Source organism: Oryza sativa, chromosome 5 (assembly GCF_034140825.1).
Source record: "Oryza sativa Japonica Group chromosome 5, ASM3414082v1".
In the NCBI taxonomy this organism is placed as follows: Eukaryota; Viridiplantae; Streptophyta; class Magnoliopsida; order Poales; family Poaceae; genus Oryza; species Oryza sativa.
In genome coordinates this window covers 5782491-5838398 of record NC_089039.1, presented here as the reverse complement: position 1 = coordinate 5838398, position 55908 = coordinate 5782491, and the positions used below count along the sequence as shown (strand labels likewise).

At 43.6% G+C, this 55908-nt stretch overlaps 3 protein-coding genes and 2 long non-coding RNA genes across 6 annotated transcripts; 2 read left to right on the top strand and 3 right to left on the bottom strand.

Moving 5' to 3' along the window:
• Positions 1-2277: 2277 nt before the first annotated feature.
• LOC4338034 (ATP-dependent 6-phosphofructokinase 6) lies at positions 2278-4425 on the bottom strand. The gene is made up of 3 exons (XM_015782143.3): positions 4013-4425; positions 2794-3916; positions 2278-2709 (listed from the first exon to the last, which is right to left on the bottom strand). The coding sequence occupies exons 1-3, from the start codon at positions 4285-4287 to the stop codon at positions 2479-2481; spliced, it is 1629 nt and encodes a 542-aa protein (XP_015637629.1). The 5' UTR covers positions 4288-4425; the 3' UTR covers positions 2278-2478.
• A 10954-nt stretch (positions 4426-15379) lies between these two features.
• Positions 15380-20492, bottom strand: LOC107281070 (uncharacterized). Its single transcript, XR_001545967.3, has 5 exons — positions 20340-20492; positions 20112-20196; positions 17116-19460; positions 16994-17033; positions 15380-15730 (listed from the first exon to the last, which is right to left on the bottom strand). It is a non-coding gene; the product is annotated as an uncharacterized lncRNA (long non-coding RNA).
• Positions 20493-20666: 174 nt separating this feature from the next.
• Positions 20667-25898, top strand: LOC4338033 (uncharacterized). The gene is made up of 4 exons (XM_015781950.3): positions 20667-21310; positions 24397-24552; positions 24691-25093; positions 25564-25898. The coding sequence occupies exons 1-3, from the start codon at positions 20726-20728 to the stop codon at positions 25090-25092; spliced, it is 1143 nt and encodes a 380-aa protein (XP_015637436.2). The 5' UTR covers positions 20667-20725; the 3' UTR covers position 25093; positions 25564-25898.
• A 2385-nt stretch (positions 25899-28283) lies between these two features.
• LOC4338032 (NAC domain-containing protein 73) lies at positions 28284-33700 on the top strand. 2 transcript variants are annotated; one of them, XM_015782463.3, is made up of 6 exons: positions 28284-28414; positions 29768-29910; positions 30061-30241; positions 31707-32209; positions 32532-32702; positions 33322-33700. In XM_015782463.3, exons 2-6 carry the CDS (start codon positions 29785-29787, stop codon positions 33403-33405), a joined length of 1065 nt encoding a protein of 354 aa, XP_015637949.1. In that variant the 5' UTR covers positions 28284-28414; positions 29768-29784; the 3' UTR covers positions 33406-33700. The 2 variants fall into 2 exon arrangements, with proteins under 2 accessions (XP_015637949.1, XP_015637950.1); XM_015782464.3 differs by having other exon boundaries at positions 32532-32706.
• A 16635-nt stretch (positions 33701-50335) lies between these two features.
• On the bottom strand, positions 50336-53337 carry LOC9268471 (uncharacterized). The gene is made up of 3 exons (XR_001545775.3): positions 53244-53337; positions 51757-51809; positions 50336-50673 (listed from the first exon to the last, which is right to left on the bottom strand). It is a non-coding gene; the product is annotated as an uncharacterized lncRNA (long non-coding RNA).
• Between the last annotated feature and the right edge of the window lie 2571 nt (positions 53338-55908).

The following is a 55908-nucleotide window of genomic DNA, read 5'->3' as shown; positions in this document are numbered from 1 at the left end:
AAAATTTTGGTAATGCCAAAATTTAGTAAGGTTTTTTTAGCATTAAAGTGAACAGGCCCTATATCTCAACCATAATACCAAATATCTTGAACCCTACAATTTATAAAACCAGTGTAATTCGACTCTCTCGAAAATATTGACGATGGGGCTCATTGACCTGATCCAACCAGTTGAGTCAGCATGCGGAACCCACATGTCAGCCATATCTCTCTTCCTCCTTCCCTCTCCTTTCCTCACACCACTGCACCAGCACTAGTGGGGACGATAGTCGGCGACGGTGCAATCCCCACCGGCATCAACATGTGTGTATAACTTGGCATGAAACTCATGTTGAAAAGTGGTACTGGTAGTCTCTGCTGCCTAGCTGGCTAACTCGCAGAATATGGTGAACGTTTTTAGCTATCTTGAGAAACACAAAGATGCACATACGAATAGACACATGGTATTTCAATTATTGGGCCGGATCTTTTTGTTTGGGCCATATTATCCTATTCTTTCTATAAAGGATAAGTTCACCTTTGTCCCTCAACTTTACACCAAGTCTATTTGACATCCCTTATTCTCAACACTAGAAATCCACCCCTAAACTATACAAACCGTACAATTTATATCCCATAGCAATATAGATGCCTGCTTTCACTGACGTAGCATCCTAATTAGCCAAAAAAAGTATGTGGGGCCCACATGTAAGTGAGAGAAAATAATGTGGGCCCCACATCTCTTTTTTATTTTCTTTCTTCTCTTCTCTCCTTGCTTCTCTTCTCACTTCTCAGGAGGTCGCCGGCGGCAGATGGGGGATAGGCGGCCGGCGAGCCTAGTTGAGCTCGGCCACCACACCCGACGACAATGCACACGTGCTAGTGCGGTGCCCATGTGTTGACGTAAAACACGAGGCCTGGGAGATCTGCTTAACTCCAATGCAGGTCCAAAGCTCGCCCCCGCTGCCGCACCCGATGATGACGACGTGTGCATGTGAGTGTGCTCCACCTCCCGACCAAGCACCCCGCCTCTGCTCATCGTCAGCTATCGGTATCATCTCGCCACCAGCGATGTTGTTTTTTTGTTGTTGGCCATCATCCATGCACCGCTGTCAGAGCCAGCCCCATCGGCGCCACCGGACGCCACACCTCCTCCCGAAGACTGCGTTGCCAAAGCTGCTACCGACCATCGCAGCTGGCTCTGTGGCAGCATCGACTTCACTTCATCATCATTGTCGCTCGCTGGATCTACTCTCCCCCTCTCCGCCGCCGCAGCCGACTCCCGCTGAATCGATTAGTCGCTCGCGTGGATGGGTGGATACTGAATATTGCTAGTGTTTGATGGGAGGTGTGGGAGATAGGTGGGTGAAGTGCGGCAAGATCGCCGGCACGACGCCTTCCTTGGCGAGCGACGGGATCCATGCGGCGGTGGCGGCGAGGAGGAGGGGAGGCCGAGAGGGGACCATTCCACGCTGGCGTAATGCCTTCCTAGGCTAGCGGAGGGATCCATGTGGTAGTGCCTTCCCTAGGCCGTAACGAGATCCATCTGCCGCCGACGATGAGGAGGAGAGGCCGAGTGCCTGAGAAGAGAAGAAAGAAGGGATGTGGAGACCACATTATTTTCTCTCACTTACATGCAGGCCTCGCATATATATTTTTCCTGACTACGATGCCATGTCAGTGAAACCAGACATCTATACTCCTATAGGACCTAAATTGCATGGTTTTGTATAGTTTAGAGATAAAGATTTCTGGTATTAAGGATAAGGGATATTAAACAAACTCGTTGTAAAGTTGAGGGAAAGCAGGTGAACTTATTCCTTTCTATAATTTTATTCGGATGATCCATTCAACCCAGCCCAGAAAGGCCCAACAAACTCTAGGCCGGTCTTAGTCTAGTGGGCCAGTCCCTAGAAGCTTCTCATGTACTGGTCTGCTTGCATTTATTCACCATGAATTTGTTACGAGGTTGTGACGACCTTGCGATGCACATATATGTTGTCTGATATGTTGATGATAATAGGTTATATTATGTTCTTGTTATTATCTGTGAGATCGCCTTCTTAACATAAGTTTAAAGAGGCAGAAATTAGTGATACATCTTATCGATCTGTATCTTAAATGACATCACTGAATTTGTATGGTCATCATGATTTAAACATTAGGTGTGAAATCATGCAGCACGACTTCATCACCACACTTATGTTGATTTGATAATTAAAGGTTATGTAAAATCTTGGACTTGACTTGTTATGGATGCAAATTTCGGGAATACATACCTCTAAATAAACAAACAAAATTTTTGCAAACAATTGCCACATAAACTTTCAATTATTCTCATTTTGTCAATACTTCCTCTATACCGGCAAGCCGAAAAATGAATGAGCAAAAAGAATCTAAAGAAAAAAAAATCCTACAATTACATAAACATTTCTGTGAATTTCGCACTACCAAACATGGCCGTGTGATCGTCTTCTTCGTGTAGCTACTTCTTCAAGCTTCAGGCGGCGCCGTTGCAGAGGGCGGCGCGATCGCCGGCGTTGGCCAGCAGCGGCGGCGCCTTGACGAGCGAGTTCTCGCCCTCGACGAGCGGCACGATCGGCTCCTCGTCGTCCTGCCCTGCCTTCTCGACGTCCTCCGTGCTGAGGAAGCACGGCTGGTTCGTCGAGCAGAGCACCCTCGCCCACATCCTGTCCGTGATGACCACCTTGTTCTGCTTCTCCGTGATCCTCTGCAGCAAAAATTTCCCCAATCTCAATCAGCTCGAATTCATGGCGAAAGAAGAATTAATGGAGGAAGAGGAGACGAAGCTTACGTAGAAGGGGATGTAGGCGTGGCGGCCATTGACGGGTGCGACGGTGAAGCCGGTGTACCCGGCCATGGCGCCATGGATGGCGCTGTGGGCGAGCAGCGAGCAGTAGACGTTGTCGGAGGCGTTGGACGGCACGGCGCGGATCATGTACGTGGGGTCGATGTACTTGAGCGTGATGGGGAAATTCGCCTTCTTCTTGAAGTGATCCTTGATCTTGGCGCACAGCCAGAGGCCGACGTCGAGGAGCACCTTGTTGCCCGACGCGTCGTGCGCGTCGGCGAGGCGCATGCTCCTGGCGATCACGTCCTGGCCGGCGCCCTCGGCGACGACGATCACCATGTGGCCGTTCTCGCGCAGCCGCTTCTCGGCGAACTCGAGGAGGCCGCCCTTGCCTTCGAGGTAGAAGGGGGACTCCGGGATGAGGCACAGGTCGACGTCGCGGCTGGCGAGCGTGGCGTACATGGCGATGAAGCCGCTGTTCCGCCCCATGAGCTTGACGACGCCGACGCCGTTCTCGGCGCTCTCGGCCTCGACGTGGGCGGCGTTGATGGCGCGCTGGGCCTCCTCCACGGCGGTGTCGAACCCGAACGAGCGGTCGATCACGGCGATGTCGTTGTCGATCGTCTTGGGGACGCCGACCACCGCGCACTTGAGCCCGCGCCTCTGCACCTCGGCGTGGATCGTCGCCGCGCCCTTCTGCGTGCCGTCGCCGCCGATGATGTACACCTGGTTGATGCCACGGTCCTGGATGCTGTCGACGATCTTGCCCGTGTCCTGGCCGCCGCGCGACGTGCCGAGCACCGTGCCGCCGCGCTTGTGGATGCCGTTGACGGAGCGCGGGGTGAGCTCCACCGTGTTGCGCGCGTAGAACCCGCGGTACCCGCCCTCGATGCCCACCACGCTCGTCACGCCGTACATGTCGTGGAGGCCGCAGACGAGCTCGCGGATGACGGTGTTCAAGCCCGGGCACAGCCCGCCGCAGGTGACGATAGCCGCCGACACCTCGTCGGGCTGGAAGAACACCCGCTGCCGCGGCCCGGCTCGCCGGAAGTGCGTCCCCCGCGCGCTCCCCTTGTGCACCACGATCTTCTTCGCCACCGTGTCGTCGGCGTTCACGAAGTACTGCCTGCAAAACGATCGAACAGTTACAAACCTGGAATAATCCGAAAAGGGAAAAAAGATCGCCGGAGTCGGAGAAGAAGAAGAGGGGAGGCTCGCTTACTTGACGACGGAGTAGGCGGGGTGGTTCTGGAGGGGGTTGGGGAAGGAGGGGAGGTTGGGGAGGTAGTCGGTGAGGTGGGGCACGTCCTCGAGGACGTACCCGCCGGCGCCGCCGGCGAGCTTCTTCTTGGGAGCAGCAGCGACCACCTTGGCGGCGGCCTTCTTCGCCGGCGCCGGGAACGGCGGCAACTCCAGGTCAAGGAGCTTCTTCTCCAGCGCCTTGGCGGCAGCATCCGCCGCCGGAATCGGAGCAGCGACAACCGTGGCGGCCTCCATTGATCTTCGCAGCAGACGAGCAGACAACAAATCAAATCAAATCAATCGAGAGCGAACTGTTTCGATGGATCGATTTATTGGGAGGATTTAGAGGAGAGTGTGAGATGATTCCGATACTGAGATTGTGCTGTTTGGTGTGGGATGCGGTTAATCGGGCGCGGAATTTATATCGCGCGCGCGACGCCGAGGCGAAGGCGGAGTCGGGGTGGGACAGAAACGGGGGGCTTCGCTCGAGGGTGCGGCCGTGCGCGTGGGTTTCTTCAGCCATTGTATTCTCAGATTCTCTTTAAAGTTTTGTAATGATCCTTTTTTTTTTTTGTTTGAAGGGAAGATTCGTTTTTGCTCACTGTTCCACGCGCATCGTTTTTTTTCACCTACTGAACACTCTGAACCTGTTCTTTTTTAAGCGACGGGTGGTTATTTTGTATTCGGTTTAGTGTGAATTTCACTTGAAAATTTTGGACCATGGTCCCTCTTTGGTTTTTTTCCTAGTACACGATCTAGTTGACGATAGTTGCTACCCTGTGTCACTAACAGTAGATTGGCTGGCATCAACTATTTTCAATTGGAGGTGGTTCTTGAGGTTTTCTGCTCGCTAAATATTCATACTACTTAGTGTTTTAGTTCTATGAGAATAACAATATATCTGACTGACACATAATTATTAATTGGCAAATTTTACAACAGGACATCGTGACTTCGCGGTTTTAGCCGTAGAACACTACGCGGAGTGACTTTTAAGGAAGACACATTTAAAAGTTGGATATTTGCTGGTGGACACCGCACCCATTAAAATAATAATTTCCAGACGAGGAGGAGAGAGAATTCATGTGAAATGTCAAAAATATAATTGGGCCCACATGTCAGCACTCTTATCTCTCTTCTCTCTATCCGGCGGCAACAGTGCCGCAGCCCTCGCGCCCGTGCCGCCGTGTGGTGCCGCAGCCGCAGCCACGCGGCCCTCGCCGTCCTCCCGCGCAGCCCCCGGCCCCACGCCGCCTTGCGGTGCCACAGCCGCAGCCACGCGGCCCTCGCCGTCCTCCCGCGCAGCCCCCGGCCCCGCGCCGCCATGCGGTGCCGCAGCCGCAGCCACGTGGCCCTCGCCGTCCTCTCGCGCCCTATAAACGGCCTCCGCTTACACACACATGCATTGCAGCGTAGGAGCGCATCCAAATGCCTCCGCTGCTCATCGCCTCCTCCTTGCCGGCGCGTCAGGGTCACGGCCTCCATCGACGATGTCGGTGCGAACGACAACGCTAGGAGTAGAGGAGGTTTCCCGGGGTTCCTCCCCACAGCGGTGGAGCAGATCCACGACGAACCTGCCATTCGCCTCACCAAGCGAATCGAGCGAGTACCCGTCCAGGCGAGCTGTTGAATCCCCGCCAAGTGAAGCGCCGGTACCGTTTGCTATTGTCGTTGCCGGATAGAGAGAGGAGAGATAGGAGTGCTGTGGGCCCAAGAACATCTTAGACATTTCACACGATTTTTCTCTCATCCTCACCCGGCATTTATTATTTTAATGCGTGCAGTGTCCACCAGCAAATATTCAACTTTTGATAGTGTCTTCCCTAAATGTCACTTCGCGCGGTGTCCTATAGGCTAAAACCGCGAAGTCACGATGCATTGTAGCAAAATGTTCCTTATTAATTTCTCCGTTTCACAATATAAATATATTTTCATTAGCCTATCCGTTTCATATTATATGTTGCTTTGACTTTTTTCACAGGCAAATTTATTTAGGTTTGATTAAATTTATAAGAAAAAAATTAGCAACATTTATAACAATAAATTAGTTTTATTAAATATAGCAGTGAATATATTTTCATAATACTGTTTGTTTTGAGTTGAAAATGGTGTTATATTTTTCAATAAATTTGTTTGACTTGTATAAATCAAAACAACTTATAATATGAAACGGGAGGAATACTGTAGATATATTTTGATACGGATAGAGTAGTATGTATTTTACACCACATTGATATTTGTGGAAAGTACAAGAATTAACTGATTCTAAGGTACAAATTGAGTATAATTAATTAACCCCTTGGGTGAAAGTCATATTACTCCACTATGGTAAAAAAAGATTCGAGGTTTGAGTGGCAGTAAAGAGCCGTTCAATGTTGACTCAGCTGCGTACGTGGTAGGAACGAGGCCTTGGTGGGCCCTACTCGGCTTGGGACTACATGCTTCAGGTGGGACCCACATGGACCCATCGGTCAACGACGCATGCAGCCATCGAAATGGAAGTTAAGCTCACCGTCACCGGATTGAACGAAGCGGAACGGCCAAGAGCGACGAAGAGAGTCGTGGCCGCCAAAGGACTTAAAATATTTTTCTTGGTCCAACCCTCCCAAGAGTGTTGTCGTAATTAACCTACTGGTCAATTTTGGGGGAAAAAAGAGAAAGAAACGAAAACAAGTGACATTTTCTGCACGAGAAAAATGTGAAATAAGGTGTGGCTATAGCTAATTATGGTATGACTACCCTGCAACTAAACTATTACTTACTCTGTATCAACATAAGTTACGAGTTATATCTAGACTTGATGTAAAAATATAAATTCTTTTCGGATGGATGTACTACAATGTACTACTCCCGTGTCAAAATAGTCATCATTATAGGTTGTTTATAATATACGAAGGTTTGAAAAAGAAATATTAAAGTGTCTGTTATTAAGTTATTAAATGATGCATGGTTAAGAGGGAGAGGATGGGTTAGGGCAATAAATAAATAAATATGAGGTAATTAATGGGACAAGTATAGTAATACAGAGTGACAACTATTTTTTAAAACAAATTTTAAATCTAAAAAGATAATTTTTTAAGTACGGAGGAAGTAAATGTTAGTGTGTTCCCATATTGTGGCTCGAAGTACTACTCGTAAAGAGCTAATGAACTCTTCTATAATTTTTGCAAGGTGACAGAAAATCTAGACAACGGTATTCCGTTGGAATGGAATATCCTTCTATGAGACCGTACCTGATATACCTGTGATACCTGTTACTCGGTACCTGTGATACCTAGAACCTGATATCTGTGATACTCGTGCAAGAGAATAATTAATATGTCTATCCCGTTGCAACATGATCCCATTTTATAGCAGCCCTCAGGTGATAAATACCACTATTTTTTTATCACATGGAAGATATATATGTATGTAAACCACTACAAATGTACACCATACTCACACACCCGAAAACACTCACTATTAACACATGTTAAAAAGACACTCACTATTAACACATGTTAAAAAGACAGACAAACGGCGCATCCTTATTCTCACTAAGATCCTATTAAAAGTGCACCCTATGCATGAGTAATATTAGTGGAGACTAAAATTCGAACTCTAATGAATAAAGTCAATGACATAACTTTACCACCATGCACACCGGTGCTTCTCTAATACCGCTCATTTATTCCCATCCAATTCCTATTAAGCCGCAACTTGGAATCATTGGCAAGTTTGAAGACATGTTAAGCCAAAATATAAAAATCTATCTGGAACAATCATATCAAGCATATGCTTTAATTGGATCCTCGCGTAGAATCTACTCTCGAGTTTGGACACAAGACGTACAACCTTCCCTAATTGAACCCTACACTTATTTGGAGCTATATATATTCAATTCCCATGGCTTGTGTTTGCATCTTTAGTATTCCCTTGGGCATGCCCATTGGATACCAAATTCCAAAGAACCCTAGAATGGGAGAACCGGTTTATTTGACTTGCAAGAATCTCCGTTCCTTGATACCATTGTGTCGTATATATTAGTTTCATTGACAAAACCAAGAAGGGGAAAAAACAATGGACGCCAAATTTGTTGGAGCTATGCTGTTCATAGTTTCACTAGGAAGGAGAATATGCACATCTTCTGTGTATTTTCCGAAGTATATACTCCAATTCATAGAAATTTAGACTTCCTTTAAAATTTTTGTCTCCAACCAAAAAGACAGTTTATGAAATTAACATAGTTTTTTTTCTGCAAAGAGAATAAAAATATATACCCCTGACACGTTGACAAGATCGAATCCATGTTTGGTTTGTATCAAGAAAAAGAAATAGCAACTTGTAGTTTTTAGTTAATCAATTAAGTTCATGATATGTCTCTGGCTGTGTTTATAAGCTATCAATCACTCGAATAGAACTTATCAAGTCGGCAAGTTGATCCAGTCGACTGCCCTAGCCAGATTACATGTCAACCTATGACAGTTTGGATAAGTGAGCTTTTTCTAGATTCCCACTAAGACTTCTTTTTCAATAAAATTATTTTGTAGAAAAGCAGAGGAATTAGTTCCAAAGAAAAAAAATTACGTGAGGCCTTAATTTGGATCGGAGGGTTTATAATGAAGGAATTTTAATCAACAGATCATAAACTTTTTGCATGTTTGAAAGAATTTTAGTCTAAGGTTTAACAATAAGTTAATTTGTTTGAATGTCCAAAATGCATCTTCTCTCTTTCTCTCTTAATTTATTTGAAAGAATTCTAGCACAAAAGGTTTATGATTTCAATGTTCAAAATGCATTTATCTGTACATCAAATTCTTTTGTCTTTTTCATGTACATCGAAACACCTGTTTCAAGCAATACTATGTCTTTTTTTTTGTGGCAAAACATCTATACCCATCTTTCAACGCTTATAACTAAGTTTAGTTTTCACTCAATTACAAAAGTGAGCGAAACCTGTCATTGGTGTGGTTGGCCTACTTGTAATAGAGAAGAACAATTAATATGACGTAAGGGCCATATCTAATATTGTTTTATAGATGGTATAGAGAAGTAACCTTCGTACTCAAATTGATGTGTATGACGTGCAAGAATACGTTCAATCAAATATCGAAAACTTAAATAATTACTTGATCATTAGAATTTAATATGAGAAAATGTTATTGGTAGGTTTATCATGAAAAAACACTTCTATACGATTACATTTTTATAAATATATAGTTAGAAAAATTAATCATGAGGCTTTGCATGGGAGAGGTGTCGAAGACTAAAACGTGAGAACATAATTAAGTAAATATTGATATAGTTATAAGGCACTAAGAATACTCTTAAATTAAATACTACTAGCTAGCCAGTGCATACTACAACTTTACACACATTAATTTATAAAGCATGTCTTAATTAATTTTGATTTTTTACTCACCTTATAGTTTTCATAAATACTTTGTTTTCTGCGAAAAAAACTAATAATGCGCGAAACCGTCCGGGCACACAGATAGCTACTCTCAGCCTCCTCAAACAGTGCATGCATCCACCTTTTTCGGTGCCTGCATTTCGACGCGACCAAACAATTTGCGTAATGTGTACATCTGAATTTCTGATGCTTCGTCTCCTGTTCTCCTGTTTCAAAATACAGTAGTAGCATTAGATCAACTTGGCCTGGACTCCTGGTTTGCAAAACACCATTTTTAAATAGATGGCATTCGTCTTATTAAAAAACTATAAAAAGACACTATGTGTTTTTTATTTATTTTGTTATGAACTGTTTTAGTAATAAGTTGCTTTAAGCATGACTAATATTTTTTTATATTTACACTAAAATTTTAATAAGAGGAATGATCAGACGTCATATTAAAAATCAATAACATCATATATTAAAAAATAGAGATTATTATATATTTTTCTTAATGGACGGCGGAAACCCTCACAAAGATAATAGAGTTTAACAAGCTATCATTATTATTAGCATGATATGGTCATTATGTTGTACCAATTTTCTCATGGCCATTGGTCAACCGTACCGAATCCAACTTCCCTGTGATAGTTACTCATTTGATGTACGCCTCTGCTTCCTTGCTAGAAAGAAATGCTCCGTTTAGAACTCACCAAAACAAGTTCTACTTGTTGTTCATGGAAAAAGGGTTTACTTTTGTATTGTACTACAAAGAAATTAAGAGGACACCAAATAGTTCAACCTTTAGTAAAAAATGCACCGATAATACCATAATCAGTGAGAGGTTGTATACATTTTTGTAAATCATTTTATAAACTGGTCAGCTTAAACAGAGTAAATAGAAAATGATTGAAGTTTTTGAATCCAGTCCAAGGCAAGCTACATAATGATATCTCAGATTTATCTGGATAAAATATTTAACCGGTTATATATCTATGTACGTTTGGGTCCCTGAAATAAAAACATTTGCAACAAAGATAGTAAATATGAAAGGGCCACTGGATACCACTAGGAACAAAACTATGCTGTTTTGAGGATTTTATTTTACTTGGTTCAAGTTTTAGTGAACTGTTACGTATGATGGGACCGATTATTCTAAGTTGTATTGACGATTAGGATGAAAATTAATTTTTTTAGACTGAAAATTTAATTGCGAGTTGCAGAAGTATCGAGTATGACTTTCTCTTTTGAGAATTGAATTTCTACTGCCATCAATTAGAATGACGCTCCTAACGTATATTTTTCTAAGATCTAGTATGTTTTTTCTAGAATATTTATCTAGGAGGAGTGATGCAACCGTTTTGGTTTAATTTGCTATTTTAATTTCTCATGCTGTCCTGCTGCGGCTAAACGAAGCCGTTTCCGTGAGAATGCAAAGTTGGAGTACAATTATTCCATTTCGTAGACCAAGTAAAATACTACTGTAGATGTCAACTTTAAATTCTTGTTCGTTACATGTCTTCCTATGAATTGTTCCTGCTTGCAACAAACGCCATTACTTGGAGTATATGTGAGGGTTAGAAATTAATTAATCGGATCAAGTTGCGTTTTAAAAAAGAGTTACAGAGTTTCTTGTGTTAGTCGAGGTCTAGAAAGAAGCAAACCTTGCCTTGTTGAAGGTGTGCTCTTATTTGCTTGCTGTTTGGAAGAAACATAAAAACGTCAGCGATGTTTCCCATCTCAAAAGTCAGATAAGTGACCTAATATTTACTATTTGTGGTGAAAGTGAAATGTTAGTTAAGTACTCGAGGAGAAAAAAAAAATCAGAATTGTACTTGTGTCATGGTAGCCTTTTTATAGTGTAGAGAATTAATAAACATTTATAAGGCCTGTTCGACAGGCGGGCAGCTGTGGCTACGGCTATGGCTACGTTGCCGCTGTGTGCGCGCAACACTATTGGTACTAGCTGCGGTGCAACCACGGACGCATCAGCTGAATATGCAATATATTTAATAGATAAGTTAGTGAAAAATAAATCATTATAGTTTATTATTGCTCAAATTTCATATGTTTAAGAAAACAAAAATACACCATAAATCTAGAAATAAATCCGTGGCACATAATCTATAAGAACAGCTAATTCTTGCGACAATTAGCTATAATCTAGAATATGCATGACCATAATCTATTTCCAAGAGACCACAGTGCCATTTTCACATTTATTAATTGTCCATGGTCCTTTCTTGGGGTACAGCTTAAACCATAATCCACATAGTTTTGTGATAATTTCCTTTAAAAATAGTTTTTTTTACAAAAGCATACTCGGAAATATGAATATAATTTTTTTTTCTTTTTCTTTTTTAAATTTAGGACTACTTTGTGTTACACAAGGAAATAATCATGTCAAGTTTCATTTTTAAAAAGTACTCCTCTGATTTATAATTCCTGACGTTTTGAATTAGTTTGAAATCAAATTTTATAACTTTAACTATCGATAACTTTAAAAATATTTATTCTAAAGCCACTAGAATGATATATATATATATATATATATATATATATATATATATATATATATATATATATATATATATATATATATATATATATATATATATATATATATATATATATATATATATATATATATATATATCTTACAAAGTAATATAATGAAAGTTAATATATATATATATATATATATTATAATAAAAAAATATAGTGGAAAATATATTTTAAAAACTATATCATTGCTTAAAACATCAATAATTATGAAACTAGGTAGAGACTTTGTTTCATTCGTCAAGGCCTTGAAAGAAGCAAACCTTGCCTTGTTCAAGGTTTATTTGATTCCTGATTGGAAGATGCATTAAAAAATCAGCGATGTTTCAGGCAACTGAAATCTAGATACGCCATAGTGAAAGCGAGATGTTAATTAAGTATACTTAAAAAAAAGCAGAATCGTACTCGTGGTGCGAAAAATAGTGTATTTTTCATTCTTTGTTGATATTTCATAAACAGTGTGTAAAAAATAAAATCATATTTATTGTTGTGCCCAAATTTCATCTATTTAAGAGAACAAAATCTATTTTTATATGTGACACGAGGAAAAACAAACACGTAAACATACATTTCAGCACACATGCCTGAATATACATAATAGCTCTCCAAAAGAAAAACATAGTGACTTATTCTTTCAGCCATTATTAATTAACTGCCTATATATATAATCTAGATCTGCATGACCGATGGACCATATGTACTCTATTCCAAGAAGACCATTGTTCCACTTTCACATTATTAATTAACCGTCCATATTTCGTCAACTATCTTAACTCAAAATTCTTAATGTCCTCGAGTAGGAACCGTATTCTCTGACATTACACAATAATGTCACAATAATGTCACGGTGTGACATTCTTTCAATCCACACCATCCATTCTAAATCAACAGTCATAGATTATTTGGCATGTAATTAATCAAACTAATTAGTGGATTGTGTAGTTATAAATTGTCCCTAGATCAAATATTGCATTTTCAAGAGGCAAACATCGTTGTTGACTGGTGGAAGAATCCGCAAGTTACTAGCACATGATGATAATTAGGTTTCACTTGTTAGATGGAGCGATTAGCACATTATCCTGGAGGAAGTGAATCATGTGCATCAATTTTGTGCTGCCATCCTCCGTTAGAACGGCGCAATTCTGAATATACAAGCCGATGGGTTAATGTTTAATGAAGATGAGGAGACTGCTTTAGTGCTAACAAAAAAAAATTCCTTCCCACCTATTAAGTACACACCTACACAATCTGTTAATTAGTTTGATTAGTTAGATAGCAATTAATCTGTGGCCGTTGATTTAGAATGGATGGAGCGGATTAAGGAATATCACGCTGTGACATTACTCTATAATGTCAGAGGATACGGTTCCCTCAAGTAGGCACGGTCCTCTTTCAGGTACAACTTAAACCGCAGTCTACATCACAATTACCTCCAAAAATAATTTTCACAAAAAAATATACTCGAGACCATTAATACTATAAAATGATATTTTTATTGCCACAAAATCATTTCTCTCTTTTGTTTGAATTTAGAAGTACTGGAGAATTGGTCATCAGAGCAAAACAACCAACTTTTGATTCCCCCACATGTCTGGCGATAAGCGTGCTCATGTATCAAATTTCCTTGTGATACTTTGACCCGGAAGGAAGCAAACAAAATCTTTTTTCTGAACGAAAGAAAGAAAAGCAAACAAAATCATGAACACCACATTTTAATAGAAGTAACACAAGAGATCTAAAACCATGGGTCTCTTTCTCTAAACAAAGCAGCTGCAGAAAAACGCCGGCGCCTCTCACTACCAACCAACCGTCCAACCATTCAGTTTTATTATTGCAGATGCAAAGACCAGCTTTTGCAATTGCAGTTGTCATCTTGACACAAAATGGGCAGCAGCCTCATGTTGCTTCCCATGTTGCTTCCTTTTCCTCCCCTTTTATTTTATGTATAAAAAAAATCCTCTTCCTCCTTGATGTTTCTTCTGTCACAATCACAGATTCATAGGGTCAAAGCTCTGGACACATGACATGTAGGAGGAAGGAGAATTTGCATGGCTTGTTGTCTCTGCTTTTTTTTTTTTCTGAAGGAAGATGGCATGTTTCTGCTGTCACAGTCTAGATGTTCCATGGTCCATAACAATGGGCCGGCTTCACCAGGTTAGGGAATCCAGAAGAGTTTGGTATGCGTGTGAAGAACTCTTTGGAATTTGGATATTCTAGATGTGTTGCGGTGATATATTTTAAATTCTCCATAACTTTTTCAATATACTTTTAAAAATGATTTCTGCCGTAACTTGTTATTTTGATCTGAACCTTTTAACTACGAAAGACTATGTTGCTACACCGGCTTAAAACCGTTCTTAGGCAAATCATTGTTCTCATGAATATTGGCACTCAGAATACTTGGGTTTATTCAAGAAATTAGTTTCTTTTTTAAAATTTAAGTATATGATTATTTTAAAAAAATCGTATGTTTTGCGGTAAAGAAATTCATATTAAGTATAAAGTTTGAATACTGCTTGATCAGCTACAAGACAGCAGCAAGTAATTCTTTTTACACGATGCAATGGTCAGCCTCTGCTTGATCCCACCTGGACATACATTCCCAATTGGAAGAGTAGCTAAGATACAAAAACCACAGAAGAGGAGCTAATTTGTCACTTTGCCATGCTAATCATATTCAGTGTCTTCTCTTCTACTTCTACATTCCAGGGGTGAAAAACCAGATACTGTCAATGATCAAGGTTCAGGTCAATAATGATGGGAAAGCGGATCAAGGACCGTGGTCAAACCGTGCAAATTTCTAGTCTTGTGCAACAGAACGGAACATTCGTTTTAGTTTCAGAAACAGAACATTTGTTCATTTCTTTTCAGCTTTCTACCCTATCTACTTCAGAGGATCAACGGGAAGAGGTGGTGTTTTCTAGAGAATCACAACAGGTTTTCGACTGACAAAAGTGATCATTTGAAAAAAATACCATAGCAAATGTTCAAGATTACCATATAGCCGAAAACAAGCCGAAAAGAACCTTGATACTTACAGTACTTTCTAGTGTTGCAATAGTTTTATTTGTTGACATAATCATAAAAAAAAGTGATGCTTTCTATCACTAATGTAAGCATTGAACATAACAGATTAACATATAAAGTCATGCAAGAACTGGACCTTCAGAAGAAATGCTAAAATATGAATGCATGCTCTTGATGATCAGCTATTATTTTTTTTTCTGAGATACTATAAAGGTTATTCCTGCTCTGTTGAAAAAAAAAATCTATTACACCATCAGTCCATCATAGTCGGAAACTACGTAGCAGAATTTTCCAAATATGAAATTTTCTGCAGAATAAATGAATATATAAAATAACTGTAAGCACCGGAGAAGCTCGAAAACTCAAGAGGCACAATCCAGATGCATGGATGGAACACAATCAGGAGAAATCAAACCTCAAACTTACACGACAGGTTTGCTGACATGAAGCTCTGCCCTGAAGGTAAGCATCAGGCACAATATTTATCCAAAGAGGATTTTTTTGGCAACATTCAGAAGTCAAGTGATTTTACTTTTCCTAGTTTCTACATTACCATTACCAGGGCAATACTAATACTAATAAACTTCTTGAGACACATAATACGAATATATGATCAAGACGATACATTTGACTGTCCACAATTTAGACAGCATCAAAAGTCACCCAATCATCAGCATGCATTGCTTCTTATAGAGGATCTCAGTAGCAGCATTCAGAACTCAAGCCTCGACATTGTCACTGCAAAGAATAAATTAAAACAAAACAGCCCTTCAGTAGCATGATTATAGTACAGGAATCAAAGTTTTTTCGATTGGGTCAATTATGGAGATATTATGTTCAAATCAAGGAACTGAAGCTATCTACATTTACAAACATGACAAAATAAAAAGGAAAATGAAGCATCAACGCAAGGTCCCAATGCCCCATATCTTTAGAGGATACACAACAGAGCTGAGTATCTTTGCACCAAGAGAGAATAGATTTTCAACAACAAATGAAACACAGAAGGAAGCAAAGAGGAAGGAAAAAAGGAAAAAGAAAAGGGATGGACAAAAACATAGGGAACTACTCAAGACATGATTTGTGTGACCAAAATTCGAACCAGACTTGCGCTTCAGCTCTTTCCATGCTATTGACTCATCGATCATCGCGATACTGCCAATTTAGCCATGGACATGATACTGCTTGAGATAGCATTAAGACTATCCAGACACCAGATAGATGCACAAGTTGGGGAACAATATTTTGTTTTGAGGAACATTTAATAGCTTGTGTTTTAATATCCTAATGGTGAGTTTGGTTTGATCTTTCGGGCTGCCTTAAACCAAATGGTTTAGGAGGCAAATCAGGTGAGGATAGGTATTAGGTAACAAACATGCCAAGTCATGTGACAAGGGGTACATCAGCAAATCGACAGAACTGGTAACAGTCAACTTCGCATTTGGTTAAAAACTGGAGGATTGAGGAACTAGACATCATTGATCAATGAATCATAAGTTCTACAAGATGGGAGTAGACCATATAACAAAGCAATGCTCTAACTTCCAAGGAACCAAAGCCGCCTCTTTATGTGTACTTAGATAATCCCAAAGGTTCACAAGTGCACATGATGAATACTCATAGTGCTGACCGATCTAAGCTTTGGAAAGGACTGAAGAAACAAGATTTCAGCTGACTGGACCCTAGCTTTAGGGAGGAAGGCAGTTGAGGACTACCTCATTGCAGTTAAATGAAAACTTATTTTAATAAAAAGAACAATTGCAGTTAAGGAATGATTACAGTTGTATGATATTGCAATTCAAGCAGCTGTGCAGTTAATTTTTATAAGAAATCTCCTCCCAGACCAAGTCACTTGATAATCGTTGCCACTGCATCACAGTTCAGCTTACCGAGAAGATGGTAATTTGACATGCATTTAGTGAGAACGGTTCATTACTGTGGATTGCATGCGAAACTCTTAATGGAAAAAACAGTGTATATACGCACGTCATCATGACCCACCTTCACCATCTTGAAGAAAAGCCAAATGCCCAAAAGCAACCTACATGGCAATAAACCATATAGATTTAGCACTATTGGATAATAAGAACACACAACAGTTTGATTCACATCGTAAAGCATACCACTAAGATGGCTTAATTTCTTTTGCTCCTCGTTCTTTCAAAATGCTGTAAAATATTTTCATTTTTAATCCCTGCCAAAATCTCTGTCTCAACACAACATAACATCGTGTCACTCAACCAGTCACCACTTCTGTTATCACAAAAGTCTTCCTCAAAGATGTTCCTTGCTGAGAAGGCTCTTTTAGTTGTTGGTGTTGCTACTGGCAAAACCAATAACAATTCAATGAGTCGATAAACCAGTGGGAATGCTACATGCATTTCAGTTTGGACCATCTTCAGGGCCAGAGTTGCAAGATCATTGCAGCTTGAAAAATCAGCAGTATTTCTGACATGGATAATGAACATGTGAAGTTGTTCTCTGAGAATTTCACGATCAGTCATTGAGAAATCAGCAGAGTAAATATCAGCAAGACTGAGAAGCATGTCCACATCAAATTGGGAGAAAGAGTCATCTGGATCAAAGCAAGCAAAACATCTCAATAGATCCATAAAAGTCTTACTGAACCTATTGTTCATATCAGAAGTTACCAAGTCAATCAAAGCAATGAAAGTCTCAACGTAATACTGCTGATGACAAGTAACAACTAGCCCCCTATGCCTCGAGCGTCCCCTAACTGGTATGCTATCATCCATACTTGGCACCGGAATAGACTTCAGAATACAAAATCTCTTTACTTCTTCTAAAAGGTCAACCCACTGATTCTCCTTTAAGTCTTGCAAAATATTTTTCACAGAAGTGATCAACTCCAATGGGTTCACAATGTATTTACCTTTACGTTCCAGCAGACATGACAAATCATCAGTCCAGATCAATACACGTATCATTAGATGCAAGACAAACACAAATTCAAAGCTCTCCATTTGTTCTATCATATCTGATGGTATACTTCCTGGTTCAGGATAAATACCCTTGTCGCACATAGTCACTAGTGTATCCAACACTACATCCCACATTGTAAGTAGATTGAGTAAAGTTGTACTGTACGAGCCCCAACGTGTATGAGCAGGACCTGAAAGGTCATTCTCTGGGTGCATTCCAATTTTAGGTAGAGCATCACCTCTGACTATTTTTTCCCTAATCTTTCCATATAGCTCTTGAAGCATTGCATCCTTGGTTCTGCAAGAATCACCCACTGCCCTAACAATCTTATCGACATAATAGAGGAAATCACCAACAACTTTATTGCTCCGTGCAATGGATACAACCGCCAACTGGAACCGGTTGGCAAAACAGTGGATATAATAAGCGTGTGGATTTTCCTTCAGAATTATTGACTTCAGCTCATCAAATTCTTCTCGCATATTTGAGGCTACATTGTATCCTTGCCCTCTTAGTTTAGAAATAGATAGACCAAGACGAGCAAACAAACCATCCAAAGCTAACTTCATCAAAGGTCCTGTATCACCAGTAGTATACTCCACTCCAATTAATCTTTCAATAACCTGCCCTTGGCGGTTAACAAACCTCACAATAACAGACATTCTATCCACCATCAGTGTATCGTGAGGCGTATCAATAAGTACCGAGAAATAACCATCTCCAATCTCATCAACAATGACCTGTGTGGTCATTTCTACACATGATTTTACGAAAATAGCTTGCATCTCTGGAGAAGTCATTTCATTGAAAACAACAGCATGTTCCTTAAATGCATGGTCAACAGACTCAGAAAAACTTCTTAACCAGTCAAGCATCTCCAGAAAATTTCCTTTATTTCCAAGAATGGCTTCAGGTCCACAAAAGGCAATACCCAACTTCAGATGAAGTCTTGCAACATCCAAAATAGCATTCATGCAAGGTCTCTCAGGAGTTGCGATTCGTCTTGATGTTTTGAAATCCTCACAACGCCGCCTTGCATTATTGTGAATACTGTTAACTCCACCAACATGCCCGGCAAAGGATTCTGATGCTTTCTTCCAGTTTTGGAAACCAGATTTCGAGAAGACATCACTCCCAGATTTACCAACCCCAGGCTTCTTAAAGAGATAACAGTAAAAACAATAGGCTGCATCTTTCTCCACACTGTATTCCAATCAATCAAACCTCTTGAACCACGCTTCGATAAAACTCCTTGAACCATCTCCCTGCTGCTTCCTAGGAAATTTGTGACCGGCTGGTTGACATGGACCCATAAGCAGATATTTTGTTCTCACCTGATCTCTGATTCCCACATCATATTCCTCAATAGGCCTACGGAGGCCTGGATCAGCAACAACATCATCCAGATTAAGAACAATACCTACACGAGGTTTCTTTGCTACCTCTGCTTTAGGATTCTCATCTTCTGCTACATCCCCTTTGGTCCCAGAAGTTTTTTTTATAGGTTTAAAGTACCTTTCCATTCCTATCAAAATAATTTTGATACTTTTAGGGAAACAAAGGAATGCAAGAAGCAAATTACTTAACGAGTTGATGGGGTGGCAACTTAATTAAAATTCAGGGACCACTGACGTTAACAACCAATTCATCTAAAAACCGTACTTGTATAATTTAGCAAAATGAAGAAAAAAAATCATATATAAACAAAAAGGTCTAATAGTTGTACTAGAAAGTAATTCACTTCAGAACATATGAATATCTTTTTTTAATCTATGGAACAGATGAAACTATAAAAGTATTAACATAAAGTATCAGAGTTTCCATAAACACAGCACTATAAACAGCATTCTACAATACAATAAACATCAGATCCCCTAGCTTCAGGACCATTATGACGTTGATCTGCTAATGACATATCCAATCGATTACGGGAAACATTAGACTCACATTTTCTAGAAAATAAATATATAACTATTCGTATTAATCTGCTTCCAAATGAGGTATGTTTTCACACAAGATGTTTATTCTTCAATGAAGGACTATTTATTATAATACCCCAATGATACAATAAAAATGTCACCAAGCGGTATAGGTCTGAATGTATTGATGTGCCTGCGAGAGAGTAATTAATTCGGTATGATTTGCGCACTCATTCTGCAGATGGGGAAGAACTAACCTGCTTAATCTGATCCTTCGAAATCAAGAAATGGCTTGGATCATCTGAAATCCACCCAGCGGATTTGGAAGCAACTCCAGGGGATCTGCACAACCACAATCACAAACGACCAAATCCATCATCTTCCATGGCAAGTTAACAGCGACATCCGATTGGGACCATTGATTAAAAAGAAAGAAAGAAAGAAAGAGAGAAAGAAAAGAAAGCCATTTTTACAACTGAACTGACCTCCTCCTCTTGTGCCTCTGCTAGTGATCGCCGGCGATGAATGCGTCGGTGGACGGCAGCGCAGCAGTGAGCAGTTAGGGTTCTTGGCGTTGGGGCTTTCAATAGCGCGGGAGCCGCGCCCTTTCCCCTCCCCAATGCGCGCTAGAATTTCCCGCCTCGAGAAGAGAGAGAGGTGGAGAAGAAGCCGAGGAGACGGCTCACCAATGGGCTATTGGGCCGATAATATTCTGGGCTTCTTTTTGGGTCGAGAATATTTTGGGCTTAAGGGCCCAATTCGTTCTTCGTTTCGGCCCGCTTTTAGTCCGCAGCTTACACTTGTTTCGTCTCATCTCTCGTGTCCCCTCACTTCGCTGCAAAACCCTACCGTCGCCGCCGCCCCCGCAGCTATGACGTCATCGCCGGCGGCGAGGCGCCGGCCGCCGGGTCCGCTGGCGCTGGGGCTGGAGTCGTCGGCGAACAAGATCGGCATCGGCGTCGTCTCCCTCTCGGGGGAGATCCTCTCCAACCCGCGTCACACCTACGTCACCCCGCCGGGGCACGGCTTCCTGCCGCGGGAGACGGCGCACCACCACCTCGCCCACCTCCTCCCGCTCCTCCGCGCGGCGCTGGGCGAGGCCGGGGTGACCCCCGCCGACCTCGCCTGCGTGTGCTACACCAAGGGGCCCGGGATGGGCGCGCCGCTCCAGGTCGCCGCCGCCGCGGCGCGCGCGCTCTCGCTGCTCTGGGGGAAGCCGCTCGTCGGCGTGAACCACTGCGTCGCGCACGTCGAGATGGGCCGCGCGGTCACCGGCGCCGTCGACCCCGTCGTGCTCTACGTCTCCGGCGGGAACACGCAGGTCATCGCGTACAGCGAAGGGAGGTACAGGATCTTCGGCGAGACCATCGACATCGCGGTGGGGAACTGCCTCGATCGCTTTGCCAGGGTGCTTGAGCTGTCCAATGATCCTAGCCCTGGGTATAACATCGAGCAGGTAATGTGTTCGATCAAATGCCGACTTGATATTTCCTACCTCCCGTCTGATGTTGCTATGGCTGTAGCTGCCTGTCAGTATGTGCAACTTTACTTTGATTTAATTTCTGCCATTTTGATTAAATCAATGCACCACTTTCATGGATATGCCATTGAAGTGCTGTTGAATTGGTGATTGAAATGGCCTAAATTGTGGTGACTAGTGTGGATAAAGTAGGAACAGGATGATTAGATAGTAGGAATTGTTATGGAGGATTTCTGCTCTCTGTGAGGTGTTCATCGATCCTAGGTCCAGGCTACCATTGAGAAGTTGACCTATTCATTGGAATGGTTAAACTTTTCAACTCTAAGTTGCTAATAGGTTGCACCCATATGAGCCCAGTGTATAGGATGGAATGATGGGGTATGTTTGGTTGAATGGATTGTACAGCCTTTTTTTTTGGCACATCCAACCTTGTAACATGTGTCCAGAGTGATCATGTTGCAGCATTTCCCGTTGTTTTATTCAGTCTATGCAATCACTTGTGCTTCTTCTCCTTTACACAAAGTAGCTCATGCGGGCCATCAGACATTGTCTTAGTACTTTCAAGGTAACTAAAAAACCAACCGAAATGTAATCCTTTTTGACTAAAAGCAAAAATAGGCATGTTTTCAATTTACAGTTAGGATTACTATATTCATGATTGTTTAGCACTTGAAGCTCTAAAACTGGTATGGGATCATATATGGCTTCATCCTGAGATGGTGCAAGCTAAGCTGCCTTTTTAGATGCACTTTGTCTGGTCAACTATATGAAGTTGTCACAAATGTGCATAGATGTTGTTTGGTTGCCTGTATGAGCTAATTTATGTGAGTGAGAAGGAGCACAAGTTATTAAATACGTGTCAATAACTTGTGCACAATAGGAGAATGTAGCCATACGTGATGATACTACATAAAAGAAATGGACTGTATGAAGCCTGCATAGTTCACATGTTCTTATGGCCTGTACAATATTTTCAACCAGAAACATTGTACACTTAGCCTGCGTTCTATACTACATTTTCCCAACTTCTGCTCCCCCGTTTTCCACGCGCACGCTTCCCAAACTGCTAAATGGTGTGCTTTTTACAAAATCCATGTTGATCCATTTTCAAGTTTTTAGCTAATACTTAATTAATCATGCGCTAATCTGTCACTTTGTTTTGCGTGCCGGGGGAAGGGTTCCCAAGTCCCCCCAATCGAACACAGCTAGGCTGTGTTTAGGAGTAGTTGGGAACTTCTCTTCCCCGCACGAAAACGATTAACATGGTTTTTTTTAAAACAACTTTACAATAGATTTTTTTTCGCAAAAAACGCACAGTTTAGCAGTTCGGGAATCGTGCACACGGAAAACGAAGGAGTAGAAGATGAGAAAGTGTAGTATTGAACACAGCCCAATCTATCTTGCCCCTACTACAAGCACCACAAATCAATAATTCTCTGGTACCTGTTCTAGCTGAGCTCAATGTGTTCTGCTAACTGGTGTATAGCTTCCTTTAATAGTGTTCAGAAGGATAATTGATATTAGTGTGGATAATATTTGGTGTTTGGATTGATTCAATATTATCCATCTTTCTAATGACTACCCCCTCCGGTTCCATAATTCTTGACGTTTTGGACATTGACACGGCCTCCAAAATATATCTTCGACTATGTTTTTCTATTATATTATATACAATAAATATATTTTTATTTTTATTATAGTACTTTGTAAGACAAGATATGTTGTTCTAGTGTCTTTAAACTAAAGATTTTAAAAGTATTGATAGTCAAAGTTAAAAAAGTTTGACCTCGACCTTGTCCAAAACGTCAAGAAGTATAGAACTAGAGGGAATAAGTGGTTTCTTGATATAACATTGATTGGAGAGATCTTACATTTAAGCTTTGTTCTTTTCTCATTATATTGGTTGTCCTGGTATTCTATCAACACTCACGTCTACATCCATTTGCCTGTCCTAGATTTACATGATGTCCCCTAAATTTATGCAGACCATTAGAATAAAAGTTATGTTCCATGGAACATCATTTTTTTAAAAGAAAAAATTAGTATGTCTAAAATTTAATCATTACTAGATATTAGGCTGACATAATCATGGTATGTTTGGTAATAATGAAGCCTGCTTTAGCTTATTTGGAGTGTTCACTATTAAGATGGTATGAAAAGCCCATGTAGCTCCTTATTTGTTTGGCCCAAGCTTCAACTTCAACTTGGGGCTATAGGTTACTTCAACCTGAAGCTTGCCCAAACAGTTGGGAGCTTTATGGACTATTCCTTCTTGTTCACTGCTGCTGCTACTCCCTTTCCTGGCATGTATACTGCTGCTGCTACTCCCTTTCCTGGCCTGTATAATCTGACAATTCAGGCCAACCTTCTCTAAAGGCATGTTGCAGCTGTCTGTGTGCAGACATCTCAGATACTCTTGACCATTATTGAGACTTAGAGGCAGAATTATGTATTTATTATTTTTCTCCACATGAGTCGTAAAGGATAATCGTGATGAAATTGTCTGTGTTCTGCCTGTGCCTTCAATAGTTGAATTGTGTATGAAAATCAGTTCTATTTTTGTAAAGAATTCTTGTCACAAATTTGCATTTTACAAATATCCACTCATGCCATTTTATTTAGCAAAGTAAGCACAAATAACATGCATGCAGTAGCTCCATTCTATTTCTAAATAACTTTAAAGTGTTAGAATGCTTGGTAACGTTAAGCCTTATTCAGTATACTCGGTAACGTTATGGCCATCAGCCTCAAAGAAAAATCTTGATCAAGTTGTGTCGGTCTATATTTCATTCATTGCCTCTTCTATTGCTTGTGTGATGTGCAGAAGTACATTGATAAACTGTACTGTACTCTGTATTAACTTATAAGTCACCTTTCTTGTTTTAGCAGTTTAACATATTTAGAAAATGAAGCTTCCCATTTGTGTCAAACCTGTTCTACTAGCTCCTTTTACATTTTTTTAAGAAAAAAATTATCTTTACCATTGCGATTTTCTACCACGTACCCAATCCTTTTCCCTGATTCATGCTTATCCAATGTATTATATGTCTTTCCTTGTTCAGCTTGCGAAGAAGGGAGAGAAGTTCATTGATCTCCCTTATGTTGTAAAGGGTATGGACGTGTCATTTAGTGGCATACTGAGCTTCATTGAAGCTACAGCAATTGAGAAGCTTAAAAATAATGAGTGCACGCCTGCAGATCTATGCTACTCATTGCAGGTACATGTGTGTCGCAACTAACATAAATAGTAACGTTGTTGTAATTCTAGTTAATATTCTTGTCCTGGAATATGTTCTAGTTAAGTATACAGATGAATATGCTATTCTAATTAAGATTCATAATGGCCAATTGTCCAGGAAACTCTCTTTGCTATGCTTGTTGAAATCACTGAGCGTGCCATGGCACATTGTGATTCGAAGGATGTTCTTATTGTTGGTGGTGTTGGGTGCAATGAACGTTTGCAAGAGATGATGAGGATAATGTGTTCAGAAAGAGGGGGTAGGCTGTTCGCAACCGATGATCGATACTGTATTGACAACGGGGCAATGATTGCATACACTGGTTTACTGGCATACGCACATGGCATGACCACTCCCCTAGAGGAGTCCACTTTTACTCAAAGATTCCGAACGGACGAAGTTCATGCAATCTGGAGGGAGAAGGAGATGCCAGTGTTAACTAACATCCGTGCCCATGCAATGGCTGAAGTATCCAAAGATGAAGCTTCCGTTCCGACTCCAATTGCTGTAGATTCATGAGGTACAATTGATGTTTCCTAATATGTTTTGCTGTTTTCATTTTCTTATGATAGTTAATGTAGTTAGTATTAACTGTTTAGGACTAATAATTTTGGGACAAACGAAATGACATTTAATTTTCTTGTGGTGAATTCAATTGCTGTTTTACATGGGTTTATTTGACATGAACATGATGCCACTGGTTTTTGGCAAACATTGTGATGGCACTTGTGATATTTTTACTGGGAAATAAATTGAAAGGCTTACCCTGGAATAGGTTTGGAATAGGTTTGCTAGTACAGGAAGGAATGCCTGCAATAGTTTTTGTGAGTCCAGAAGGCTGTTTGACACGAAACCCATTTACCTATTTTCCCCCCTCATTTGGGCCTTGTTGCAAAAACAGAAGGAAAGAAAAAGCGTGGCAATTTCTAATTACTAACATATGCTATTTATTCAGTTAATACTTACTATGCATTTTCTCCCATGTACCAGGTAATTCTTGTTCTTTTCCTTCCTATCCAAGGAAATAGAATACTTGGAAAGGAAGCCAGAGTCCAGAGACATGTACTTCGGTTGATGATACGAAAGCCTTTGTGGCGGCACATGGGAAGTTTCTTGTACTGCTGTGTGGGGTTAACCTGGTGAAAGATTTGGATCATCGGCAACCTCGTAACACTTATGTATTTCATGTTGTATCTCTCAATAGATGAACCATGATTAAACAAACCACACCGTCTATTTGGTCAGTTAAGCCCTACTCCCTTTTATGTGATCCATTCATTTGATGTAAAAGCGATTCCTGCTGCTAATTTCACTCCCATGCTGTACCTCCTAGGGTGTGTTTAGTTCACGCTAAAATTGAAAGTTTGGTTGAAATTGGAACGATGTGACGGAAAAGTTGAAAGTTTCGTGTCTGTAGGAAAGTTTTATGTGATGGAAAAGTTTGAAGTTTGAAGGAAAAGTTTGACACTAAACTCGACCTTATAACATCATGAACAGTATCTACTATCTGTATATATGATTCCCAATCATTGAGGTTGGGGATTTTTTTTTTTTTCAAAAAACCGAGTCCAACAGAATCGCTAGCGATTCTTCGTTCTTCACTAACGCGGAGAAAAAGGTGATTTCTAGTTTGTAGGGGGCTCATTTTTTACTTTTTTAATTTCAATTTTTGGCCATCACCAAGAGATGGAGATACTAATTATTTTTTACACCTAAAATTCTATTTAGGTTTCCTAAAAACTAAAATTTAGCTTGCTATTGGTGATGCTCTTTAACTTAGCTTCGTTTTGGATGGATGGATGGATATATCAAAGGAAAAAGTACACCCAAGGTCCCTTAACTTGTCATCGAGATACAAAATCATCCCCCAATCGCAAAACCAGATACCGGGCATCCCTTAACTATCAAAACCATTCGCTTTAGGTCCTTTGGTGGTTTTGAACCTAGTTTTGTCCGACGTGGTGGCTGAGTCAGCATGGGACCCACGTGGGCCCCACATGCTAGAGTGCCACATCATCTATCCCTTCCTCTTCTCTCGGTTTTCTCCTAGGCAGGCTGACCGGCGTGTTGGGGAGGAAGTCGACGGGGCGAGACGGGAGAGGAGGAGGATCGGCGGCGGTGGCCGGCGACCGGCGATGCGGCGGCGGCCACGCAGGAGCAGGTGGGTCGGTGGAGCGGACAGGTGACGACCATCATCTCCGAGCAGTTCCCGCCGGACGTCGACGCAAGCATCGCCACGTTCCGGGTCGACTCCGACGTCGTCTCGCTCAACGGGAGGGAGGCGCTGCAGGCGGACGCCGAGGCGGGGCGCGACGGTCGAGTCCACGCCGTCATCCGCTGCTCCGCGTCAACCTCCACCACGGGCGGCGGCGCGGCGCGCTCCGGCGTGTCCCGAGCGTACGGCGCGTCCAACGCCATGACGCCGCGCGCCTCCAACCTCACCGGCGTGGAGATCTACTCGCCGGTGGAGATGAAGTGGAAGGAGAGGAGCGGCACGGCGAAGACGGCGAAGATGGCGAAGCGGCGCGGCGGTTGGGAAAACGACGCGACGAGGATGGCGGCGGGCGAGCAGGAGCGGCAGGCCTCGCAGGTGCTTGGTGAGGGTGCTCGTCGGCATCCCGGTCTTGATCCAGATCTCCGTCTGCGAGGCAGCGAGGACGTTGTCCAGGAGGACTGTCGTCGGCGGCGGCGGCACCGCCGCGACGCTAGGTCTAGCGGGCTGCCTCGCCTCGCCGCCACCGCCAAGCCGACGAGCTCGCCGCCTCCCCGCGCCTCCGCCGGCTGCGCGTGTGGCTCCAGCTCCGCCGCCGCGGTCGCCCGCCGCTCCTCCTCATCGGCGAGCACGGAGAGGAGGCTGACGCCGCCGCCTTGCTCCTCGTTGGCGAGCACGGAGAGGAGGCTGACGCCGCCACCTTGCTCCCCCCGCCGCCCGCCGCCGCCGCCTTGCTCCTCCTCGTCGGCGAGCACGAAGAGGAGGCTGACGCCGCCGCCGCCTTCCTCCCCACCCGTCAGCCGGCGCCGCCGTCCTGCCCGTTGCCCCAGAGAGAAGAAGAGAGAGAGAGAGAAGAGGAAAGGAGAGAAGAGGGGAAAGAAAGAGGAGGCTGACCTGGACAGGCTGACATGTGGGGCCCACGTGGGTCCAACGCTGACTCAGCAGCTACGTAGGATAAAACCGGGATCAAAACCGCAGAGGACCTGTTGTGACCGGTTTTGTTTAGTTAAGTGACCTCGCATATCTGTTTTGCTGATTGAGGATGTTTTTTTATCCCGATGACAAGTTGAGGGACCTTCGGTGTACTTTTTCCTATATCAAACTATCAATTCTGGCCCATCCTAGGATCGTATGAGGCCCATCCCAATAAGGCCTTAATTTTTTCTTTTCCCAATGTACATACAAGCAGCCATGCAAATCGCATTGAATGAAAACCACTTTGGGCATGTAGGGATGTACGGTATGTATGTACACGGTGCGAACGCGTTAACAGGGGAGCGCGTTAACAGGAGAGCGTCTAGTATTTTAATACTTTATTTTGATTTTCGTGGGAGGTGACGTGGGCGCTTACCGTGCAGCAGCTTGTAGGGGAAGCCAATCAAAGCCAGCTAGGAAGTAGGACCTCTGCCAGATGGGGCCCACCAGCTGTCCGGGGATAGCTTGGTTTGCAAGGAAGCTCCCGTGCCCATATAGCGGAAGAAAGCACTATTCTCTTCTTGTGCCACACCCTTCAAAAAGTGCTCTCTCTCAAATTTAACTCCCTCCCCAATTTCTTCTCCATCTCTTTAGATCTCTCCCCTCTTCGATCAAATTAAGCCTCTCAGTCTCATCAGATCGAGCTCAACCAAGGTTGGTTTATTGGTTTGGTTATTAGTTGGCCATCGATGATTAGTTTCAGTTCCCCTTCTCTCCTGCTGCTTGCTGTGATTAATTAATTTGCTTCATCCACGTCTTGATCGATGTGTAATGTCCGTGCTGCCATAGTGCCATGCCATGTCTCTTGTATGTGTGTGTGTGTGTGTGTTTGAATCGCATTTTGAATTTCATTTGCGCGCCTTTTAATCCCTCCCAGATCTTGCTGATAAGAAGCGGTTTTTCCTTTCGTTCTTTTTTTATTTTTTTTCCTGATCGTTGCATGCTCTCTCCGTATAAAAAAAAGAATTGAGGATACGACACAACCTAGTGTGTCCAAATTCGTTATGTTAAGTTGTATCTCTTCCTTAATTTAGGTATTTCTTAGATAGAGGGAGTAGATTGTACTCTCTGTTAAAAAAGCCAAGTTAGGAGGGGATGCGATCCCTTCTAATATAATGAATTTGGATAGTTTTATGACTCTTTTGGGTTTTTTTTTGACGGAGGCAGTAGTAGTTTATAAAGTTTAAGGTCCTTATTTTTTTCTTATACTTGCTTATAATTTAAATTTTTGACTTTAAATTTGGGATTAATTTTAGGGTGTTTTCATCGAAGTTTATTTTCCAGTCTTTACTTTTAGATCGCTAAAAACACGTATAGAAAATTTTCATTTATAAATTATTTTTCGTTTGTAAATATGCCATTTCTGGGTCCGTAATTCTTCGATAAATAAATGTTGCTTTCTTGCGAAGCAATAAATCTTTTGTACTGTAACGCACGCTAGCGGCCAGTTCGGAATTTAGGCAGTGAACAGGTCCATTAGTCACGAATTTTTAGCATATGTTTAAGTTTGTTAACTGAATTCGAACCATTTTTACACTCCATAACATTATAAATTTTAATTTCGATTTAGTACCATAGAGGTGATTGTCAGAGAGAGAGAGAGATACATGAGATGGAGCGCATCTGCGCATGCACCTGAGCCATAGGGATGCAGGTGGGCCAGGGTTCAAAATTAAACTTTGATTTGGCCCTCTCTTTTGGGGCACGAAGATAATTTGAAATTTGAACAAACTTTGGTCAATTTTTTTTTCTAAAAAAAATGCTAAACATTTACAAAAGATGAAAGATTCTGAAATTTTCATTCCAAAATTTTCAACCCTTAAGTGGGCCAGTCCACTATACCTGATGACCTGCTGACGGTTTCCCTTAACTCGTGAGTTGCACGAATTAATTGAATTCCGCCCTCTCTGGTGTATATAAATGGATCCAAGCAATAATCAACCTGATTTATCATTTCACATTTTTACTACTAACTAATACACGATCCACGTATATGAATGGGCGCAGGGTCGATCCAAGCAAGAATGAGCAGCGACGGCGCCTCTGGAAGCATTGGAATGAAGCACGACGACGGCGATCACCGGCCGAGCACCGGAGCGTCGTCGCGGCGGTGCCCCAGCTGCGGCCACGACCCTGACTGCAACAAGCCGGTAGGTGCACGCATGCATTGCTACAATCAATTAACCAACATGAGGCTTGTGATTGTTTGTTCTTGATTACTGCAATAATGGATTCGATCGACCTCTCTTCGATCTGATGTTAGTTAATTAGTTAATTACTGTATCAAATGCATTTTGCAGTTCGACATGGTTGGGATGCCTGCCGGCGTCAGGTTCGATCCGACGGACCAGGAGCTGATTGAGCACCTGGAGGCCAAGGTGAAGGATGGCGGCTCAACATCGCACCCTCTCATCGATGAGTTCATACACACCATTCAAGGAGAAGATGGCATCTGCTACACACATCCTGAGAACCTGCCCGGTTTGTGAAATCTCGATCACATATATCATTTTGGTGTGCTGCGTGTTTAATTTTGTTTCCTTAAGATGGCAAAGTCAACTTGAATTTGACTTTATAATGGAAGCTGCATGGTAGCCTGGTTGGATAGCTGTAAAAATGTTATGTCGGCATGGAGTAATCCAAATGTAAATTTACTTGCTAGATATATGTGTTTAGATCACAGCTATATGGAGTATGTCGGTATGGTAGGAGAAGTCAAAAGAAAGTTGATTAGTTCGATTCAGTGTACTTCATAACTTAGCTAGTGAGAGAAACTTTTGGATATTATGTTAACTATTAATGAGCTGTATTGTGAATGTCGGTTTGTGATTTAGTCGGTTAGCATTAGGCTCTAAATATGAATGTAAAGGTAACCTTATCGACCAGATTAATTAAAAGATAGTACTATATTTTCCAGCTCCAGTGTTATTTGCATGTGTGAATTCTCTCCTAGGATATAGCCAACCAGCATAGTGATACAACATTTATATATTGTCGAATTGAAACCCTTTTCCTAACTATTTAGATTGCATGCATTTACTAAACAAGGCACGCCAACTTATGTTGATAAATTTCCCTTTCAAGATTGTTGTGCATAGAGATACCAACTGCCTATATAGGCCTTGGCTGTGCATAGAGATACCAACTGCCTATATATGCAAGATTGTTGTCCCTGAATATTTTTAGTTTTTGTTTTTAATCACCTATCTCTCATCATGGTGGGAATTTGGTCCTTCTAAAAATTTCCAAATTGTTAGTAAGGCTTCACTCTTTAATTTCCTGATCAGATGAACTGCCACTCATCATTCTAATACATGAATCTCGACGTACTCCAAACAGAGCAAATATAGTAGCTGGCGTTGACACCACCAAATTTACAAAATCATGACTATAGTTAATGCGGCCATGTAAACATGTCGTTTCAGACTTGTTTCAAGCCCAACTTCAAAAACTTTGCACAGCATTGGATTGGATATATGAAGAGAACACATATGTATATAATATATATTAACATTGAAAAGTATATCGTCATGAAAAGTGTTCTTTTCTCATGAAGATGTAGATGAAGATAAAGATTAAGTTTTTTTTACGTAAAACGAGGTGGTATTAACGTATGATTGATTAAGTTTTAATTATTATAAACTTGAAAAATAGATTAATATGATATTTTAGAGAAACTTTCATTTAGAAAGTTTTCGTACAAAACACACCGTTTAGCAGTTTGAAAAGCGTGCTACGAAAATCTTAATCTTCATCCAACTCTTATTGGAGAAAAGAACGGGTGGTCTAGCTATAATTCGCAGGGTTTTCCGAATGTTCTAGCTACCATTGAAACTAGTGATCAAAACTACATATCGAAGGCTTTGTCGATGTCTAAAACAATAGTATATTATGTTTTTGTGACTGGAGTACTGGAGTAACTTGTATCTGTGATCACCAAAAACAGGTGTGACAAGGGATGGCCTGAGCAAGCACTTCTTCCACCGGTCAGCCAAGGCCTACCCCACTGGCACAAGGAAGCGGAGGAAGGTCCTGGCTGATCAGCAGCCTGACGACCATCCACAGGCCAGCAAGGGCAGAAATGTCGCGGCGGCGGAGACACGGTGGCACAAGACCGGCAAGACGCGGGAGATCACGGTGCGCGGCCAGCCCAAGGGCTGCAAGAAGATCCTGGTGCTCTACACCAGCTTCGGCAAGAAGCGCAAGGCGGAGAAGACCAGCTGGGTGATGCACCAGTACCACCTCGGCGAGCTGGACGACGAGAAGGAAGGGGAGCTCATCCTCTCCAAGGTCTTCTACCAGACGCAGACGCGGAGCGCCGCCGCAGCAGAGGCACCGGTAAGCTCGGGTGCTGCCATGGAGGTGCAGGGACAGCAGCAGCAAGTGCTGAAGCTGCAGGCTGATGATGGTCACTTCAGCTCAGCTCCTACCAAGAAGAGACTGCATCAGGTAACTTAGCTACTGTTTTATCTGTCAAGAGTTGAATTTGGCTGTGTTTAGTTCACACTGAAGTTTGGAAGTTTGGTTGAAATTGGAACGATGTGACTGAAAAGTTGTGTGTATGAAAGATTTGATGTGATGGAAAGTTGGAAGTTTGGAAAAAAACTTTAGAACTAAACAGGGCCTCTGTTGTATTCATTAGTTTAGTTGAAGCTGGTACCTCTCCAATACTACAGTCTTAGTCCACAAATTAATGCTGAAAATCTTTGTACATCCCCAAGAACTGTAAAATTATTCTCATGAATTAACTTCATCACACATGATACTGCAGGATGTTGTAGCACAAGTAAAAGTTGATCGGGGTCACCACTGCATGCCAGCACAACGCCAAGTCAACTTCAATTTGAAAGTAACTCCTGTGCCCACCACCAGTTCATTCCCTGTCGTTGTCGACAAACAGTTGTATTCTCCTGTGGCGCTATTCCGAAGTGAACATCTTCATGTAGGTAATTCAGTTCATATGTTTCCTCGTTTACTGAAATTGAACATCTTTGTATTTGAAACTAACTCCTCAATTCCTGGCCTAATGGCCTTTGGTCCCTAAAAAAAACCTACTCCTGAAAAGATTTCTTTTCTGATACTAAAGTAAATAATGTGTTAAATTGCTGTTACATTGCCATTCCTTGCATATATATTACTATAAATGAAATGCTTTGAGATCAGATTTCCTTCCGATAGTTCAATTGCTGTTGACTTCTGTTTCCAAGTTCTTCACCTATATATCTTGGAAAGTTACCTGAACTTTTTAGGCAGCTTCTAGTTAGAAACTTGAGTACATCAATGCTCTGTTTACTTTGTTTTTGTCGTGCTCTGTTTCCATTGAAATGATGTTGTTTTACCTTTTAGGCCTTGTTTAGTTCCAAACTTTTTTCTTCAAACTTCCAACTTTTCCGTTACATCAAACTTTTCTACACATACAAACTTTTAACTTTTCCGTCACATCATTCTAATTTCTTCAAACTTCTAATTTTGGCGTGGAACTAAATACAGCCTTAATCAGTTCAACATTACGACACTTCCATTTTACAAATTAAACCTTTTGACTTGTTTACATTCTACAGGGAAGAACTTCAATTCATCAGCCCCAAAAAGCAGATTGGCCTCACCAGCGCTGGCCTCCTGACAACCAAGATCAACATGGATAACTTCCTGGATTCACAGTAGATGAACTTAACTGGTAAATGGTTCTAGTGTTGATTTTGAAACGTACAACAGAAACTGGCTGTAATATCTTCGGCTACTGCTAGAGTGCTAGTGCTAGTAACCTATCTACTTCTGTTCTTAGCCCGTAGGGCAGTATTGTTTCTTATTGAGAATGACTGTCTATATACATGTACAAAATCTCTTATATTATGAAATAGAGGTAATATGTAGTTTTTCTGTTTATGTTTGTAGGATACTAACATCAATAAAATCAGACATGATAGATTTCTTCATCCACTTCCTGCATCTGCTCCCTGTTTCTCAATCTCTGAACTCTCCTTTTCTGACTTTTTTTTTTTTGTAAAAATATCACTTTGTTGACGAAAAATCCACGCTCGGCCGATGGTGCCGGATCTATGTTGGCGCGAACTAAGTCGACGAACACAATGGCCTGGGATATCTGTTTAGCTCCAGTGCAGGTCCAAAGGTTGATGAGATACGGACATGCCAGTCAGTTTGATCTTGAAACTGACAAGATATAAAAATAGCAGATCAATGAGCCAATCGGCTGACAATTTGATGAAGTAATTTCAACCGATGCCGATACTAGCCGATGCTGATAGGGTTTTGAGCAATCGGTTGTATGTCCAATGCAGAATCTGACGCTTGAGTAAATAATCATATAAAGGCAATCAACTGTTGTTAATCAACATAATTCAACAATATAATCTAGTGGAAACCAATCGGCTAATAATGATATGATAGAATAAACACTAATCCGAAGGTTAAAGCATACATCGGCTGGAGGATCTATGTCATTAAATCCAAATGATTAGTCAAACAGTAAAACCTTTATTGTCGTCGGCTAAATCCAACTTGTATGCAATCCTTATAAGTCAATGCAATGTCTAGATACCTCATCGGCTGAAACTCTGATGAAACCCTTATTGGTAATCTAGAAGCAGGCTAGAGATTATGGTTCTAAGCACGAGTTAGTAGATCAAACTTAACTGATGCAGCACTAAGTATGAAAAGAAACATAATATTTAGACAATCAAGCATTTGACTGATTTTCAGGGTGGTAGATATCTTAGCCAATATAATCTGGTAAAGCAATTTAGCCGATACCGGCACAAACCCTAAAACGAATCTTAGCCGATACAAGTAAATTGAACTACCAAACTAGATTAACTAAGATATATGATAAATAGGTAGGTGAATATATCAACCGAATCAGAGCAATCCAAGAGGTCGAATGTACTGATGCAACCTTGAATGATGCCGATGAAGCCAATACAATTGCTAGGGCCGGCAGAACGTAGGACTTACCCCTTCACTGGAGATCGAAAGCCGACGCAGCCCCGCGTCAGGTGCTAAGTTCCACCGGATGATAAGTAAAAACCTCGGTAAAAAGGGTGGCAATGCGCTGAGAATAGTCGTATTGATCGTTGAGATAGTTTACATAACCCCGGGGTGTACATATTTATACCCATGGGCAGATACTAGTCCTTGTTGGACAAGAAAGAAACATTCCTAAAGATAAAAGGAAAACATAAAGTCCTTATCGTACACTAAACACACTTTCCTAAATATAAAAGGAAACTAATAAACTCTTCCTAATTAATAGATAAAATGCCATGCCGCATCCTCCTTAAACTCGGTCTCTTCTGGATAAACTTCCTTTAATTAATTGATTTCCTTAACCAAATATAGCAATAATCCAACTATTGGTGGCTTGATAATTCTTATCGGCCAATTCCAGGACTCTGAAGCCAATACTAACTTTAGGACGATGATGACTTCGGGGCTTACCAAATTTCACTGTTAACACACACACCATTGAGAATTCTGAGCTTGATCAACCTGGTCATCTTTAACTTGATTTTCGAAATTATTCTGACGAATCGGCCCCAATCTTTCATGGACTAATCTCCTGGGTTCTAGCCGATTCCCATATGATTGAAAACTTTACCCTATCCAGATTGATTATAACAACTTGACCCACTGCATCCAGGGTAATTACTGATTGATGGCAACCTCATCCCTTCATTCCAACAAAACCTAAAGAAGTCGAAATTCCAATGAGGATCAACCTTGTCACCTAGATAATATTCTTCTTCTTGATAATAATCATCAACTTGATAGTGTCTATCATCTTGGTAATGTCTAAAATTCTGATAATTCCTCTGGACTTGCTTGTCATGCCTCTTCTGGTACTTGTTGATCAATCTGCTGCTATCAACCTTTGCATGCACCATGTTTACAGGAAAAGAATGTCCATCAATCTTTATCGGCATCTTGCCGTCATCAAACTTAATCATTCCTTGCTCAATGGCCGATTGAATCTGCTGTCTGAACATCTTGCACTCATTAGTATGATGAGATCCTGTATTGTGCCACTTACAAACTTCCTCTTCTTCAGCTCTTCAGCCAATGGCAGAACATGACCTATTGGAAATTGAATTTGCTTTTCTTACAACAATAAGTCAAATATCTTATCGGCTTTATTAATGTCAAAGTCGTATTTCTCCTCCTTGTTTGTATCCTTGACCCATTGACACATAGTTGTCTTCTTGACCTTAGACCACTCAGCCAAGCTGATTTCAGGGTCTTGATCATCATCTGAGTCTGAAACACAACTATAGACATAATTGACTTTCTTGAACCTTTTTAACCTCCTGGAATATTTGTTCATGAGCCGATACCTTCTGAGCAAGGTGTGCTAAACTCTCAAAATCTTAAGATGAAAATTTCTCCCTTATTGGCCCAATCAATCCCTGGAAAGCTAAATCAACTAGTTGTAATTTAATCAATTTAAACTGAAACATCTATTCCTTGTATCTCTAAATCTATGAATATAATTTGGAACCGATTCATCAGCCCTCTGCCTGATTGCAGTCAAGTCTGATAACTTCATTTCTTGAACACTGCTGAAGAAGTATTTATGGAATTGTTTCTCTAGATTAGCCCAACATCTGATAGAATTTTATGGTAAAGAAGAAAACCAAGTGAAAGCCAATCCAAACAATGATAGAGGGAAAAACCTAACTCTCAGAGTCTCGATAGCCGATGCTTCACCAAATTGTGCCAAAAATCGGCTAATATGCTCATATGTAGTCACATTATCTTGCTCTGAAAACTTTAAGAAGTCTGGAATCTTGTATCGGTTTGGCAATGGTACTCTGTCAAAATATTCTGGATATGGATGCTGATACATGATCCCACTGTCTTTAGGTTTAATTCCAAACTGTTCCCTTACCGCATCTGCAATCATATCGGCCAAGGGTTGTTGTTGAACTCCTCCTTGATGTTGTTGCTCATACTGATTGTATATCGGTTGTGGTGGAGCTTGAACAAAAGGAAGTGTATCCTGTCGATACTGCAATGGTGATAAAGGTTGGAACTGATTGTTGAAATTGAACCCTGTAATTTGTTGATATTGGAAAGCATTAGGGTCCATGTTGCAGTACTATGGGCTGATCGTCTAAGATCCAATCGGCTGGTGTGAAGACGGCTGAGTCTGTGGAGGAGGAACTAATGGCGGCTGGGTTGTAATCGGCTAGGTAGCTGATGGTAGTCCTAGAAGGTTGTGTTATCTTGAATGATTGAGCCAGTTGCTCTGGTGTCATGATGCTTGGTCCTAAAGTCCTTGATGCCGGTGGTTGCTTTTGTTACAATGATCCTGATGTTGACATGAGGTTTCCTTGAGGCTGACCACCCCCAATATTAGTTTTGATTTCTCTATACTTGGGAAAAACACCTCCTGGAAAAGAGATTGGTCCTCCTGTCTTTTCCTCAGCAATTGATCCATCAACCACTGACTTGATCAAATTTGACAATGTATTGACCAAAACTCCGGATTTATTGATTAATGCGTGATACATAGCTGAATCAACATGATCTTGGAAAGTCACCGGATTAAATTTACCATCCTTGGCGTCGTCATCCTCTTGATTTCCCTCAGTCTTGACATTCTTTGTCCCAGATCCTTCTCCTTCTTGCCTGGCATTTGGAAATTTGTCTTCTGAATTGCCTTTCCTTGCTGGGTTACAAAAAAAGGTCTTAAGGTATTTCTCTTTCAGCTGTTGCATCACTTGTTCCAGCTCTGCCTTTTGCTCATAAGTTAGATTTTCAACTGTAGCAGGGATGATGTTTTCTTCAACAACATTAATTATTGAAGGTGACGGCATGATTGAACAATGAAACTCTATCCCACAGGGTGTGCCAAAAGCGTGTTGACGTGAAAACACACCAGCCTGGGAGATCTGCTTAACTCCAGACCAGGTCCAAGGCTAGCCTTCAGTGTGTCAAGGGCATGCCAGCTGATTTGATCCCGCAATCAGCTAGGAAGGCAAAAACAGAGTTAGTCAGCCGATCGCCAATCGGCCGATAGCGTATCATTGGTGGTCTCAGCCGATGGAGTTAGACCAAATCGGCTATGGATTGGATATATCAAAGAATATTAAACCCTAAATATGCCTCATCAGCTGTAATACAGTCTATTAGGATTAATAAAGAAGTTTAAGACAATATCATGAGAATAGCCAATGCAATAGTATTTAGAGCAAGAAAGATAAATAAAGATAATGTACTAGCTAATACTCTAGTACAGATTTGAACAGACAGATCAATCTATACAAATATATCGAACTGTGATCAGTTAGTAGTTTAGGTAACCCAGCCGATACCGATCTAGCTTGATATAACTATATAGGGTTATATGTCTATATAAGTGGCAAATATACATAAAACTTAGCAAAGAAGTATTCATATTAGGTAAGATCGGCTGAAACCCCGATACTACCCCTATTAGCAATCAAGAAGCAGGCTAGAGATTATGGTTCTAAACACGACTTAGTAGGTTGAATGTATTGATGCAGCACTAAGTATGAAAAGAAACACAATATCTAGACAATCAAGCCATTGATTGATTTCAGGGTGGTAGATATCTAAACTAATCTAATCTAACAAGACGATTTAGCCGATACCGGTAGAAACCCTAAAGCGAGAAGCAACCGATAGAGCTAAATCAATATGCTAAGACTAGATTAATAGAAACATATGAAAACAATGGTCATGAAACAAGGACTAAGATATCTAAAACAACATAATAGCCCCGATAGCACAAGCCATCGAGACGGGTTACCTCTTGCGAAGCGAACTCGTCGAAAAGTAAAAAGCGAAAAGGGTGGCAATGTGCCGAAGTTGTATTGGATTGTCTCTCTTATTACAATGCTAGGGGGTTCATATTTATACCCCGAGTGCACATTAGTCCATTATGGAGACGACTCAAACCTTTCTAAAGGTAAAATACAAACAAGACCATATACGGCGCTCCTTTGCTGAATCTAACACAAATCGACATAACTAACCTAATTAATAGATACAATTACTTCAATTGAGCTCTATCTCTAATTGGCAATGATGGTTACTCCAATTTAGGCCCATGCTGAGCCCAAGTCATACCGTATCGGCTGTATCGGCCATCGGCTCTATCAACCTCGATCAACTTGCACTCTATTTTCAGCCGATACGACATCTAGCCGATGCATAGTCCGACTCCAAATCCAACTCGATTCTACACCAAATCCGCTTCGATCTTCTTCCTTCTTCTCCGAATCTGATGCAAATTCCGTTGTTAACAAATCCCTTCGGCACAGGCAGTCGGGTGTTCCAACCAGGGGGCGTCACTCTGGCATCCCACAAGTCATCTAGATCTACGATTTTCGACCAAAGCGCCTTCGGCAAGTCAGCAAGGGGCGATGGCTGGCTTAAGCTTTCCCAAGGCCTATGGGGCGATGGTTTGGCCGCAAGCTGATCTAGTAGCTACGACGGCCTAGCTCTTCACAGCCGATCCCCAAGTCCAGCCAAACGCAATGGCCCAATCGTATGCGCAAGCAATGATTTTGCCATTCGCAGCGTCGTATCCAAGCCTTTCTCCATCTTTCCAGCAAGGAGCGGCGATGTGAGCTGTCAGCGAAAAGAAGTTGCCATTGAGCCGGGGGCTAAGAAATCACCCTATTCCCCCTAGTTCAAGTACCCGCCCATTGCAAGATACTCGGGCGAAACAGACCCAAGCGAGTTCTTTTCGATCTACGAATCGGCCATTGAGGCAGCTCGCGGCGATGAAAAAACTTGAAGGTAATACATCTTGCTCTAGACGAGATTGCCTGCTTATGGTATTTTAATTTGTCGCCTAGTAGCATTTCCTTTAATTCAACTAGTTGGGGTTTTATTTTCCTAGGGTGAGCAAGGTGATGTAAATGGCAGCAATGATAAGGCTATAGTAGAGATTATTAGGAAATGCTAAATAAAACTGTGATAATGCGGGAATTTAAATAAAACGGTAATGAAGTAATTTAAAGTACAATAATTTTATAAACTGGGATTCAATATGCTCAAGGATGATGCGACTTGCCTTGCTCAGAGAGAACGGTCTTTCGAACCTTCAGCGACGAACATGAACCACGCTTCGGGAACCTCCAGAACGACATGAGCTATGCGAAGCACACAAACAAAGCTAAAACCCTATAAAGAAGCAATAACAATACATAAAAGAAAAGCACAATGTTCTTTAGGTTATAACAAAAATGAAGAGACTTGAATGGGTCGATTCGAAGTTCGTATAACCAAGATATGGTCATCCAAAGTTTAATGCTGCTATATAGAGATTTACGAATTATTGTAATTAATTTTGCAACTACAAAGCATGTGTAAGCGCTAGCCCGGAAAAGAAAGAAAGGCTGCGCTATTGACATGTGGACCCCACATGTCAACCTAAGGGACTACGATGAACCGAGTGCATAGAGACGGTCCACGGGTCAATAGAAGTGGACCCCGTGTGTCAACCGAGGCGAGTGGCCGACAAACGAACCCTACTAGACACCACGCGGGCTACACATGGGAAAACTACATGGCTACCAAGCGGGCACACTAACACGGGCATCACACGCACACACGAACAACTGCCGACATCGACACACGTGTACCGGGGTTGACAACCACACAACGGGCACGGGGACGGCACCGAAAGGACGAGGACGGGCAGCGAAGGAGGGATCCTCACCATAACGAGACGAGGCGCGGAACGACGACGACGAACGAGCGCGGCGAAGACGACTCGGGGTAGACCGGCGGCGACGAACGAACGACACAACGACGAGGAGGTGACTTTGGCGGCGACCCTAGGATGAAGGCGAGACAAAGCCGGCACAGTACTTGACGACGCGGAGGCAAGGACGAAGACACGACGGGCATGGCACACTTAACGAAATGGGAACGATGGCCAGGGACGGTTTGACGAAGGGAAGGCTGACGACGAGCGCGACCGGGAACGACGAGAGGATGACAACGGCGGGGTTCGGCCGAAGGGAGGCGACCGAAGGTGGTGGTGGTTCAGCCGACCGGCGCACGGGCGAGGAGGAAGGGCGACCGGAAGAACTCCGCCGAGGAGAATGGACTAGGTGGCACGGCGGACTCAGGACCAAACCGAGGGCAGTCTGGGGTGGAGGGCGACGCTGCGATGCCGGAGGAGGCTGCGACGTTAGGTGGCACTCCAGTGGGGCAGCAGGGGCTTGCGGAGTGGGTGTCGACGAGATAGAGCGAGAGGTGGCGCGGTCGACGGCGTTACGACGAAATTCGGGCGACGCTGCAGCCTGGCCGAGGAAGAGGATGGTGCCGCAGTGGCGGGAGAGGCGGCGATGATGACAGCCGGCTCATGGGCGAGGCGGCACGACCGGCTGGAGGCAGCCGGTGCCGGGGAGGTAGAGGAAGGAGGCAGGGAGGAACGGTGCAGCCACGGGGAGACTCCGGAGGAGGCAAAAACGAGAGAACGCAAGGAGGGGTCTCCATTTTATAGGTGAGGGGAGGGAGCCAGCCATGGGAGAGGCGGGGAACGGCGGCGAGATTTGGGGCCGGCGGCCATGGAAGGTGGCCGGAATTGGTGCGGCCGTTCCGGGTGCAATACGGCGCGGTTGATGCGGGAAATTAGGGGGCATTGAAGAGGAAGGAATGGGGATTAATTCCCCCCCAATTAATTTGGAAAGAAGGGAATTTATTTGGGCAAATTTGTGGGAGGAATGGCGCTAGGGGGTTTCATGGGAGAGAGAGCAACGAAATCAAAACACCAAAAATACGGATTTTCAAAAACTTTTTAAGTAATAAATTGCATCATGCCGATTTTATTCGCCTATTTCATTGGATTTTGATCTCGGAATTTATTAATCGCGAATAATGAATAACTAACTAGGAATAAACCCTAAAAATCAAGTTGGCTAAATAAATAATTAAAATATAAATTAAAATAAAGATTAGGTGGGATTGGAAATAAATAAAATATTATCGCGACCATATTAGCAATAATTAAATTTTAGTACGATGGAATGAGAATTAACCCTAATTAAAAATTCAAATAAATTATATAAACAAAATATGACTGATATTAAATTAGGGTGAATTTTTAGTTAGGATAACACAAATATGGAGTAAACTTCATTTATGCAAAAATTAGAATTTATAGGGCTATATTTAAATAGAAAATGGGCTAAAATTGGGATAAATAGGAAAAGTTACTATTCATTGCGGCATAGGTGTTCGATCGTGGTCCCCCTAGCCCCGCCCCCTCCCCTGCCGCGTGCGCCGCGTCGCCCGCCCGTCGTGCGCGCCGCCGCCGCTGCCGCGCCGTCACCGTCACGTCGCCGTCGCCTCACGCCTCGAGCCGCCGCGCGCCCGTCCCCTCACGCCTGCGCCCCGCCGCGCGGCCGTCCCCTCGCCGTCGCCCTGCGCCGCTGCCGCGCCGCCCGTTCCATCGCGCCGAGCCCCGTGCCGCCGCGCGCGTCGCGTCGCCCCGCCTGTCACGCCGCTCGCTCGCCACCCGCCGCATCGCCGTCCCATTGCCGCGCGCCGTCACCATCGCCGCGTCGAGCCCCACGCCACCCGTCGCGTCGCCCGCCTCGAGCCCCGCACCGCCGCCCGTCGCATCGCCGCTCCGAGCCCCGCGCCGCCATCGTGTCGCAGCTCGCGCGTCGCTGTCGTCCCGCCCCGAGCGCCGCCGTCGCGTCGCCATTACGCCGCCGCCCCTCCCCCTCTCCTTCTCCCCTCTCTACAAATACCCCCCCTCCCTCCATTTTCCTCCACCCCATCTCACCCTTCCTCCCCTCTTCCCTCTCCACTGCGCCACCGCTCTCGTGCCACCGCGCCGCCGTTCCCGTGCCGCCGCGCCGCCTCTCTCGTGCCGCCGCGCCGCCGTTCCCGTGCCGCCGTGCTGCCGCTCCCGTGCCGCCGCGCCGCCGCTCCCGTGCCGCCGCGTCGCCGCTCCCGCGCCGCCGTGCGCCACCGTCGCCACCGCCGTCGTCGCCGCTGTCGCCGCCGGTGAGCCGCCCTCCTTCCCCCTCGCGTCCACCGCCGCCGCCGCTCGGGTGGGAGAGAGCCGAGAGAGAGAGGGAGAGGAAAAGAGAGGCCGGCAGAGAGAAAAAGAGAGAAAGAGAGAAAAGAAAGAAAAAGAGAAAGAGAGAAAAGAAAGAAAAAGGAAGAAAAAGAGAAGAGAGAATGGAGAAAAAGAAAAGGAAAAATAAATAGAAAATTAGGAAGAAATTAAGGAGGTTAATAGTTTAAGAAAATCTAAAATAATTAGAATTTAATTATAGATTAATTATGGTCATAGAATTGCAAAATTTAATATAAATTATAGATTATTCTTGGTAATTTCTAAAAGAAATCAATTCGCGGTAGTAGTTTAGATGTTATTAACAACCAAACAATTAGATGAATTTTTATAGACTATTATAGATTAGTTTTGGATAATCTCTATAAGTAATCGATTCACGGTAGAAGTTCGAATTTAATCACTAGGAATTTTAGACGTATATTATATTTAATCGGTTAGTCATAGGCTAAATTAAATCGTATAATATTATAAGATAATTTTTGGATTCCGTCCGATATTTAGCTCGCGATAGAAAATTTCTAACCTATTAAAACTTAGCTCGCGATATTTAGCTCACGATATTTAGCTCCGATATTTGCACATACACGAGAGTCTAGTACGAATTATTACATCATAAGCCCGCAGGCACAGTCTTAAATCATCGGACCGAGCGGTCCGGATTACATTCCAAAAACAGAAGTAGGCAAGGCAGCGGAGTTAAGGCAGCGGCACGCCATTGCCAAAGGCAATGACCGTAACTAAGACCTACTGAGCGCCATCGTCCTCATCACCCTCCTGGTAATAGGCATAGGGATCCTCCGAAGCTTCATCTCCGGTCTCTGATTAAGTTTGAATATTGCAAGGGTGAGTACCAACCGTACTCAGCAAGCCACCACAGCAATAATGCACATGACAGAGGAATTCAAAGGATGGCTATGGTTCTTTTGCGCAAAGCAAATTTTGTAATTCTTTTCACAAGCCTAAGACCTAGCATAGACTGATCAAGTTTTAATACCAGTGTTCACATTAAACAACGACGGTTCTGTCCACCATCCATTGTGATCCCAAGGATAGCTTTCCGCCATTGAGTCGTCATGGTTTTCTGAGGACGTCCACATTCCCACCTCTTAGGAAGTGGCTCCATCAGCATAAAAAAAAATCATCATGTAATATCCCATCCCACACAAGTTAAAGAATTTAGAGTCTAGCCAAGTGTAATACATGTCCCGGTGCTCAATAACCGCGAGCACGGCTATTCGAATAGATTTGGTTTACTCACACTGCAGTGGATGTACACTTTACCCGCACTCCGCGACTGCCCAACACATGAGCCTCGTCCCAACACATGAGACGCGTCACGGCAAAGCTTTTCGATAACCTCGCATTGGCAGTACCCGCTCCATGAGCTTAAATCCTCATGCACTCTAGGCGTCCATGTTTCTAGCAGTGAGAGGAGTTCTGGCGCTCCCGGGAAAGAGAAGTCTCACACACATATTAAATTATGGTTCAAGTTAAGTTTTCTCTCTCACACACTCATGGCAGTCCTACCAATGGCGACACCGATGTAGAGCACGCCTCTCGGCCCTACCTCAACGGCTGCCCCACCGTAGCGCACCTGCCTTACTCAGGGGTGAACCATCTATGCAGGGATACTGCCTCCGCTCGGCTATCTAATCCGCTAGGTCTATACCCATTCGAGAAGTACGGTTGTATGGGGGGTCGTTTCATGCTTAACTTCATGGCTCGGTCCTTAATTGACCGGGGACGGTACTAGCCTTTTCCAGATACCACCCAAATCCTCCGTCCGCCCCAGTCGAAAACCGTTGTTTTCATTTTATTTTCCTTTCCCAAATCATGTCATCAATTTCTTGGCAATGTGGTGCTCATGTCTCCACATGCCGCATCTCAATTACCTTCCCAAAGGTAATTGCCCAAGCATTTAGCATTTATGCATGATTCTAGAATAGCATTTCTAAGCAATTGTCATAATTGACTAGGGACTCATACGTAAACATGGTTATGAAGGAATAAGGGTAAACAATAATCAAGGCATGGTATAAACACAAATAGGATGTTCATCATTGCATGCAATTTTATTTATAAACAAAATAATTTCGCAATTGGGATCAACATGTTTAAGGGATAGTGATGACTTGCCTTGCTCAAAGTCTTGCGGTTCTTGGTCCTCGCTTGGATCCGCAACTCCCTCGGGCTCTAAAATTACGTGCGAAGAAACGATTTGAATTCGGTTAAAATTCAAATAAAGACCCAAATAAATCCAAATGGAAGTTGAATGCGAAAGTTGATTCTTTTATATTAACTTTACTATTCACGAACTAGGGCAAATCCAATTTCGATTTATACATCCTAAACTATTTTGCGGGTATAAATATTTTGTTAGCATAAGTTTTTAATTTAATCTGCCCGAGCATTATATCCATATAATAGGTTAGAAATTTTCTATCGCGAGCTAAATATCGGACGGAATCCAAAAATTATCTTATAATATTATACGATTTAATTTAGCCTATGACTAACCGATTAAATATAATATACGTCTAAAATTCCTAGTGATTAAATCCGAACTTCTACCGTGAATCGATTACTTATAGAGATTATCCAAAACTAATCTATAATAGTCTATAAAAATTCATCTAATTGTTTAGTTGTTAATAACATCTAAACTACTACCGCGAATTGATTTCTTTTAGAAATTACCAAGAATAATCTATAATTTATATTAAATTTTGCAATTCTATGACCATAATTAATCTATAATTAAATTCTAATTATTTTAGATTTTCTTAAACTATTAACCTCCTTAATTTCTTCCTAATTTTCTATTTATTTTTCCTTTTCTTTTTCTCCATTCTCTCTCCTCTTTTTCTTCCTTTTTCTTTCTTTTCTCTCTTTCTCTTTTTCTTTCTTTTCTCTCTTTCTCTCTTTTTCTCTCTGCCGGCCTCTCTTTTCCTCTCCCTCTCTCTCTCGGCTCTCTCCCACCCGAGCGGCGGCGGCGGTGGACGCGAGGAGGAAGGAGGGCGGCTCACCGGCGGCGGCAGCGGCGACGACGGCGGCGGCGAAGGTGGCGCACGGCGGCGCGGGAGCGGCGGCACGGCAGCACGGGAACGGCGGCGCGACGGCACGGGAACGGCGGTGCGGTGGCACGAGAGAGGCGGCGCGGCGGCACGGGAACGGCGGCGCGGTGGCACGAGAGCGGCGGCGCAGTGGAGAGGGAAGAGGGGAGGAAGGGTGAGATTGGGTGGAGGAAAATGGAGGGAGGGGGGGTATTTGTAGAGAGGGGAGAAGGAGAGGGGGAGGGGCGGCGGCGTAATGGCGACGCGACGGCGGCGCTCAGGGCGGGACGACGGCGATGCGCGGGCTGCGACACGATGGTGGCGCGGGGCTCGGAGCGGCGATGCGACGGGCGGCGGTGCGGGGCTCGAGGCGGGCGACGCGACGGGTGGCGTGGGGCTCGACGCGGCGATGGTGACGGCGCGCGGCGATGGGACGGCGACGCAGCGGGTGGCGAGCGAGCGGCGTGACAGGCGGGGTGACGCGACGCGCGCGGCGGCACGGGGCTCGGCGCGATGGAACGGGCGGCGCGGCAGCGGCGCAGGGCGACGGCGAGGGGACGGCCGCGCGGCGGGGCGCAGGCGCGAGGGGACGGGCGCGCGGCGGCTCGAGGCGTGAGGCGACGGCGACGTGACGGTGACGGCGCGGCAGCGGCGGCGGCGCGCACGACGGGCGGGCGACGCGGCGCACGCGGCAGGGCAGGGGGCGGGGCTAGGGGGACCACGATCGAACACCTATGCCGCAATGAACAGTAACTTTTCCTATTTATCCTAATTTTAGCCCATTTTCTATTTAAATATAGCCCTATAAATTCTAATTTTTGCATAAATGAAGTTTACTCCATATTTGTGTTATCCTAACTAAAAATTCACCCTAATTTAATATCACTCATATTTTGTTTATATAATTTATTTGAATTTTTAATTAGGGTTAATTCTCATTCCATCGTACTAAAATTTAATTATTGCTAATATGGTCGCGATAATATTTTATTTATTTCCAATCCCACCTAATCTTTATTTTAATTTATATTTTAATTATTTATTTAGCCAACTTGATTTTTAGGGTTTATTCCTAGTTAGTTATTCATTATTCGTGATTAATAAATTCCGAGATCAAAATCCAATGAAATAGGCGAATAAAATCGGCATGATGCAATTTATTACTTAAAAAGTTTTTGAAAATCCGTATTTTTGGTGTTTTGATTTCGTTGGTCGAATTTTCAGGGTGTTACAGGAGGCCGGCGGCTGGAGGTTGGGGACGAGCGACACGTGGGCCCCACCTGCCAGCACGCGGCAGCGCATGCAGTGCACGTGCGGGCGAGGGGGAGAGCGGCTTGGCTTGGGCCGGGAGGTGGCCCAGGTGGAAGGGGTGGGGCGACCTAGGCCGGGCGGTCTGGGAAGGAATAAGTCCATTTTACCTCCCTCATCTCTTGCACTTTATCGAATAACATCCCTCAACCACAAAACCAGGTATAGCGACTCCCTCATCTCCGAAAACCGGTGCAAATCGACTCCCAAGGTAGTATTGAGTCCGGTTTTAGTATATGTGGCATCCACGTGGCATCTAGGTGGCATTCACATTAAAATAAATTAGGTGGGATCCACATGGGGCCCATCTATCACCCCTCCCCTCTCTTTCATCTCCTCCTCTCTCACAGCCACAGCATTACACCTTCCATCTGCTCGAGTGGCGGCAGCCGGGGACGAGCTCGCCGGGAGGCCGCGGCTGGCCGGGCACGGGGGAGAAGCTCGGCGGGAGGCCACGGCTAGGTTGGCATGGCGGAGGAGCTCGCCGGGAGGCCGCGGCCAACCGGGCGCAGGGGAGGAGCTCGTCCGGAGGTTGGGGGAGGAGCTCGCCGAGAGGTCGCGGCCGGCCGGGCGCGGGGGAGGAGCTCGCCACGACCGCCGGGAGGTCGCGGTCGGTCGAACGCGGTGGAGGAGCTCGCCGGGATACCACGACTGGAGGAGCGCGTGAGAGGAGCTCACCGGGAGGTCGAGGCCGCCCGGACGCGGGGGAGGAGCTCGTCGCAAGGTCGCGGCCGCCCGGACGTGCGGAAGGAGCTCGCTGGGAGGCTGCGGCCGGCTGGGCGCCGGGGAGGAGCTCGCCGGGAGGTCACGGCCGGCCAGTCGTGGGGGAGGAACTCGCCGGGTGGTCGCGGTCGGCCGGACGCGGTAGATCTTGTACTCCCTGAACGCCGTCGCCGTCCCGCTCGCCGCGAGGTGATAGTGGTGCTGCCGGTGGTGCCGCCTTCTCCCGTCAGCCGCCAACGCTCGCTGCCTGCCACCCGCATCTGGGGAGAGAGAGGGGAGAAGGAGGATCCGCCTAGATGTCGCTCTCTTTGACTTCCCCTCGCCGTGGACCGCCGACGTCACCATGCCGCTCGGCGTCAAGGCGGTACAGCTCTCCATCTAGACCATTGAGGACCCCGTGTTGACGCCCATGGGATTCCTGCCTCATCGTTACTCGCCACCGTGCGGCCTCCCAGCCTGTTGCGTGCACTCCAGCTGCGGCGGGATGCGGAACCTGGCCGCTAGCCCATCGCCACTAGCTCGAGATCGGCATCCTAAGGAGCTTGGCATCGGGCGAGAACGATAATGACGAGGAGCAAAAGGCCACCCTATCGCCACGCTGCACCAGTAGCCAGCTAGCTGACATGGGGGGTCCCATCTGATGACTCAGCCATTCAATGGGGTCAAAGATGCCACGTGGGATAAAACCGCCTCCGAAACCGTCCGGGGAGTCGATTTGGAACGGTTTTGGGAGTTGGGGGATAGGTTATTCCCGGTTTTACGGTTGGGGGATGCAATTGAACCAATCGCAAGAGATGAGGGAGGTAATATGGACTTATTCCGTCTGGGAAAGAGAGTGGAGGAAAAAGAGAGGGAGGTAAGAGACTTCGGCCATGGGCCGAGGGAGAAGGGGGGGCGTGGGGGGAGGGGGCTTTGGGCCAAACTTGTCCTAATGAAGGAGAGGGATTATTTTTAGTTTTTTATTTTAATAAACTATTACAGTTGTTTTTGTTGCTTCATAAATATTTTCGGTGCTCTGAAAATTCAAGTAAAATTTGAGGGCTCCTTTTAGACCAAGGATAATTTAATAAAAATACTTCGGGCCACATTCGAATTTTTCTGGTACGTATTTAATGTTTGCCAATTTCTTTTCGAATTTTAATTAATTATATTATTCTTTTAGAGAATGATTTTTAACTCGGGATGAATTTATCATGACATGATAGTTGGCCCTTTCGAAGAATAGCCCAGGCCCTCTGGCTGGCTATGGTGCCCGGACAGATCAATCGTTGGCAAGAGTTGGTATCTCTAGGGAGTTCGGTCCTCACATAAAAGCGAAAAAAGTTATTTGGGAAAATGGAGGAAAGCGTGAATAGAGATCGCTAAAAGGAAAGAATGAATGGAGACGAGAAAGGGGTTTTTAAAGGAAAAAACCTAGGTAGTCGTTTTGACCTCCACGCCCACGACGCCTCGAAAAGCGGGGTGGTAGTGGGAAATTAAGGCGGCGTGCGAGCGTGGCCTAACTCCTGCAACTAACCCGTAGAATGATATAAAAGACATGCGATGTGACAGAGCATTGTCGCGACCGTTGATTCCTGATAAGGTGGGCTCGGGGGCTTGACATTGGAGTTTCCTTGAAGAGAAGCCCTAGGTCCGGCTTTATTTACTTCTCCAGCCCGACCCAGGGCTAGGGGCTACTGTCGTTGAAATGGGAACCTAGGTACCCATTCACTCGGCAAAGCAATTACAAGAAAAAAAATGGCATGCTTAAACCATCCTTAAAAATAGAAAGCTGCCCCCGGGGTGATGTTGATAGGGGCCCACATGTCTCCGTTTATGGGATAAGAATGTAACTGTAACAACCCTCCCTCTAGAACCGCGTAGCTAACCCATCTGATGGACGGGTTAACTTACACATACCACCTCACTTACACTTCGTCCTCGCTTCGTGTAAAAGGGTTAACCCACTGTTGCTAGACTAGCAAGGGTTTGATGAGCTGTGAATGTAGCTGTAACAACCTTCCCTCCAGAATCACGTAGCCAGCCCATCCGACGGGTGGGCCAACTTACACTTTCGTGCTCGCTTCGTGTAAAAGGGTTAAAGAATTGATATGGTTGAAGGGAATATGCCTTATAAGTTGGTTCTACCCTTGCTAGACTAGCAAGGTGCACTACACCACGCCCCAAATTCGCTAACTACAAATCTGTTGGTAAAGACCCCATATGTTATTATATTATGTGTCAGGAAAAGTTTTACTGACTGTCAGGCCAACTGCTGCCAGCAAATATATTTGCCGACAGATAGATTGTGGGTGTTGTTTTATCTTTGCTAACAGATAATATTTACCAACAGACAACCTTTGCCGACGGTTATATTTTTCACTGGCAAATGTCACTTTTTCCGACAGAAAATTTGTCAGCACATTTTATATTGGGAAAAAAAATAGTTCTGCGCATGGAGTTTCTATTAATTCAATATGCTATCACACAGTGATCAATAGTTTCCTTGATCACGTTCCAGCAATACATGATCTTGCCATTCAATGAGAAATGCCTTGTACATGGAATTGGGAAGAGCAACTATACAATTTTGTAGCAATACATAATCTTTGCCATTTCCACATTACGAGAAATACAATTATCTACTCTAATAAACGTCAACATAGCAAAGCAATATATCTAGGCCTGTTCAAAATCGCCAAAGGCACACCCCAAAATGCATGTAACCACCAAGGTAAGTGCAAGATCAACAAAGATCAGACCTGCAAAATGATCGACTTACATTATCAGATAATAATATTGAATGCCATGAATACTGGATGAAAAGCAATATATGCTATCAAAGACTGTCATTAGCTACTAACTGAAAGGTATGCCAAAGCCACATCGGTTGGCATAAAAAGCCAAAGCCAACATTTGAATTTTGAAACTTAATTTTGAAGTTGATTTTAAGATATTTTCAACGTAGTTTTTTTTTCAGCATTGCCTTTTAAGTCACTAACAACACATATATAAAATTTTTAGACACAAATTATTTTCTAGTCGCTAATAAACCGTTACGGCTTATAATAAGCCTTTGGGCAACTAATGAGACCCCTGATATTTATTAAGGAACACACTGTCTACTTCAGAGAACTAATATTTTCTCCTGTGCCCAAAACAGAAAGAGAGAGATGCGGAGTAAATAAGTTGTAGAAGGGGCAAAAGTATTAACACTAACTGAGGACCAAATCAAAGCTCAATGAGTACTACAAATACTGAAGACTAGCTTGGCAGCTACATTCAGAATAAAAGCAAAAGCGGGCTAGAAGTTTCACGCCATACATTTCCATTCTAGTATTGCATCCACTAATTAAGCAGCAGTATGAATAAAAGATTAAAAAAAGTAGATGGTGGATAAAACCATAAGCACATGACTGAAATCATCATATATGTTTCCTACTACTGCATCATCTAATTAGTGTTGATATGTTCTTTATTGGACTATTTCTCATTTATTACCTCACTCAAACAGTCCTTTTGCATTAATATATATTCAGTGTCATGCACTTCCTCTATGTTTCAAGATAAATGGTACTCCAAAGTTCCAAACTAAACTGAACTTTCACCAACTAAACTTTTATATAGTCAGCTTAAGGCATGTTTTTGGAGATTAAAAAGTTATACACAAAAAATTGCTCTAAAATTTGTAGTAACAGGACAAATTGCCCTAGTTGTTCAAATAATCAATAAATCTGTAAATTGGATATAACTAATTAAGATCCTTACAACCAGTCAAACTACCATGATAAGGGAGATAGGCTATATGATGTCCTGTACAAACAAGCAAAGTCATGCAAGGGCACCTGTATACTTTTCCCTTTTCCTCGCTTAAGGCAATAATCCAAGATCTTGATTTCTGAAGAAGAAAAACAAAAGGTAATGTTATTCCACTTAACATGAAATTTGTTTTTTTTAAAAAAACAGAACTTTTTTAATACAATGAGCATGCAATAATGAGCACACAAAAATGCAGTGCAAACTGCCAAAGTGAAGCATGATAAATACCAAATGCAGTGCAAAATGGGAATCGATGATTGGCATATGAATTACTAATGTATCATGTGTAGTCACTAAGAGCATCACCAAGAGAATGACAAAAATCAGAACCTATCATCTGTCCATGGATAAAAAAAATCAGAACCTTGTTATTGAGGAAAAAAATCTGGACAAAATTAAATTCTGATATCTGAAAATTCACACGTATTGGATGGTGCCATTGTTCCTATACGGATTCAGACAAATGTTCCTATATGGATTAAACAAGAACACATTGTTCAGAGAATTTGATCTAAAGCCCCGATCAGCTCAATAGTTTCATTTTTGAACCTGAAGATCCCAGACTCAGACTTTTAGCGATTTAAATAAAGCAAATTACCTAAGCAAGCTACAAATGGAATATTTGACAGAAGCTCTCAAGACAGGATACAATTTATATACTCCTCTGTAGCTGTCGCAGATAGAAATTTGTATGTAACTTGACTAATCCAACCTACCCAAATGCATTTGTACAGAAAGCCTTTAGCAAAAAATTCAGAGCATAGCAAAATCAGGATGTAATTCTGGCCAACAAATTTCACTCAAGCCCCAGATATGGCAACAAAAATATTCAGAGCATAAAATTCCATAGTGTCACTACACAGTGTCAAACTCAGAGCATATCAAACTCAGTACATAGTGTCAAACTAAAATTTCAGTACAACACCACTGAATATTCAGAACTACATTATGTACATACCCCTATGCAGACAACAAATACCAACCAGCCACATCTATAGATACCACCAAATTCACTAGTACATTCTCATTACTGAAAATACGTCAACATACTGTTTTATTTCTGAAAATGCAACCTCTCTCACTCCATACTATCTCTAACTCAATGTACAAAGGCTGTTGCTATATAGCTTGGCTATACAGAACTAGTTTGGGACGCTAAATGACATATTTCTAGACGACATACTGAAATCACTTTGCATAATTGCTTCCCCTGCACTTTGTAAGATAAGCATCATTGCAGTTTTACTCTAAATGAGGAAGTGAACACAAGAGATATATAGCAATAGATTGAAATGGAACTGCCAATGTTAATCACTGCTCGCAATCAGTCACAAGCCCATACATATTCTAGACTTTATGAGCCAGTGTGTACCACTAGCGATCACAACTACTGAAAGCTTAAACTGGAGTAATATCCAATCCACGTAGACCTCGGGTCTCACCAACTCAAACCAACATTATCGCCTAATTAAAACTAGGTGGAAGCGCGAGGGTAAGTAAGATCGGAATGAACCTTTCCAGAAGCTGCAGACAACGGCGACTCGGCGAGCGACCACAACATCACCGTGGCTCCTCCCCCTCTCCACTCCTCGAGTCCTCGGGCCAGATCGGGCAGGGAGAGGAAGATGGGGAGGCGAGGGGCAACGGTGGAGGTGCGCCTCGCCTCCTCGGCCTTCATCGTGCTGAGCTCAGCGGCGCCAGATCGAACAGCCCAAAGCCTGACCACCAACCGGAGAAAAGGGGGAGGGGGAGGAGGTGTGCCTCATCTCCTTGGCCTCTTCGCTGAGCTCGGCGGCGCAAAACCTAACCACCTGTTGACCAAATCCGGTCAGATCCGGTGAAAGAGGAGGGAGGGGAAGAAGACGATGGTAAGGAAGGTGGGGGGCGCCACACCTCCTCGACCTCTTCGAGCTTGGGGGCAACCAGCGCCTTCGAGCTCGCGTCTGGAAAAGGATCACAGTGGCAGCGCTTCTCTGGAAGGGAGGAGTAGTTGGACGAGGGAGGCGATCGGGGAGAAGGCCGATGGGGAAGAGGAAGGTGAGGAGCGGCGGCGAGGACCGCCTCGCCCTCCCCCGTCGCCGCCACGGGTGGCACCGGCTTGCGGTAGGCGGTGCGGAGGTGCGGCGTGCGGAAGGCAGGGTTGGCGCCATTGCCGGTGGTCGGACTCGGAGGCTCGTCGTCGTGGCGGCGGCGGCGGAGGTTGCTGGGGAGGCGACGGGAGGAGGGGAGATGCGGCGGAGGAGGATGCGGCGGTGAGGGAGACCGATGGAGAGAAGGCGGCGCGGTGGATTTTGGCGGAGATGGATGCGGCGCGCGTGGTGGAGGCGGCGGCGGTGGATGGAGTGGGGAACACGCTAGCTAGGGTTAAATTCGCCTCCCTCTGTCCTAACCGTTGGATCAAGATCTGATGGATCGAACATAGCTGACAGATGGTCAATAAGTTTTGCTGACATATAATTTGCCTGTACTCTTATAATTGCTGACATATATTTTGACCTACACATATTTAGAATTGCTAACATATAATATGTCTTCTTACATAGTATTGCTGACATATAGGTTACCAAAAGCCTTTAACAACAAATAGATTATCAGTAATAGTTTATATTTGCAAACATATGTCTGTTGGTAATCCAGTGTCATGGTTTAGTGGTGGTACTAAACATGCACACACAGCTCACATGGGGCACACATGGTTCATCTGTCTATTGGTAATCCAGTGTCATGGTCCATGTAGCCACACTAGCAAATGTTTAGGAACACGCGCGCTCTGATACCATTTGTAATCATTCAAAGGACCCGACGTCCCCGTCGGCCCAACTTACCTATATATAGCCACACTAGCAAATGTCTAGGAACACGCCCGCTCTGATACCCCATTTGTAATCATTCAAAGGACCCGACGTCCCTGTCGGCCCAACTTACCCATGTAGGCACACTAGCAAATGTCTGATACCATTTCCCCGTCGGCCCAACTTACCATTTGTAATCATTCAAAGGACCCGACGTCCCCGTCGGCCCAATTTACCCATGTAGCCACACTAGCAAATGTCTGATACCATTTCCCCATCGGCCCAACTTACCCATGTAGCCCATCGGCCCAACTTACCCATGTAGCCACACTAGCAAATGTCCAAGAACACGCGCGCTCTGATACCCCATTTGTAATCATTCAAAGGACCCTAGCAAATGTCTAGGAACACGCCCGCTCTGATACTATTTCCCTGTCGGCCCAACTTACCCATGTAGCCACACTAGCAAATGTCCAGGAACACGCCTGCTCTGATACCATTTGTAATTATGGTCGGATCTGATACCATTTGTAACAACCCTCCGTCAAGAACCGCGTAGCCAGCCCATCTGACGAGCGGGCCCACTTACACATACCACCCCACTTACACTTTTGTTCCCGCTTCATGTAAAATGGTTAACCCGAAAGTGATATGGTTGGAGGGAAGATGCCTTATAAGTTGGTTACACCCTTGCTAGACTAGCAAGGTGGTATTAAACATGCGCACACAGCTCACATCAGCCACACATGCCTCATCCTAAATGGGCCAGGATGTCACATTAACCTAAGGTCTGCCTCGGACTCGGTCTTATCTTGTGTCCCAAACATACCTTAGTCCTTTTAGGTTCTACGCTACTCGGTAAGAGGAGTGTAGAAACATACAAGATCTGCATCTTAAAATAAATAGACTAAGGTATGCATTAGGCTCGGCCTTACTCTGGCTCACCTCAGCTCATCTAGGTTACATATTGCTCTGTGAAGAGGAGTGTTGAAACCTATAAAATCTATATCTTAAGAATGTAGACTAGGACCTACATCAGGCCCGGCCTTGTTCTTGGCCTCGGGCTCGCCCTAGTCCTTATAAGTCCTATGTTCTTTAGAGAGAAGAGCGTAGAGGCCTATAAGGATAAACTAAGGTTTGCCTTGGGCCTAGCCTTGTCCTAGGCCCCAGGCTCACCTTAGTCCTTATAGGTCACACTTTCTACAAAGGGTGCATGGTGGAGACATATGAAGTTATACCAACAAGGTGGTGACTCGAGGTCTGCCTCGGTCCCAGCCTTGTCCTGGGACACGTGCCCTCCTCAGTCCTTGTAGGTTTCATGTCCTTTTGCAAAGAAGAGCGTCGAAACATATAAAATAAATACATTATCTATTCATCCAAGGCATC

Coding starts and splice junctions, on each gene's coding strand:
- LOC4338034 (XM_015782143.3), bottom strand. CDS start 4,287: ATGGAGGCCGCCACGGTTGTCGCTGCTCCGATTCCGGCGGCGGATGCT. Junction 3,917..4,012: donor CCCGCCTACTCCGTCGTCAA/GTAAGCGAGCCT, acceptor ATCGTTTTGCAG/GCAGTACTTCGTGAACGCCG. Junction 2,710..2,793: donor ACGCCTACATCCCCTTCTAC/GTAAGCTTCGTC, acceptor TTTTTGCTGCAG/AGGATCACGGAGAAGCAGAA.
- LOC4338033 (XM_015781950.3), top strand. CDS start 20,726: ATGACGTCATCGCCGGCGGCGAGGCGCCGGCCGCCGGGTCCGCTGGCG. Junction 21,311..24,396: donor CTGGGTATAACATCGAGCAG/GTAATGTGTTCG, acceptor TTCCTTGTTCAG/CTTGCGAAGAAGGGAGAGAA. Junction 24,553..24,690: donor ATCTATGCTACTCATTGCAG/GTACATGTGTGT, acceptor CCAATTGTCCAG/GAAACTCTCTTTGCTATGCT.
- LOC4338032 (XM_015782463.3), top strand. CDS start 29,785: ATGAGCAGCGACGGCGCCTCTGGAAGCATTGGAATGAAGCACGACGAC. Junction 29,911..30,060: donor ACCCTGACTGCAACAAGCCG/GTAGGTGCACGC, acceptor TGCATTTTGCAG/TTCGACATGGTTGGGATGCC. Junction 30,242..31,706: donor ACATCCTGAGAACCTGCCCG/GTTTGTGAAATC, acceptor CACCAAAAACAG/GTGTGACAAGGGATGGCCTG.